The 53,649-nt window shown below is 40.0% G+C and overlaps 1 protein-coding gene across 3 annotated transcripts; it reads right to left on the minus strand.

Annotated features, from left to right (window-relative positions):
- Positions 1 to 723: 723 nt before the first annotated feature.
- On the minus strand, positions 724 to 51,525 carry NPNT (nephronectin). Of its 3 annotated transcripts, XM_035537918.2 has the most exons (13): positions 51,264 to 51,397; positions 50,163 to 50,263; positions 42,187 to 42,237; positions 34,756 to 34,848; positions 27,312 to 27,431; positions 26,425 to 26,544; positions 21,409 to 21,543; positions 20,269 to 20,391; positions 17,997 to 18,347; positions 10,162 to 10,257; positions 9,681 to 9,779; positions 6,101 to 6,357; positions 724 to 2,934 (listed from the first exon to the last, which is right to left on the minus strand). In XM_035537918.2, exons 1-13 carry the CDS (start codon positions 51,332 to 51,334, stop codon positions 2,839 to 2,841), a joined length of 1,713 nt encoding a protein of 570 aa, XP_035393811.1. In that variant the 5' UTR covers positions 51,335 to 51,397; the 3' UTR covers positions 724 to 2,838. The 3 variants fall into 3 exon arrangements, with proteins under 3 accessions (XP_035393811.1, XP_035393817.1, XP_035393826.1); XM_035537924.2 differs by lacking the exon at positions 42,187 to 42,237 and having other exon boundaries at positions 51,264 to 51,525; XM_035537933.2 differs by lacking the exons at positions 27,312 to 27,431; positions 42,187 to 42,237 and having other exon boundaries at positions 51,264 to 51,445.
- Between the last annotated feature and the right edge of the window lie 2,124 nt (positions 51,526 to 53,649).

Consider the following 53,649-nt stretch of genomic DNA (forward strand, 5'->3'; position numbering starts at 1 on the left):
CATGACCAGCTCCAGAGGTGAGTGACCGACAGCCGTGGCAGCTAGTGCAGAGCCAGACTCCCAAAGGCCATCCCAGTGCCCACTGTCAGTGGTTACAGGGCTTTACGGTGTTTGTCACCTGTCTGTGCAGATGAAGTGCAGTCCACCAAATCCTCCTGTTGTCATCTGAGTACTTATTTCTGCTCACCATCTGTATTCAGTGAGATTCTGGGTTCTAAGGCCTGTTTGTAAAGGGGCAAAAACCGCTTTGTCTCACTTAGAAGGTTTTTGTTTTAACCAGGGAGTCTCACTCTAAGAGAGCTGTGGTAATACAAGACCTTTCTTCTTCCACTGCATATGAAGCAGATCAAAATGCGTTAATTATGGTAGATGTCACAGAATACAATTTGAGCAGGCTCAGTAGTGTGCTGTGATTGCTGGTTTTTCTTCTAGAAAGGACATTTTATATCTCAAACTCTTGATTTACCCATGAAAAAATGTTCTAAAAGCTATTTTGAAAATTGTCACGCTTCGTTTCAAATAATATATATATACTTCCTTTTGAATAATATATATATACAGCTCTTACCATATTATAGTGAAATGCACTTTTAATTTTAAATTTGATAATAGTTAAATAATTAGCTACCTCATTGTTGTTGAATTGACATCTTTTGGTTCATTTCATTGCACTAAAAACGAGACTTTTGATCCAGAAATGAAAACAAGATATTCCAATTAGTAGTAACAGCCTTCTTTACTGATTACTTTAAAATAAAGACAAGGCATTTCAACTATTCACAAATATTTCTGACATATTGCAAAGTAACATAAGAGAAAAAAGATCATGATCATATCTGAAGCAAAATAGTTTAAAGACTTTTTACAAATGCATTGTTTTTCCATTTCAAGATTTTTGCTGACACACTTTTGCAGTATCTGTTTGGTGAAATAAACTTCTCTTATACATACAGTGCTAGGGGACAAATTGAAAAAGTATCCTCAGAAAGGTATTTTGTCAGAACCAGGCACTCAGAACATGGCCTCTCATCTCTGTGGACTGTCTGCAAGGTTTAATTTATTTCTTTTTAATGGTATTTTTTATAGAATGATATAGAATCATAGAATCATAGAATATCCCGAGTTGGAAGGGACCCATAAGGATCATCAGGTCCAACTCCTGGCACCGCACAGGTCTGCCCAAAAGTTCAGACCATGTGACTAAGTGCACAGTCCAATCTCTTCTTAAATTCAGACAGGCTTGGTGCAGTGACTACTTCACTGGGGAGCCTGTTCCAGTGTGCAACCACCCCTCTCGGTGAAGAACCTCTTCTTGATGTGATATCCTGATGATATGAAGCTGACATTTGTTTTACATTTTATGCAAGTATTTAAAAGATCCAATACCTATTTCTTCTATGTATACATTTTTGAAGCTTTAAGACTGTGCCACTAACAACACTTTCTCTGTCTTTTGTCATTTTCTGAAATGTTACTATTACTTTGTCAAATTTAGACTTGTTAACAGCAATGATGATGATGTTCCTTATCCAAAAATCACAAACGAAATCGAACAATTCCCTGGGAAACTGCAGACCACATGCATGATATGTAAGTAAAAAATTAGTCCAAAGTTCTGATAAACATTTAGTGCCAGCTAGAGCTATTATTTGGTCTAGTTCTAAACAGTAAAATGCTTATTATATACAGAACAGTTGGATGGAATATGGACATTTGACAAGGGTGGCTCAAGGCATTTCACGGTCTGAATTGTTTGCACGGCCATAAGGCAGCTGCCCTTTTTTTGTTTAGGCATGGGCTTGTGCCAGGTTTGGGAAGGGAAGGGCCCTCAGCACTGCAGAGGGCTCAGTCACACAAGGTGCAAGTTACCTTCTCCCGGCTGCGCAATCTTCAGCTCAACCAGGAGTTTCTTGCAGGACTGAGAGCCCGTTAGGGCTTGCTCCTGAGCTAAAAGCAAACCTGGACAGCATGATCAGATGCCAGTTTACGTCAGGTAAGGATTTGGTCTTTTGCCTTCACCGTATTACAACACAAAGAACTGTACCAGCATTTCTCAATGAGCACCATTAACTGACTTTGGTAACATATCTGTTGGCAGGCCCAGTAGGATCACACCATGTGCTGAACTCCTGTCTCGTGTAATAGGAAAGCACAGCTGCCAATTACCTTGCAACTAGAGTCTGTAAGTATTCAAAACATAAATATGTTCATAACCATACACATATACACAAAACACAGCAGTAGCAATATTACAGGATGCAGTGCCTACTCTATGTAACTGCTTTTTAATACAGATGCAACACCCACGTAAATGCTATTTAATATGAAACAACCCCTCCTCGAAGGTCAATGGCAGCACGCCAAAGGTCAGGTCCAGGCTTCAGCCAGGCTGAGCTGGCTCTGCAGCTAGCTCAATCCCACTGTCTGTCAACTCTAATTAATAGAAGAGTAGCACTATGGGAAAATAATGAGTATCTGTTAACTTTCTGAGCCGGAGATTTCTTTTCACGCCATTTGTAATTATTTCTCCCGTTTTCACAAGTGCTCTTTGTGTGAGCGCTCATTAGGCTTAAGAGAGGATAAAGTTATTACATACAAAATATGATTTAGGGGTAAGGCTTAATAGAAGCAACCAGCAATTGGGTTTGGAGCTCCTGAATCCCGGGAGGTGCTCTTCGTGTTTTTAAGGGAAGTTTCAGTGAGATTGCACTTAGCAGACCACTAAGAAGTTGTCACTCTCCAGCTGGTTCTTCTTTTTCTTGCAGCTCTGTTTCAAAACTCAATAGGAATAGTACAAGAAGGGCTAGAGGAGATGACTGTGCTAGTCCCCCGTCTTTGCTAATGTTCTTGAGAGCAGCGTCCTCGCCTCAAGATCACATCATCGAGTCCAATGTCCCCAGTTCTTCCTTTCCCCTTCTCCCCTCTGAAAATAACCTAGGAAAAGAAAAAGAACAATTGGAGTGCAAGAATGAAATGAAAGAATCTTTGCTTGTGTGAGTAACTGGGTAATGGTACAAAAGCAAAAGCATAAGAAAGCGCAGCCAGTCTTAACTGACTCAAAAATGCCTATATAATTCTGCTCAGAATTATGGATTTTTTTTCTTTTTCTGATCCTCTCCTTCTTTCTTCACTTCAGCAGGATCTTTGTGAAGAGCCAGCAGTTCAGGATGGAGTTATGATACAAATCAAGGTGGTGATTAAAGCCCTGCTCCAGTTGCCAGATCTGAGGTAAGAACTTCCACATAGGAGAATCTGTTGTGCTTTCTATAGCTCATTGCTGCACTGTTCTCATTGTCCCTCACAGCAAACACACAACATCCTGCCTAGTCTAACAAAATCCTGTCTAATGGAGGAGCTTTCCATCCCTAAAACACCTCACAGCTGACTTGGTCCAAATGCCAAACATAGTTGGAACTGGAAACCCCCAACTTTTATTTAACAAATTCTGGCTCCTGCAGAGCTGTGGTAATCTAGAGAAGCACTGACTGCTTGCAAAATGGCAGTGGAAGTTTGGGCATGGATTTACGGAGACCATTAGCAGTCCAGATTTAGCCTGCATAGAAGAAACTCATCAAACATAAAGCTCGAGTAGAAGACCAGTAGCATAAATCAGGGCAGGGATGATTTACAGAACGGCCAGCTGACTTGCCATAAATCAGTATCGCTCACCAGTATTACTGCCTTACAAGCAGAAGCCTGAATGGCTTTAATATGGTATTTTTGACCAGGTTTTAAAAACTATTCAAAGCCTACAGCAAAACTTTGTAACTGTCTGTTGTTATCACTGAGCTGGAAAGAGTTAATACAGACTTACAGATCAGAAATTCACCTGTGTAGTTAAAAAATAGTTTGGATGCTTGCTGAAAGCAGACTTTTATTTTAAATAAAGCATAGTAACAGGGGAAGTCAGAGAAGCTATGTTGAATATGCTGAAATTCTTGTTTAGAAATAAGTGATTTTGGATGTGCTGTAGAAATAGTTTACACAAAGCAAAGTCATTAGAAAGTCTGATAAAGGATTCCAGTCTCTACTCATATTCTCAGGTTTTCAGAAGCCCCCCCCAAAACCACTAGTATTTAATTGCTTTTGCTTTTTAATTAGCTAGAAAATTAAGTGTCCATTTTTCCTACAGACTTTTCTGTGGCTAGGGCCTTCCCTGCTTATCTAGCGTTTTTTCTCATTCCCTGATCCTTGGAATAAATGTCACAAATGCTTTAGGTCAGCAACCCAGGCTACCCAGCCTGGCTGGAAAAGTTCCCAAACTTGACGATTCTGCCAGGTCCTGTGAGGCAGCGATCAGTTACGGTTTGCGAACCACGCTGACAGCTACTGCTGAGGCAGAGGACAGTGCAAAGGGGAGCTGTTATTCTTGTTTAAAAGCTTTGGGGGGGGTCCCTAAAACTCATTTACTTGTCTGCCAGTAAATACATTAGTAATACATACTTACTTTAAAAGTGTTCTTATAGAGACCATGTTTAACATAGCACCCTACCTCTGAGGATCAGTGTTAAACTTAGCAAAAAATTGTAAGAATGGGATAAATATATTGTTCACCTGCTATAAATGTCCACATTCTCAGTCTGACATTCATTTACAGCTAACAGAACACCAGGCATCTTTTTTATTATTGCTCTGCTGAAAGCAGAGACTGGAGAAAAATGCCGAGCATTTGATGCATCATTTTAATCACCCAATGCTTCTAAGATTTTCAGGTATTAAAAGATTCTCCATGGTACTTCATACAGCTGCTTCTGATTATGTTAAACAATTTTGTGTTACTGGCATACCTAGATCATCAGTTACCTCCTCATCCAGATCAGCTGCAAGTGTGCTGAAGAACGTAAAAACATGTGCAATAACACAGGTAAACTCCCTGCAGTGTCAGAAATGACTGTTCTCAATATCCCATATATTAATATATATGGGATATTATATATATAATAATATATAATATATACTATTATAGTATATATAGCATATACTATATACTGTATACTATATAGTACATATGTATACTATATATTACGTGCTGTAGTATATAATATAAACAGATACTATATATACTAAATATATACACTATATACTATATATACTATTATATAATATATATACACTATATATTATATAGATATAATTTATATTATATTAGTATAGTGTAGTATATAGTGTATATATACACTAGTATGCTATAATAGTGTACTATTATAGTATATATATACTGTATAGTATATAGTGTGTGTATATAGCATTGTATATATACACTAGTATACTATAATAGTGTACTATTATAGTATATACTATATAGTACATATACTATTATAGTACATATACTATTATAGTATATATACTATATAGTGTGTATATATATAGTATATAGTATCTGTTCATATTATATACTGTAGTATATAATATATACTATATATACACTATTATATATAATAGTATATATACTATATAGTATAAATATACTATACTATAGTATATATATACTGTATTATATTATAAATATAGTATATATAGTGTATAATTCATACACTAAATTATAAATTATATATAAATATACTATATAGTATATATACTATTATAGTATATAGTGTGTATATATAGTATATATTATATACTATAGTATATAATATAAACAGATATAATCAATATCTGTTTAACCACTTCTTAATCCACAGGGGACGATCCTTCCTATTGCATGACACTGTGTTTTTTTTAAAGCATATTTCACGACCAATCTTGATACAGGCTATTTGGAAAATTTGTACTTGCTTTTTTTTTCAAAACAAGTACAGTATGCTCTTGTCCTTTAGGTTGCTCTTTCCTACATGATAAGTGAGTCCCTGATAAAAAGGCTGTACGAGGTAGCTCAGTACAAGCTATTTGGTAGTTTTCCATCTGTCTATTACTATGGGTGTTGTGGTTTGTTCTACACAGAACTAATTAGAAATGTGATTCCATTGGCAAGGATAAATGTAGAAGTGAAAAACAGGCAGAAATTGGACCCGGAAGGCAAATGATCGAGTGCTACACCACCTAAGTGTCTTCAGAGTCTCATGCAAAGAAAAAAAAAGGCAGTAAATGCAATTGTACTCACACTCTTGGTGCCCAGTCCTCGCAAAGTTATGTGTGTCTGCCTCCAGCCATGGCCACCGTTTCTTCCCCAGACAGCTGGGCCGTGAGCACCGTTTCTCCTCACAAAGACTTGGAGGGCACCAGAATGCAGGCCGGGCACCTTGTGCCGAAACGACAGGCATAAGTCCCCAGCCTGAGCCACGTGGCCCAGCAGCAGGATAAGATGCGCTGCTTTTCCCTCTTTGCCTTCGGCTTCAGAGATGGTGAGGTACTGTCCCCCTGCAAAAGAGAAAGCAGTTACTTTGGTAAAATTCTGCTGTTTAAAATTTCAGGACCAAATGCATAAGCATTATCAAAGAAATAAAAAAAGACCATAAGGTCCAGTGAGTCGTAAATAAAGCATATTGGTGCTGGACTGAGAACCAGAACTGACACATCTCCCCCTGTAAGGTAAGATTTACAGTGCTGGGCTTCTATTTACAGTGTGCCAGGTTAGGGCTTTCTTATCTAATCTCTTTTTTACACAGCAAATACTACAGCTGTTGAAAATGAAGTTCATCTGTTTCTTCATTTCAGACATCCCCTTGGTGACTGATTTTAAACCCCAGTGACATCAAAGCTACCGTGTAAATTTATGTATCTTGTAAGCTGTATATGTTTGCTAGTAGAAGGCCAGCATAAATGTTACGCTGTAATCGAGTTACAGCTCTGTACATTGCTTTTTTCTTGGAAACTGCGTTAACAGGTTAAGTCTCTAAGTGTATCCATTTGCAAATAAGACCAGCCTTTTCATTTAACCATAATTTAAACTCTTAATCTATCTGAGATACAGAAAGTTAGAAACAGTTAGTTATGATTTCCAAACAGCTAAAGTCTTCTCTAACAGTAGTAAGCTGCTACTGAACACAAGCACTTAATTCAAAACTCCATTATTATCTCTGATCATGTTTGAAGTAAAAGTACCTTCATAAAAACACCTAGTACATGAAGAAGTAGAGGATCTCATGGATATAGCAATGGCCATTAAATGTTTTTTTAGAAAAAAAGAAAAAAAAATTTATACATCCATAAATCCCATACACCTTTTCATGTAGGTACTTAGAACTACAATAAATGGAACTTCAAATCCTGCAGAAAACTCACACCTGTCTTTTATCTTTGAACTTTTCATTAAAACATTTTCAAGGTGGATGATAACTTTCCAAATTTAAACTGACCAAAGAAGGGGGGAGGTACTCTTAAAAGAGAAAAAGGAAAGAAAGAAAGAAATCTTATTTTACTCTTAACCTAAGAATCTATTTTTAATATATGAGAGCAGAGTATCAAAGGATCTAAGTTAAGGTAAAGGGTCCAGGCAGCCCTCGTAATTGAAACCAATGCTGTAGGTTTTGATATTTTTTTTCTAAATACTGCATATTAATAAGAATATAATCTTAACAGTTAAATTGTTGCCATGCTACTACCAGGACTTGTCAATCACTTTAAAGCAAACGATGTCTCCAATTCACTACTTCTACACAGGTTTTAAAGTTCCTTTGGCCTCAGTGAGATTTAACTAAGCCAAGTATTTTTCTGCTAAGGCCTCACGTCTGCATTTGGGCGTGAAGTGGGATCCATTTGTCCAAGTATCTGTTAAAGCTTTCTTTTTTTATTAATGAATTGTTTTTGCATCAAAGTCACTAACTGCTAAAATAAGAGAATTCAAATAGCTGCACCTGTTGTAGATACAATTATTTCACTCTGAAAGTACTGACCTGACTCATTACCTGCATGTGTTTCAGATAGTTACAGTGACTGAACCCAATCAATAGGAAACAGATTTAGTAAGCACAAAGCCAACATAGCTGTAGGCATGCCCCTACAGGAAAAGGTCCCCTCAAAGCAGCATTTTCTGCATGCGAGATAAGCTTATAAGGCTTCAGCGTGGCACCTTTCAAAATACAGATTCTGATAAACCAATAAATGCCAAACTTTGAAAGGTGAAAGCAAACACTCCTGCGCAAGCTGTGAAAATAAATCTCTGAAACAAGGTATTCCAGACAGGAGGGAGTGGGGTGGGTGACTTCAAGGGACTAGTTTTAACAGGTTGTGTCAACAGCAATAGAACAGGCACAGGAAACAAAAAGCTGAGTGTCCCTGACTGGAAAGCAACACCAGGGGAAAAAAGGTCTAAGAAAAAGCCGGTTAAAAATCATGGCTCTGGAACTTAGTACATATTAACAACAATTTTTGAATACAGATAATTGATATGCTTTAGTAACGTACTTTCTCAGAAATACAGTGGTTTTGACTCCATTGTTTAAAACAGTGTGGGAGTTATGCGCGGTCTTTTTAAACATGCCAGCCTGCATGCAGGACATGGCTCCATTTTCTGTTCTGCAGGAGGAGGAAGCTCTGCCCTTTGAGTCATCCATGAGACTCTTGAAGTGTCATAACAAGCTACAGAAAACAAGAGCATGCCTGTGGGCAGGAGGCACTTCTACTTAGCCATCCAAACAGCCTGAAAAAAGCTGCTGGGCACACCTGCCCTGGTGGCAAACGACTGTCCCATCATGGCAATGTAAGCACAGACTTCTATGACAAGGTGGGATGTAGGGAAAATGGACCTCGGTGCCCTCATCCTCCCTCAGCTTAACCTACAGCATCTGAGAGCATTTCCTTCTGAAGCCAGCCATCCGCTCACATAATGCGAGCATTGTGCACTTCAAAGGCTGCTCTTCAGGGGATGAAGTAATCCCTTCCTTACCTTACAAGAAGCCAGAGACGTGTGGTGTGTCTGATCCCCGGGGCTGCAATGCGGGCACTGCAAGGGGCAGGGTGCGTGGACACGCACCCCCTCAGTGCCACAGGGTAACACCTACAGGGGCCTCACCCAGCTCACCGATAACTTGGTGGAGCGGCCCTTCTGCCTGGACCACACCCGGAGGTGTGCGACTGAAAGGCTCTCACCTAACGGTGCCACTCCCCTGTCCTGCAGGTGGCTAGCGCACGCTCCCCTCTAACAGTCATTTCGAGGTCACTTTTGTCCACCCCAAGCATACACTTAGACATACTCAGAAATTGCTGCCCATTACCAGCCTAGTCTTCCTTCCTTCCAGCTACTTAACAATTTTCCTATACACTGGTTTCTCTAATTTAGCGTTGAATTTAATAAAATGAAGCTGAGAGACTGAACTAAACCAAGAACATTATATTTGGCAGCAGAACAAAGACTAGTCCCAGCACTTTCTTTAATTTTACTACTAATACGGAAGTAATTATGTCTGTGTGGTGATTTGAAAAATAAGCTTTGTTTCTCCATAAATAAAAGTTGTTCTCTACTCCACATTTTTGTTCTTTCTGATTCTTTTGAGACATCTTTTACTAAATACACTTATTACTCTTTTAGATACATTTGTAAAGATAGCAGCTAAAATTCCAACACAAATCATCTTTCAATGTTTTTTTTTTTCATTTTGATTTTGTACACAGAAGAGGTGTGCTTGTGAAACATATCCTATAACTAAAGGGATACAGAATCTGTGCAAATGAGAGAACTGTCACCAACCTCAAGCCTGGGTAGCTCTTCAGCTACAGGATATGCTCGTACACGTGTGTCTTACCTGATGCATCTCTAATGGGTTCCCAGTGCAAATCATCATCTTTGTCCTTGATCCATCCACACAGGCCGCTATCAAAATTACAGCTGTGTACCAGCACACCTAGGCAGAACAGAGCAGGAAGGCAAAAGAAAGTGGTTTTAATTCCATTGGCTGAGGAACTATAGCAATTGCCCTTGTGGCTGACACTGGCACATAAACATGGAAATAAAATGCAGCAGAAAGAGCACTAGAAAAAGAATACGTAAAATTACTAAAACAATAAAAGGGCTGCTCCTATTATTACTAACAATTCATGCTATTTTTGTGCTTAGTCTGTTAGGAAAAGAAACTATAAAGGTTCACTTAGGTGTTTTTTGTTTTCTTTGTACGAAGCATAGCCTAAACAAGGAGCATAAGGTGCAGGAGTCCTGTAAAATGTATTAATGCACAAAAAAAAAAATAAATCCTAAACCCCAGACCCCAAACAGGAGATGTCATTTACCTGGGTCATCGTTGGCTTCGAATTCATCAGCGGTAATCCCTCTTTCAATTTCAAGTATTTCAAACAGATTATTGCTCACTCCAGGCTGGCGTGGAACTGTGAGAAAAGTAGTTTTTCAGAAATGAATGAGATAAAGCTAGTTAGTGACCTACTTCCTTATCTTTAATAAAAAACAGCAGAGCAGCTCTGGGCATTGTGCTTTTCTTGGAAAATTCAATATACTTAATTATAGTTAACATGAAGATTCATAAACTTTATGCCTAGGTGATTTACGTTGTAACATTTATCTGAACTCCATAAAAGGTGACTGCAAATCTGTTAAAGGCTCTTCTAACAAAAGCTGCTTTTTCAACCAAGAAAAAAAAAATCTTTAACCTTGAAGCACACGTTTGGAGGAAAACTCCAAATGCACTTTTTAAGCTAGTGGTTTCTCAATAAAATGAAGCCACATTAAAGCCCTTTCTCAAATTTTCGAAGGCACTCACCTTCCACAGCTGTTTTATAGGAGAATTTCAACACAAAGCACTGGTACTTGGAAGAAGCCCCACATGAGATACCCTATGCAGCCAAACTCAGAAACACAGCTGAGGGTATTACCATGTCCCTGCAAAGGATTAGAGTTCCCTGAACAATTATCAGGATTTGACTCAAGTTGAAAAGGAGGAGTATTCTATTCAAGTGTAATTCAATTTTTTACTTTCCGATAAAAGTCTGTCCTTCAGTTGTTCTCAGCTGCAAGGGGAAGGAATGCTCTCGGTCGTTTACAGGTTATTAGACACTGAGCTGCAGCCACAACAGCCTGAAATTTAAGAAGTCTTCGTGAGAGCCATGGCTGCAGAATTCAGGGGGCTACAAAGACTTCCACTTACTTCTGAAGAGTGCCAGGCTGTGTATGTCTCCAGAAATAACACTCAGGTGTCAAACCTGAGAGACAGCTCAAACTAGAGATAAAGAGATTGCGCTGGCTAGAGCTGTCTGGGAAAGTTCCTTTCTGAGAGGCAGGTCTCCTGCGTAATTAATAACAGTAGCAGTGGGTTTCAGGCGCGTCCTGAGATGTTGCAGACACCTCTGACACCTACAGTATTTGTGAGAGCCTTATCTCTTAAAAACTTGACACATTTTCCATACTCAGCGCTCAAAGAAGTATCTAAATGTCTGCATATGCTTTTTAGGCAAGTGAGAACAAGAATTGAGATGATTTATAATAAAATAAACAACCATGTTGTTTTCAGGAAATCAGAGATAAGAAGGAACTTCTTTTGCACTAGGACAATACATAAATAGGATCTTGCAACAACCCCTCTAAATCCAGAAGACAGAGCAAAATGAAAAATAAGAATGAGGTAGCTTCCTGCTTTTCACAGCTGGGAAAAAATAAGCAGCCTGATAACAGGTTTACCAAATGCAAATGTATTTTTAAAGTAGTATTACATGCTACAAATTTTGTATAGCAAAATGAAAAAGCTTGAAGTCTGTATGAAGCTTATTAATTCCTCAATATTGCAGTTATTTTTGGAATTATTCCTACTTTTTTTTTTGAAACATTTGTAGATTTTGGAATACGTCTATTGGCAGTCTAGGATATTAACACACAAACAGCCTCAAGGGCTTCAGGTTGGTTTGGGGAGTACAGGCCTGTTAATTTTTACATAGCTTGTACTAATGTTTTGGCTATTTCAATAAGCCCCCACAGTGAGGATCCACTTCACGTTACAGTCATGCTGCACCCCGCTCATCCCTAGGCACACGGCAGTCACCACGCAAGAGGCCCATCCTCAGCCCCAGGTCCCATGCAGCTGCCAGCAACCCCAGCCCACCTCTCCTCTAGTTCAGTAAAATACCATTTCTAACGCACTGTTACTCTATACACATCCAAGTTACACCTGTGCGCACATACAGGCATTCTCCAAATTAAAGTTGGTATCACTGACCAATAATTAAAGCTCTACGAAGGATATTTTTTCAAAACTTTTCTCTAATGTCCTCTCCAAACACTGTTGTCATGGGTTTCTAGAAAAACAGGTTGCAGGGCTTTAAAATAGTCCTTTCAGTGCTCAGCCCCCATGAGAGGAACGTGCACTCGGTATGAAACGAGTTACCACAGGAGATGCAGGACTCCAAATACGATCCATGTGTACACTTCTTTTTGCTACGACAACTTGTATGCTGAGTGGTGATCCTGGGAGAAAGTATTTGGCACAGTTATTTTCTGCAAGCTTTCCAAGCCCTTTCTGTGTACTTTATATAGCATATCAGTGTGCTTTTCACTTTACTCCAATGGTTTGATAAAGCTTGTTAAATATAAACTTGGCTTCTTTTTCTTGGAGAATGCTGTTTGCTGTGAGCGAGCCAATACATCAACACCACCATATTCTCAAAGTTAATTAGCGTGAGTTCTTCATGGATGCACGTATGTGGGGGGGAACATTTAATAACTGCTTAAGACTGACTTCTTTTCAGCTTTTTAATCCCTGGGGAAACAGTAGGACTTTTTTTTTTTCATTACTTGTTAATTGCTGAGTTTGGGAGTGTAAGAGATGGTGTGTGCATGCCAGGCTGTTTATAATTATAGAATAATCACTGTTTTGGTGTTACAAAACCAAAACAAACCATGGAGTGCAGCTCCACATTACTAATAATTTTTATGACTGTCAGTAGTACAGTGCTCTGCCTTACAACAAACGTTGTGCTCTTACACAATCCCATTCCACACAATGAGCATGACCGAGCTTCCCACTTCTGGTCAAAGCAAACGAGCAAAAAGATTTTTTTTTTTTTTGACTGAGTAGTTGCTACAATTAAGAGTTGTTAAATTCCACTTCTAAAAATCCCCACAAGTGAGGAGCTCTCATGCAGAACTAGCAGAGAGCAGCTAAGAGAAAGGGTAGCCCAAAGGTCAGCCAGGCTCCTCAGTCATTTAGTACAGAGTACAGCCTCTTTTCCCCCAGGGAAGACTTAGATTCATGCTGGGCTAAAAAGAAGGGGCAGCAGAGAGATGCACTTCACCCTTTTTATTCAGATACCCCCAGTGTCCTGGCTGTGTTGCCTAAAGCTCTGCAGATTCCAGCTTTGCAGTGAGAATTACCTGAGGAATGGCTTTGGTGGGCTGTCCCACCTCTAAATATCATTTGCATAATGGTGAGAGACAGTGCTCAAGTGTGACTGCTCTGAAGTCCAGTCCTGCATTGCTCAGGCAGTGAGAAGGCTCATTAACTCTGGCCTAAGTCAAACATCTTTTTATATATGTTTCCATAAGATCCTGTGAAAAGTAACCTGCTTTTCTATGAGGAGAGGTGCAGTGACAACTCAGTTTGCGGGAAACACAGCTAAAATAACTAGCTTACAGCAGCTCGCACATCAGATCTGGGGATGTAGCTAGGTGGAAGATGGATGGAGGGTATGATTTGTGAGACTCCTAAATCTTAGCATTTTGCTCCAGAGTACAAACAGGAACAAAGGGCCTGTCTTAAATGCTTAAATATGAAAATGAATACATTTTAACAGGTGCCAGAACAGTGAGGACAAATTAGCTGCTATTGCAAAATGATGCTGCTCCAGTGATAGCAGGGAATAACAAAACCCACATTCTTGCTTTTAGCACTTCCCTTATTTCAACGGTTTCGAGGATCATGTAACTGCATTTACTGCACTAAGGACTTCTCAGCCATTGAAAGGGGCAGCAAAAAGAATCGTTTTACTCCTATCTTTAGATCTTTTTAATAGCTGTTATGAGAAAAGACTCCCAATTCCAATCTCTACAGCTCCACTAAGGAGCTAAGAAGGAAAATTACTGAACTATCTTTTAATGCAGATAAGGGGTTTTGTTCTTGCTCTGCTGATACCCAGTGTTATGCTTTGTCTTTAAGCTTATGCTTTTAACACTTGTCACCCAGATCCCAATGGTAGCAGAAATTCCTGGCCTTACTGAGAACTATGTTCTCTTTCTTAGACTTTAGCCATCTTAGTAAACAGAAGAGATTCCTCTGTATTTCCCTACAGTTTGTATGAGCCCTGAAATAGTTAAATATTAAGCCATCGCTGCATTCCTCCCTCATTGCCATTCCCCCCATATCCATATCAGCAGATTATCCTTGGTGCCAGATTCCACTGTCTGCATCTCACAGAGTGGTTCAAAGGCCAAGTGTAGGAATTCCATTTTAAAAAATACTCATTTTTTGTTCTCTGAAAAAGCAGCTCAGCACACTCATTACAGGCACTTTTAGAAAAGGGGAAAGCATCTAAGGAAATGTGACAACCCAGTACCTGTCAAAAACTGCAAAGGTATTTAAATAACATTATCAGCAGAGTGCTTTGTGCTCTTTGTTACCACTGAACAGACCAATCTCCCTGGTCCCCAGCTGATTTCAAGCTGAGCAGCACATTCAAGAGTGTTCAGAAGTGAAAACTTAGGAGAGGTTTGCCCGGCATGAGATGACAGGTCAAATAACAACAAAGGGAGAAAACTGAGAGCGAGTCACCAAGAGCAAGCTCTGGAAAATGTTAAGTAATGAAAAATTAAGATTTGAAAGATGCTTGCGGAAAGCAAGTACGCTTGCCCAGGCACATTTCCTCTCCTGAACTAGACCCCCAGAGTGTTTGCAGGATTTGGTCCAGTGCACGAGGCCATCTACCAGTGTACAGCACACCAACCACCCCTTTTGTCATGGACTGCCTAAAAGTAGTATTACATAGTCAGATGGCTAACCAAAGTAGTGGTTACTGTCATGCTACTTTGTCAAAGTCTGGCTAAGGCTTCAGAGCCTGACTAAAAAGAAAAATAGAAGTTCATCTATCACAAGGTAACCTCGTTTAAAAACACAACTTTAAAGATGGAGGTCATATGCTAAGGGCTGGAAGCTCTGAATCAACAGTGGTTGTTGGCTACACCGCTCTTCGTGCTGGGTTTTGCCCCTCCTCATGATAAAACACTACCTTTTGCGACAAAGCGGCCATTGAAACCAAGGTTAAGTCCTACCTCATGCTCTGAGTGGATCTAGCATGAATTTCCTCCTCCATTGTCCAAGCCAACAAGTGTTACAAAATGATTGAACAGCTGCCTGCATTCACCCCTGGGAAATAAAGAAGGCAAGAGCGAGGCTCTCTCTTCTCTTTTCAGGCTGGCACATGGACCAGAGCACAAACTCCTTTTCGAGAACTGGTTTCTTTGCTGCCTCAACTGCAGAAGTAGAAGATGTGGGGGAAATGAACCTCAGGAGCCTCAGTACAAGCCAAATTAAATTAGCTCAAATCCACAATCCAAGAACATTGCAAAGATGTCTGATACAGATGAGGTTAGTAAAGTTTAAAGATGGTGAAGGATGTAGTTGTAAAAGCCCCTTTCCCTGAGGAAATACAAAGGCTAGTGAAAAGAAAAAGATATGCACAAACATTTTTGGAGGTGGGGAGCATCTGGCACATTCACATGGCAGATAAGAAGCACATCAGAGGTTAGCTAAACGTTACTAATTAGTTCAGTTTAAAATTCTGTACTGCGGTAACATTCCAGCCATTCATGTTGTGTTTGGCCAAGAAGAATACTTTTTGAGAGGCCCTGGCTTGTGTGATGTGGGAGCATTGCTGTCCTGAGCTTGTGGTGCCTCACGCAGAGCAGTTCAAATCAGGATGATCCCTATGCTGCAGCCTTGCAGCTGAGTGCTGCTCTCCCACAGGGCTGGCCAGCAGCACAGCCACATTAACTTCTCCCCTTCCTCTCAAAATCCTACAGTAACAGGACTTGGGAGGCGACACCTTACCCTGCAAGAAACGCTTTCCTTTATGAGGCAGCACTAGAACTGTCTTGCACTCGGCTATAGGTTTCCAGTCCTAGACAAATGCTTTTGTGCACTCACTGATTAAATCTCTTTGGACAGAGAGAAGGTGGGAGGGGACATCAGTGTCTCCCACCTAGATGACTGCTGCAAAGTAGCATAATTGGGGAAAAGAAAGGTACCAGCTTCGTTAAGGATCATGCTACTAGTGCCACGCAAATTCCTACACCCTACAGCACATCTAGAGTATTTCAGCCACTCAGTTACGTCACGCACCTACGTGCATCAAGGATTTCTTTAGCAAGGGATAGAGCAAGAAATAACATGGGCTTAAAGACACTGACTTGATCTGTCCCTATATTGCCTGCTGAAGCCAGTAACAATTGCTGTGCTTGATGCCTATGGGAATCCTGCTTACTGTGCACTGAAGCCTTTGAAGCTATGTATGGACACCATGGACCTCAAAGGGTAGCAGCTAACCTATATAAAAAACTAATAAATACTTTTCAAAGATTAACTTTTCCTTCTCCTATGTCTGTTATATGGAAAATAACGTAAGCTTATAGTTAGGAAACAAACTTGAACATTTTTACTTGCCTACTTTCCAAACTCCTATATCCCAAACATTCATATGGAAAGCACTAGCTTCTAAATCTAGCCTTTGGAGAGATTAGAGCAAACACTAATTAAAAATACGCTTTATGCAAGTGATTGTTTTTACCTCACGTAAATAGCTGAAAGTTATCCCCCAGCTTGGGAATTCCAGAGAATACTCGCAGCACAAGACAGCCTGGGAAGCGCAGCGCTATAGCCTAGACTAATTTCCACAGAACCCAGTATTTTTAACTATTGCTTCCCATTATATTAATGTTCAGGAGCCTTTACTGTTTTTTAAAAATTTTATATTAAAATATTATTTAACTGAATATATTATTTGAATTGTTTAAAAACAATCTGGAAAAAGCCAGAACAGGATTTATCTTCCCAAACTCTAAGTCGGTTTTTGTCTCTACTTTGAATTTATCAAATTGTCTACAGCAGACAAAATACCAACAGAGAAAACAAAACATTTTTTATAGGGAAGAAATTATTTCACTATGTCATGGTCTAAGGGAACACAGCCCAACAAGTTACTTCATAGATGCCAAAGCAACCAGAAAAAAACTCCCACATTGCTTGTACACCTTCTCTGAGACAGCAAACTTCCTCTTCCTCCTCCATCACTCCTGCAGCTTCATTGTACGTCAAGCTGAAGGAAAAGGGCTGATCCAACACACCCTCCCCATCTGTAAAATTTGCAGCAGAACTAAAGATAAAATTGGGTGTTGAATGTTTCTTGGCAGCTGTATGCAACTCTACATGTGCCAGTAGAGTCATCTGAGGCACGCACTAAAGCTGGCATAGAAACAGTGCTGTGTCTTTCAGAGCATGTCCTCATGCTAGGGGAATCTTTAGTATCCTCACCTTTTACGTATCCACTTTCAGAGATGCAGTCCATAAAATTAGCCTCCATGATATTTTCATGCAATTCTACAGTTGCTTAGTCATAAGCATCCAAGACTATTTGGATTCATATAATACAAGCAACATAACAGAGCCTTTAGGAAATCAGACATGGTCCCGTTTTGCAATTACCATTCTTAAAGCAAAGGAAATATGCTTTCTGAGAGTGACTCTCAAATCCCTGATTTTTGAATCTTCTGAGTATAAGTTATGTTGCATTTCAATTATTTTTCAATAAAATGGCTTTCCTTTCTCCCTCCAAAACTTTCGTCTGAAAATGTAAATAGGTTAAGCACTTACATAGGACAGTATACTCACAAATAATTCAGGAAGGAAAACTGAAATTTTTGGTTGAATTCATCGAGAATTTCTTCCCACATTTTTGTTATGTCATAGAAACAATTATTTGTGCAGCTTTACCATATGACCAGTTTCAATTCCATGTCTTTTTTCTCATTGATAAAATGTTCCAAAAAAAAAAAACCAACAGAATAGTACAGTGAATGCTTTCACTTTCCCACATCTACAGTTCCAATAAATGAAAGGGTACGTAAATTTACTTACTGAACACATCTCCTCGGGGTTTCTGAGGATCTATCTGGATTCTGTTGTCATCTGTAACTCCTTGGGAAGATGTTGTTTCAATGGGAATATGTGAAGGATATTGGGTTGTTATCACAGGAGTTCTTTGTGGTGGTAGCGTGGGTCTTAACATTGTAGGCTGAGGTGGTGTTGGAGGTGGAGGCCTCGTCACTGGTTTTGTTACCGGCCTTGTCGTCACAAGCACGTACCTCGTGGTTGGCTTTGGCGTGGGTCGAGTTGTTGGCCTTGGCGTGGGTCGAGTTGTTGGCCCAGCTGTTGGTTGAGTTGTTGGCCCGGCTGTTGGTCGAGTTGTTGGTCTGGTCACTGGCCTTTCTGTAATGATAGCAGATACAAATGGTGGTCTGAGGGGTTGGCTTTTGCCTCCAACATCAGGAATCCTATTGGCTACACCAGGGCCTCCCTTAGGAAGCATGCTGTTGCCCTTGAATATATGATACGGACCAGGTGGCTCAATCATAATATTAGGAATAACTGCAGAGAGAACCAAAAAGGGACCAAAATGCACATCTGAGTCTCTCGCTCCAGAAACTTCAGAATATAGTTCATTGACATGAAGAGTCTTTGCTGAAATAATTTCTCTTCTTCTGAATGTTTCTACTAATTAGACACATACTTTAGCATCAACACTAACAAATTTTCTGTACTTCTCATTACAGTATTTTAGAGATGATTTAGAATGACTGAAGGCACACAGTGACTTCCATCCCCACCTCCTCCCAAGCATCAACACTTTCAGAATTGGCAAAACATACCCAAAAGAGCTGGAAGTAAAAAAGCATGGACAGGAAGGGTAGATCTTAAGCCACGCTGTAAAACTGGACAAGTTTTTACTCAGGAGCAGGGCAAACTTAGTAACGCTCCAATGTTACCACCATTTTGGTCATGAACAGGCACATACCTTTGGCTTAAGAAAGTATCTTTCAGGCCTCTCCACTTCCTCACAACATTTCTCCTTGTCAACAAGCATTAATCACATTACAGACATTGAACCTAAACCAACTAGCTTTCATTTAAATCCTTCTCTTTGCTGAACACCGGGAAAGTGAGTACATGTTTTTTTTTCAGCCTCCACAAAAAAGAAGAGGTGAACTGAGCACCACCTACAACACAGTGGCATTGCCTGCTATTAATACCACCTCCCTAATATTTCATAAAGAAAGGACAACAGATTTTAATTTTGTTTCACAAAGGGAGTTTCTATAGACACAAAATGCAATAAAATCTGTTTTGTTATTTATAATTTACTCTTTGTTAATAAACCTTTATATCTCACTGGAGTTCTTAAAAGCCCCAGTAAGAATTCAAGTCACATATTATGTGTACAAGTGTTTCAAGTATAACAGAGTTAAAATGAAGAACAACTCTTTGTTAAACAATGAACTGTTTGACGATATCAGGTAAAAAAGTTCTCTCTTTGGCCACCTGCTTACTACTATTGTTTTGAATAGCCTGCAGATTTTACATTATGGTGTATTAAAATATCAAATGCACCTTAGGACTAAGCGTGTCCACATATAATTGTAACCATTCAGGTTGTGAAAGATCACCTTAGCAAGACCACAAAACCATGATGGCTAAAACCGTCGCAGTTTGCAGTGGTACTGCTCTCTAAAGAGATGGGTGAGTCACCAATGACCAGAACCCACATACAAACACAGAGTCCTCAAAAAGGTTCTGCAGATCTATCATAGAGCTGCATAGTCCTGAGGGAGGACTGGGGAGAGCTCCAGCAGCCTGTTCAGTACCAAAGGGGATGACTGCTGCTCCCAACAGGGACATGAGGATGGGAATTCTCTTGCAGGGCACTCTTCTAAAGAAATCCTCTCTCTTGGCTGTGCTCAGATCTGGGGAGCAGCGGGGAGTGGATGTGGTAAGCTGCTGAAACAGGCACGTGCAGAACGAACATAATAGCAGCGTATGAGTAATATGCACTGTTTGACCAGACCTACCCTGCTTACTCACTTGTCCTCATTCTGAAGCAATCTCTAGAATGAAGCTGTGAATAGGGTGAGGTGAATTTCTTTCTAATTATGAAAATGTCTCAGAGAGAGGTATTTTTATCAAAGCATGCAAAGACTCAGAAAACTCAGACTACATTCCCTGGCCTTTCTTAAAGTATTAAAAATAGTTGCAAGAAACTGAGCCTGATAGTGTTATATCTCAAAATTTACAACACAGGATTCATGGACACATGTGCTTTTAGAATTGTTTTTTTTAAAGCAGCGTTACATACGTATGCAGTTTGTTCCGTTGTCTCTGTACCCTTCTTTACATTTGCATTTGTACGATCCTGGTGTATTGTAACACCGTGAAAAACTACCACACTGATGCTGGCCAAGGGAACATTCATCTATATCTGCAACAGAAAGTTACAAAAAAAAAATCATTTGCATTAAAGAAATCTGACTTTCTGCTTAACCCTGCAAAAACATGAACAGTAGTATGATAATTAGGAAAAATACAAATTTCAGAAAATTCAATAAAACTGAATTGACAGTAGAAAAAGAAAACCAGCTGCAAATTAATGTGGTGAGTTTAGGAATACGCACATTCTCAATCACCCAGGTATTAATATGTTTTTTTTTTTTTCATAAAATATTTCTTCTTTATTATAGATCTAGGTAGAAACTGCTTATACGACATTTCCATGTTGCTAGTAGTATAAGCAAAATCTCCAAATTCTAGTGCTCTGCACAGATTTCTCTCAAAAAAGCATACTTAAACATAAACCAATACCTCATTATCTCCACATGATCCTTTTTTCAGTGAAAGGATCACAACCATTGAGGCCATGGGAAACTAAGACAGTGGGATCTGGGAACATCTCTGTTGAAGGGCATACACCAGCTGCCTTCTAGTCTCATGTCCAGACAAATACAGGTTATTTCCCAACCCCTGCCTTTTCAACACCTGTCTTCAGGGAAGGAAGGTTGTGCAGCCTGGATTGGAAAGAGTTGGGGTGTACCCTTGCCACATTTTCTATCTTGGATCTTGGGGCAAGCAGTAGAGCCCACCTGTGTTAGAGCTCAGACATAGCGTAAGCTGACGCAGTGCTCCAAACCTACAACTGCCTGTGCCCTGTGAAGCCTGTGGACACAAAGGTTTTGGAAAGGAATTAGTGGAACACAAGGTCTGCTCTCCCACCAGATTTCACGAGAGAACCAGTTACAAGAATTGGGGCCAAATACATGCTTTCAGTTTCGCATTCAATCTATTTCTATGACCCATTCTTTCCTAAAATACAGATGCAGAGCAACCTGAAACAACCTGCTTCAACACTTCTGCCGTAATAAGCAAACATTCCTCTTTAAACCATTAATTTCAGTTTAGAATATGTGTCTCTGTTACATGCACATAAGAAATACGTTATTACCATGGCATTGGTATTTGCCTCCGATGTACATTAGATCAAAGCCTTTATGACACCTGCAAATGTAGCTTCCAAAAGTATTGACACAGTGCCTAAATCGTGGGCAGATGACTCTTCCAGTAGCACATTCATCAATATCTGTGGAAACAAAGGAACTGCATTATTTTTCATAACAGTTAAAATACAATCTATAGTATCTATATTAAACTGGTTTCACGTAACAAAAAATAAATGAAGAAGAATAGCCAAAGTACTTCTGAAAAGGTCATTCTGGCTGCAGGCTGGTCAGCCAGCAGTAACACCTGAGCACTTCTGGCTGTGTCACCTCAGCTCAGCTCCTGGTCACATGCCCACATTTTTATGCTTCCCATGCCAGAAGCCTTTACAAATGCTGTGAATGACAAGAGAGGCACCATGGGCATCACTACCGAAGTCTCAGCACTTGCTCTGTAGTCTTGCATCCTGGTGACCTTCCCCTTGGAAAGGAGATGTTCTCTAACTCCCCACAGAATGCCTTCTTCAAGGTTTCAAAGCACTCATCCTTAGAACTGTGCTGGCATTTGTCTGAAGAAAAGCTATTTCATGCTACCTGTATAAATTTCTTTTCTCCCACTAAGCCCTGCAAAGTTATAAAGATAAAAATCTGGATTTACAGGTGAGGAATAATAAAAAATACCCCAGTTATTCTTTTTCTGAAACATGTCTGAAACATTGCTCCTGTAGCACAGGTCATGTGTACCCACTCGAAATACATTACCATGCAGTAGAAAGTAATTTGCTTTTATAAAAATCTCAGGCATCCCTAGTCCATGACCTGCACACTGAGCCTACCAGAAATCTTCATCTGTTCAGGACTTGCTCTAAGCAAAGAGGGCAGGCTAATGCCAGGGATGCAGTATTTCTGGGTCACCTACACATAGTCACCACAGGCCGAATGCTTTGCCAGTACCTTTGCAAGTCCTTACCCTGCAGTACCTGCACCATAGCTGACCCCTCTGTCATGGGGATGTTGGCTACATAAAGTGACCTTCAGGTCTCAGAGGTGCTGAGGTACGTGGCTCCATTTGCCCTGCCAGGGAGATGAAGCAACATCCAGGCAAGGACAGAGGACTGGGAAGCCGTGCGACGCTCAGCCAACGTCTGATGCCTCTCAGCTCCCTGAAGCTGCTGTTCTTCATGCCAAGTATGCCAGCCAGGCTGAGGCCCGAGGAGCAGCCAGCACTCACCCAGGTCTACTCTCACTGTCTGCAGAGCTCTCAGCAGGAGATCAGGCTGATACACAAAAGCCACACACAGCCACTCACTCTGTAGCCCTTGGAAACCGAGCTGCAGCCTGCTAAGCACTTGAAGCTTAATTCTTCACTGAGGTAGGGACCTGCCATGCACAGCTGCCTCTGACGCACACCACTTCTGACGTTCGTTGGTTATCTGCGGGGCACAGTTCAAGCATCTGCTCTGCAGCTCTATTGGGCTCTTCATCTATGGGAAAGCAAGATTTTGCTCTCCACGCAATTCTTTTTCCAAAAAGGAGCACTTCAGCAGCAGATGTCAAGAGTGCAAAACAAAATCTGAGTGATTGATGCCTTGCTGCTTGTGAAAGAGGCCTCAGCAAGGCAGAGAGAAGCCTGAATCTCTTACACAGCACAGAAGAAACGTTACCGCTGACATACGGTTGCTCTGACACACTCAAGTATTCGTGATTAATAAAGAATGGTTCAAACAGGGAACTAAAAGAAACAAATCTGCTGGTTAATTAGGGCAGCTACCTGGGACAGGCGAGATGTAGCTTCAGGTTCTCTGAGCTGTTTCCCATAAGCTAAAAGCAACCTCGAGCCATGAATTACTGCCTGGATGGGCTCTCCCAGCAGCAACTGCTGGCACCATCCCACCCTGCGTAAGGAATTAGTGAGGACAGAAGAATCAAGCCCTTCAGCTCCCACCCTCCTGGCCCACCAGACTGCTCTGACACAGCTCTGCGCTACTCTCAGACTGGAGCACTCCTGCAATGCTTCAGGAAAGGGCTGAACGGGAAAGAAAATGAAGTCAACACAGGGCACACGCCTGAACCTTCCTATAGATCTGCCTCTTGGTTTAAATATATTATTAACATTCTAGGCTCTGAGGACATTATTAACATCTTTACAAATGCTACCATGTTCCTTACCACCATTTAATTTACAAGCCACAGTTTTCTACCCTTTATTCAAATATTATTTCAATGCTGCATATTTCAGACTCTTGATTACTCTGATGTTTTTTAATTATTATTTATTTTTAAACCACAGCTTCAAAAAACAATTCAGTAGGAAAAATATTAGTCACTGAGCATATTTCGTGATGGCATGGATCATGTTCTTTAACACCTAATGGAGCTTGTCCTGCCTTTCTTTCTGTACAAACCCATTTTTTTCAAATTCACATAAGGTAAGAAGCGTGCTGAGAGCGCTGTAGTCGTGTTGTTTAATTTTCTAGGCAATGATACAACCTAAAGACATAGGACTGAACCACTCATCGATACACTATTGAAAACTGACACAAAATTAATGGGAAAACGTTGCAAATGTTTACTACTTACATTTAATATAAGAAGTGGGGTGGATGCTCTTTACTGGTGGGAAAAACACTTTTTGATCATTAGCTAGAAGATGGCATTTAAGTGCTTACAGTTAGTCTCCTCCAGCTCTCAAACAGCACAGACTGTCGCTTCCTTCAAACCGACAGACCTGTGCCAATTCACACCTGGGCCAAATGGTGCAAAGGCTGTTTCCCTTTACCTGCTGCAACGCTCTGTGGCTCCTATGCTTCCTATGAAAACCAGGGCACGAGGGGGTGATTTGCATTCTGATCAGCCTGGTCTGCAATGGAGGCGCATGCCCAGACCTAGCATCAGGGAGCTGCTCCAAAGGCAAGTAGTGCAGACAGAACCTCATGAGTGTCGTAGTCAGAGTTCGATACAGAAGCAGAACTACAAGCAGACCTGCTTCCATCCCGCTGTGAATAGCCATATTACCAACCCAAAAAAACTGTGAGGCTGATTTTAAAAGAATTTGATTTTTAAGTTTATAAGGGTATATTTTCAAGATCCTATTCACAAGCGAAGCAACTAGAAAGACTTTATTTTGCAGTGAAAGTTATCATTTTCAGTCCTCAAATAACTACAGACCTTCTAAAGCTGAAATGTATATATTGTTAATTTCATAAAATGAAAAACCCAGTCAAAAGAGCTGACAACATAGTTTGATGGCTGATTTATTGATTCAAGAATCCTTAATTAGTCAATTAATTCCTAACTTCACTGAACATTCTGCTGAATTCTTTTTCAATTTGTTGTTAGTTTAAGTGATTTACCTTCACAGGCAAATTGTTCGGTTGCTCTTTACTGTCTGGAAGGAACATTTTAACGAGAGAATGATCAGCATGGGTTAAACTAAGAATAGAATAATGCCTAGAGGAATTTCCACCTGTGCTAAAAATAAGCATTAAATTCCCAGCTGTCTTTCAAATTCCATTCAAACTAGGATTTCACAAGCTGCAGCCAATAGACACTTCAATTTTCTTACTGTCATCTACATTGTTATTTCCTTACTGCTTCTACACTGTGGTAGTATCTGTACACTCCTTGGAACTGATGTGTTCCCCAGCAGTGATGGGGTTGTACACATATGAGGAAAAAATGAAGTTCTAGCCCCAAATAACTTTGATTCTTGGTGGTATTTACTGGTTTAGTGCAACTCGAACTTGACAGAGAAATTACACTTGAATGCATGTCACAGTCATTTGTTACCAAAAAAGAGCTCCACATCATACGTATGACCCACGAAGGACATAGGTAGTCTCTTGCTATGACTACCTTCTCTGCATTGTGTAAGCCTGCTCTGAAATTACTGTAGATTTTAAAAACAGGATACAAGATCAATCTGAATGATACATACAAATTGAAATGTGGGTACACAGTTCTTCACCTTAATAGAAAAAAAGTCGTTTTTTTGTTGTTGTTTTTTTTTTTTAAATCTACACTAAACAACTAGTGTCATATTGCTGGTCAGAGTATTAGACTTCTGGATTACAAGTGTATTTTGTTTGTTTCAAAGTATGAAGTTTGTTTGAACTTCTCACAGAAATGCACCCACTAGGAGAATCTCAAGTATTTTTCTAGCAAATTTCTACATTTGGTACAATTTGCTTGAATTCCTACTTACAATCACTCAGCTTACTACGACATGGTACAAGTCTTTTGCAAAGATCTCTATCTGCCATGTCTACAGCAAGACTAATCACAGTACAATCTCTTTAGCATGTGACAATGGTCTTTTTTTTTTTTTCTGATTGCTATAACCATTCTTTTGCATGCATAGATGTGCCAATTACACTCTTACAGCTGAGCCTGCTCCTCACATCAGAAGATCTAGATTCTGTCCCTTGCTCTGCCACCAAGTTCTCGGTCAGCATGGGTAAGTCACTTTGAGAAACACCTCCCCTGTGGACAGCCATGACACCCAAGTGGATGATTAGGGCATCCATACTCTCTTACATTCTTTCAGTACAATTCTGCATGGTTGTTAGAGGTTATGGAACAGTAGCACTGCGTAGGATATAAATAGCAAAATCACTGGAGCATCATGCCTACTCGGGATGTATAGTTAATGACTAATGAAATCACGTCACGCTGTTCTTCAGACCATAGTAACGTGTGGCACAATACAGTCTGATTAACCACGAGCACCTCTTCCATGTTCAAGAATGTGAGAACAGTATATTTCACTTCCATACTGTACGAATTCCTGAGTTTAACATGGAGTTTTCACAGTTAGGCAAGAAAGACAGGAGCCTAAATCCCATTAATACTGAGAGTGTGCAGAGACCTTTACCTTGGTTATCCCAATCCTTATTAGCAATGTCTTTAAACTGCATGGATAATACTTTCAAAATACACCTGATAAACTCTTGAAATGCATTTAGGGTAAGGCTGAAAACTCTCTTGGGAAAAAAAAAAAAAGAAATGTGCATCTGATCACCTACCTATGCAGGTTCTACCATCAGGCCCCAGCTGCAGTCCTGGAGAAGGACAGCGGCAGCGCACTTCTCCTTTCAGCACATCACAGCCATACTGACAGTTTGCCATTGAGCAAGAAAGGGCATCTAGGGAAAAATAATTGAACATGTTAGATAAGGGATCTGACCGGAACCTGAAAGCCACTGAAATCTTTGGAGAAGTAAGACACAGTATAGATATAATAGAAATGGAGAAACACCTGTAGAATTTGACAGGTATTCATTCATGCCTTAAAAGAGCAACTGCAAAAAAGAAAGACAAAAACCAAAACACCACAATTGTAGTAAGTTGTGTCATGGAAAGTAGCGCTCACGAAGAAAAATTCCATTGTGTACAATATCAACATTTCAAAATAGAAGTACCTTTAATTAAAGGTCATCTCTCCCCTTCCCTTTGTCCAGGCACTCAAAATATCTTTTATGTGATGAAGTAGGAACCTCATCTCCAGAGAGATGACAGTACTATTTTATACCAGTCAGACAACCAACATCTGCAGCTTTAATGATTTTACATTTATAAGGACATAATACAACAGAACTGCAGGTGTCTTGCTGCAATGAAAACAGCAAGCACTTGTCTCTGAAGGACAATTATCAGTGATTTACAGCATTGAAGAATGCTTCTGGGAAAACCTGTAATAAAACTAATAAAATCAAACTATTTGCTCTTGTTTTGTTCAGCCTAATTTCATTAGGAAAAAAAAAAAAGCAGCTCATTTTATGCAATTGCCTGATTTCAAGCAAGATTAATCTTTTACTGTAGGACTCATCTTAATTTCATAAAAGTTTCCCAGGGAAGCCCAAGCAGGGATCTTGAGGAGACTGCAAAAAGAAAGCAACAAGCCTTGCCGTACTGGAGCACGTTCCGTCCGGCATCAGCATGTAGCCGTTCAGGCAGTAGCACTTGTAGCTGCCGTAGGTATTCATGCACCGGTGTTTGCATGGCCGGGGCTTCAGTCCACACTCGTTTAGATCTGCAACAAAGAGTACAAGGGAAGGGGACAAGAAACAAAAACATAGTAAGGATGTGTGAAAAGAAATACGAGATCAAATTCCTGGAGAAAGAAGGAAAAATGCGGCAATTAGCTTTTTAGATGCAGTCCAGCTGATAGCAAGTGTTCAGAACAAACTGCACGAAGCGCTGTTCAGTCCTCCTGCCAAGTGGAATATGTTTTTCTGTTTCACAGATCCCCTTTCAGAAAAATGATTAAAAAAATCGCAGTACTAGCATTAAATTAGCACTGACAGAAGTTTCATTAGCAAGTGTACAAGCTCAGGCTGCCCAGACCTTGCCACTATCCATGTTGATCTGATGACCCAGACCAGCCAGAACTCCAGAGGAGGAGAAAGCAAATTTCACTGCTGCAATCGCTATCAGCAAGTCTGATAGTGATTCAGTGATTTGCTATCATGCTTCAAAATCAGTTGCAGAGGAAGGCAGGAAAACCAATTTGAAGCCACTTAAAACAATCTCATGGAGAAAATGTTTTCCTTACCATCTACGAAATACTGAAAAAACTACCTGACACCAGTGATATTTGTCAAGGACTATGCCTAAGGGCTAATATTTCAGATTTACAATTTAATACAGAATTCATGACTTAACTTGCAAATATTCAGCCCATGATTTTCATATCAGTTGACAGGGCTTCTAACAAGATTGAGTCAGGAAACCCTTCAGAATTCTCTTCCAAGAATATGTTAATTTTATTGGGTACAACGGAATAATTCTCCAAAGAACTTAGTTATTTGTATATTGACAAGTAAAGATGAAAATATAGGTGAACATAATAAATGTACTCACAAATCCAGCCAGCAAGTACTTAACTGAATTACTGGCCCTCATCTCCAGTATTGCATAACGCTGCCTGGAGTGTTGTTACAGTAACAGAGAGAGTGGTATTTCCAGGAACTTTTCAAAGAGCCACCTCCACTATTAAACACATTCTCATGAAGTGTCACCAACGTAACCCAAAACCATCCTCAGGGATTTTGCTGGTACCTGTAAATGAGCACTCTATTACATCACGGTTGTTACCGAGAGCTCCAAAAGTGTTAGAAAATCAAAATCTATCATCTTCAGAGTTACTTTGTTTTCATCTTCATGGAGCCAAGGAAGAGCAAGCATCATCATATATGCCTCTCCCCACAAACCGTCTCCTAACTGATTTCATTTTCCAAGGCCTTGGGAAGAGCAGCAGGTTAAGGGATAAGGATACCTTCTGCTCCCTTCTGCTGGGACAGGGTAATGGTAAGGGATACAATTTTTCCCTTCTTCCTGCAAGAGTTCTGGAAAAGATTTACTAGGAAGCCCGAAAGGGAATGTTCACTCCTACAGTTGCAAGGAAGACCAGGTGAATGTAGGCAGGACTTCAGAGAGGAAAAGCTGCCAAAATGAGGGCTGGACCTGTGCCCTGGAAATGAGGAGTGATGACCTTCTCTGCAGTCTTTCTGCAGAGCCCACGTTGCAGAAACAGCATCCCCTTCAAACTCTCTCACTCTTCAGGAGGTTAAAAACATTTCTGGAGATGCTCGGAGAACATACTTCTCCCAGCAGGCACCGATACCAGAATCATAAAATGCACCTGCAGTGTTAGAGAAAAACAGCTGTAGAAGAGACGGACGTTTTCTACTGTGAAATCGGGACCTTCAGCTAAGAGTTCTGAGTATCAGAACAGTACAGTATGTCCACAGGCCAAACTGGAGAGCAGATGATGCTGATGCTGAAGGGGGAGGACAAGTTATTATTGTGAAAATCTTTATAGAAAAAAATTATATAAAATGCTTAATAATAAACTGGTGAAAGGTTGCATTTGGGGAGGCAAACTTCTCTAGGCAACACAAAAGGCTTTTTTTTTTTTTGAATTCTGTAAAAATTACTGTTCCTGATAAATATTACAATTGCACTAACATATTTCCTACATATCCAAAACTTCTGTTAAAAAGTTATTATTAAATGGAATAATATTGCTAGAGTTTGACTTACAATTCATGGAAGTATCTGCACTGAGCCTACACCATTGATTGAGGTTCAAGCTCAAGAATAATTTTGAATTAAGAAAAAGAGAATTTCTTAAGTCTAAAATACATATACTTTTCCTGCTTTGTACAAAACCCATTACTTCACAAAATAAATACATAACAGAGATAAGTATGAAATACTTTACTAGAAGTTGGGACAGGATGAGGAAAGTAATGCTGAAATGAAGCTGCAGGGCAGGATTTTAATAGTACCTGTACTATCTGCAAGTGCTTACATCCCACTGCACTTCAGCTCTAAGTTGAGAAACTCCCAAAGATGCTACCTTTAAGAACTGTCTCTCACTTACAGAGCTATTACCACAGATTCAGAGTTGCAAGACATAAGTATTAATGGCTGTTCTCAGTTTAAAATCTGTCATCTTCCATAAAGTATAGATTACATTATAACCCTTAAATAACTGGAGTCCCACAGTACTCTGAATACTATATAATTTGGTACAAAATATTCTTAGTACAGAAATGAAAGCTCAGGCGTTGACAAATAGATGACTATTAGTAACATACTCTGAGAATTGTATTAGGATATCACATCGCATGCATTTTGTTTGTGAAATTTTGACTAAATTATTTGTTCACTTCATTCTGTTTCTGCCTGTAAATAAATGCTGTCTCATCAGCTTTTTACTCCTTTGATTCAGAACTTAAAATACATGGCTGTGAATAAAATGCCTGTACCTTTAAACAGTCAGATTTTTTAACCTTGGTTGCCATCACAGAAGGCTAAGGTCACAAGGCATCAGAAATAAGCTGTTAGCACAGCTCCACGCTAAATCTAAAACTCACGTGTCATGGGTTTTCACTTCTGCCTTTGACATTAGCTATTGAGAGGATGATGTTTTTAAACTTATGGAGTCAGAAGAAATGCTGCTGTTCAGGAAAACACGTACTGGCAGCGTTCTGGCTGCTGAAAAGCAAAGCCAGCCTCCAAACTGGCTGTATTAAAGCACACCGGTCAGCCCATTTTATTTTCCCCGAAGTGCAACTTGTCTTTTTCTCCTTTTCAGCAGCAAAGACAGGCACATACTCTGAAAGCACACAGTGAGCACCACTCAGTTTCCAGCAGACACGCTTATTATATAATTACTGGTAGGTCTTCCTGGTTCTCTATAAAGACCCGTGTGAACATGCTGACAGCTCCCTCCATCTACCCCCGTGCTACCATAATCCGTGACAGCGTGCTTCCCGCAGAACAGTCCGGATATACTGCATGTGGATGGGGGAGCACTGAAACATTCCTGCTATTAATATACTCTATCTGCTTCAGATGTGTTTCTTGTTCCTTAAGGAAGGTCTTCTTTTTTCAAGAACAGGTTCAGCCTAATGTTAGCAGTCAAAAAGCCAGCTATAGCAACATACCTCTTGAACATATGCTGGTTTTAAAAAGGTCAGGTTACTTACCCAAAGATATCGATTGCATACTTCAAACAACGTATATATAAAGATATCTCAGTATAAATGGCTATGCATCAAAAGAGGAAAAGAGAAAACATTAGAAGTTTCCTCTGAAGAAAAACAATTTGGAAACTAAAATGTATAAACTCAAATGTATAGATCAATTTTCACACTGGAATTTAAAACATAAAGACCAACACTATTAAAGCGTTTAACAAGTTCCTTTAATTCCTTTGCAGGAATACACCACCCTGTTGGCACTATGGAAAGCAGGTCCATAACAGAAGCACAGGTAGCTGAGCACAAGTATTTCATTTTTAAAGAAAAGAAAAAAATGTGAATGCAAGGAAATGACAACATATCTGTGCTGGAAAATCCAGATGGGACTTCTCTGACAACTGCGTCGCACATGATCTTGGATAACGACCAGCTTTGATGCACACCCAACACTGGAGTGCATAAGCATATCTTCCTAGGAAGACACAGCACGCTCTGCTATTATCTTTAGTTTCCGCAGTAGACTCCAATGCTTGAACCTTCTCTCTGCATTTTTCTCCCTGTTAGCTAGCTTGAATCAGTAAACACAGAAGTCAAGTATTCAATACCAGGTTCACTCAGGCTGAGACAGAAGAAAGCCACTGGCCAGAAACAAAGTCAAAAAATAATCTGTCACCCATACTACAAAAAAGTAGGTCAGCTTTCATTCCCAGCAAGTATCAACACACTACCACATTAAATGTCTTTATGACAGATTTGTGTCACTCTGAAGAGTTTTCCTCTCATCTCTTAGTCTGATTAATCGACAGCTGCCAAATGCAGAAGTTAATGATTCCCATTTTCTTCAACTTCTAGCCTTATATAAATCACAGTTTTGTCTTTATCTGACCTGATAAACATTTTCCTTTGTTCTCAGTTTATGAAGGAACTTAGAAATAAATTTAAAAGTGCAGGTCCTGAAAGAAGAGCAGGGGAAAGAAACAAAAGCAGGATACAACAGTGAGTAGAGTGGAGAGTCAAGCCTTTTCAGACTACAGGCATGCAGTATCAAGGAAATACAATCAGTTATTTGCTCTGCATGCTAATGACACGGCAGGTTCAGCTTTCGCATCACAGCCATCAGTCTGTCAGCCTTCAACCCCTTCGCAAGAAATTCTGTTATTGTTTCAAGCCGTGCAGGGAAAAGGAGCACGCCGCCTGAGATACGGGACCGTCTCACCCCTTGAAGGTGTATTTCTTGCATGCTGATCCAGGGGGTGGAATAGACACGCTTCACTGCTCTGAACCACTTGTATATGGTTGCTCATCTTCACAGGGTGGGAGGAAGGCATAATAAAAATGAAGTGACCAAATCTTTGTCATATGCATTACTTTATCAATAAGGGGAAAAAAAAAAAAAGGAAGGGGGGGGGGGAAGGCAATGACAAGAATTGCTTTATAAAAAATACAAAGAAGTAAACTTTTGCACTGTGTTCCTGGAACAAACAGAATAAGAAGAGAGTAAGTTGCAGAAAAGATGCTTTATAGTCTTTATTTAAAGACAACCTTTTCCTACCACAGGAAGTAACCTACACATGCTTCCAAACACTAGTAAAAATTGCAAGTTTTCAACTGTTCATATTTGTCTGTGAATACAGATCTTATTGAAGAATTGGTATTACTTTTCTGGTGAACACATTTTGTAAGAAGTACTAGTCCCCCTGTTACTACTATAAACTAGAGAGCTGGCAGAGGGTATTTTCTTTCAGAATGCTCAGTTTTTTTCTTAATTGGTTAGAGCTGTTAATCTGGGATTAAAAAGCTAGAAGGGAAACACTGAAGTCACTTAGATTTGAAAGCACTGTGGTGAGAGCGTGGTTATCTATTGTACAAAGTCACTGCAATAAATTGCTGACAATAGCAATGTAGTAAGAAAGATGATCCTAGTTCCTGAGTGACCTAAAGCGAGGTCTAGATTGCCACTAGAAAGGGACAAGCCTTCAGGCACCATCACACAGTCCAAGTTCAACAGTCCTGCTGTGAGGCTGCGTAGTTCTTTTGGGTTGATGCATGGAATACGGCTTTATCTTTGAGGCCCATGCCTGTTCATCAGCACTCATACTCAAAGAATGTCTTTCACCAAGAATCTGAGCATACTTTAAAGCCCAATGCCATTTGCATATCCTAGAAAGACTTCCATCTCTGCAGAACTCCAACAGTTCTTCTGCCAACACCATTACTTTCTGTTATTACTAATTATTATTCTAGAACAGAAATGAGAAGGATATCCCCTAGACTGAACAGGAGAGCTGCTATATGAAGGTATAATAACACAGGTCATGCTTACCCTGTATGTAAGTGGGCTTCAGGAGATGCCCACACTTCTAATCCACCCAGCCGTCCAGACTGGGGGGTGGCTGTGCCATGCTCAGCCCCCCTCCCAGGCACACATTCAGATTTCCTCCCAGCAAAAGCAGACTCTGCATCAACTGTTCACATTCAGGTCTCATCTTAATGTGGAATTAGCACGTGGCAAGAATGCATACCCTGGCCCCAGGAACAGCCATATAATGTAGAACAGATGTAGGCTGTAGTCACCTGAACTGATGTACCTTTGGGACAACACCATCAGCAGACATCTCAGATATCTCGTGGACGTATGTCATGGCAACTTTGTCACCAATAGCATGCAAGAATATTTGATCAATACTGGCTAAAAGATTTACTTTAATCATTTATCACATTTTTCTGTCTTTGGCATTTAATGGAAAGTGAATAGTTCAAGCCTACATAGTCCACCAACTTGCACAGCATTCTTCTGATATTGTTAAAGCAATCAATACATATAAAAATGGTTACACATACATGTAACAACAGCACTGTTTTCTGAAAAAGTTCCAGACTGACCAAAACGGGCATAGAATAAAATCATATAATCCTATCCTTTACAATCAGTCCAGAGTAAAGGGAAAAGGAGATAAAATAACTTGATGGATGACAAAATAAATGAATCTTCAAATAATAGTTTTTTGAAGGATTAGTAAATCTGAAAACAAACATATATCTATTTTTAAAGAAAACAATTCAATATAAAATCAACACACCAAAAGAAGGTTAGCAACACCAAGGTACATTTTTAAACAAACAAAACATTTTAGTTCTTCAGGTAAGATTTTTCTACCATACTTCCTAAGCACTGTCAGAAAACATATGAACATTTTCTGTAGGCTGGGACAAACGAAAAAGAAAAGTGTCTTAATGAGATAACTGTGTATGTGAACAAGTCTTAGGCATCAAAATCTAATTCTGTATTACAATTTTGCTTTATGCTATATGATCCTTATACTGCTACGTGTTTTAACAATCAATTTTTGGCAAAAAAAACAAACAATGAAACTAAGGTGATAACTCAATAAGATAACATTTCATCTTTCCAACTTTTATTTACACAATGCAGTTTATTGCTAGCTACCTAGTTCAGGATTAGAAACACAAAAATGAGAATGAATCCCGGAAATTGTTTTTAATTAAAGAAATATTATTTCACTATCCTGAGCATTGTGACCTCATGAAATAACAGTTCTGAGCACAAGATTACCAAATTACCTGATTCAGATTCAGGGCAGCAGGTAGATACATACTTGATGTTAATGACATTAATTTCACCTGAACAAAAGCAATTGTTTTCCTTGGATCATCCCACTGCAGATGCCATTTTCTCCACAAACATAAGCCCCGTATCAGAAAACGACAGCAGTAACAAGGCTGGTGTATGAGTTTGTTACCCTCTGCCTGCAGGCAACATACACAGCATTCATGGGGGTGGGAGTCAACAATACCTCTGTGATTTCACAAAGAAATTCTCTTTCTTGGACTTCACTTTCTTACCTTGATTGCAGGTTTTTCCAGTGTATCCCGGGTGGCACTTGCACTTGTTTGGCCCAACGCATTCACCATGTTTGCACCCTGGCTGGCATATAGCTGCAAACAGAAGAACACTCATTACTCTTCCATTCCAGTCCCAACTGACAGTGCATTACTTTAAAACAAATGGCAACGACCTAACAAAAATTGTACCATTTATGTTCCTCCCTTAAGCATCATTATGTGTCTCAAATACCACTGTTCAAACAACAGATGCACATTCAAAAATAATTGCCACCCCAATACACATGGGAAGAACGAGATCCTCATTAGTATTCTATTTTTGTACAGCAGGAGGTTGTGCTCTTTCCGGGATATTAAACTCTTTTAGTACCTCATCAGCTAGCAGACAGCGTGCCTTCACTTGTGCTGTGTGTTTGTGTGCTGTGATTCACGTCACTACATTTGGTAAAGCTCGAATATGCCCTGGCTATACAGGAATATGTGCATCAATGTCATAGCTGACATGCAAACTGAGCCATAGTTCAGTCACCAGTAGCAGCAGTACAGGTCCTAGTATTCACAGGTTTCTTCTGAGACTTCTAAGCAACATCCTTTGTCCACTTACTAACAAATGTTTTGCCTGAATCTGTCCCTCTCAGGTGTTTGGATTCTGGCATGGCAATTACTTTTATTTTTCTTTTTTTGGAGAAAAAAATGGACTGGGTAAAAGCAAAAGCAACACTATAATATGCTGCTTTATCACTGCATGCATCCAAGTCACTTCCACTCAGAACATTTCATGCATTTATTACCAATCCTGCTGTACAGATACACTCACAGAATGTGAATTTATGTTCTATTTGCTTCCAAAGTCAAGTTTGCCAGGCAATTTCTAATTCCCCAGATGGAGCACAAATACAGAACTCCACGAAGCAATAGTTATGAAACCATCTTTGGTACCTGCCTCAACATAACACAAATAAAATGCTTAAACTTTTAAAATAACATAAGCACTGCTTTTGAAGAAACATAAGAATTCATCCACAAATTTATTTCTACTGAGCTGGGATTATTTCTTAGATGCTAACAGGAATATTTACAGAGTGCTAGGAATCCTGCATAACTCTGGAAACCATTTCATAGCTGAAAATTTTAGACAACATTTCCAAGACTTTTTTACTAAAAACTTATTGTTTCAACCTAGTGGAAAACTGAAATATTTAATAAGCTCTAAAATTATGTTTATCATTCTGTGACAGAATGCAGATGTACAATTCTAGTGAGCTTACTGCTTAAGCAAGACAGACACAAATTAGAAAGAAATCAGAGGGTGGCATAACTCAAATACTCTGTAATTAGGAGTTATTATTTACCCTGGCTTTACATTCATTTTCTAAGCTAACAGTATCATTTGGAATTTGCAAAGTAACTAACTAAACCCAGCTGTAATATTCATTAATCTGACAACAGCCTATATCATAAAATTGAATGTATTAAGGATCTAATTTAATAGAAATCTGTCAGAATGCATTCACAAATGCAGCTTGCATTATAGCCAGGCTGTTCAGCAGGGTTGAATTAAACAAAATTAAAACAGAAACAAAAGATTAGTTATAGTTATGAAAAAACTATGCAAATACATCTCTGATGTTCTAAAACCTTTTCCATAAGATGCAAAGCATCCAGAATCAGCAGTTCCCACAACTGCATCCACAGAAGCAACTGTTAGCATAGAATGAGCTTGCTCCAGTTTCAGGACTGCATTTGTCCTCTACTATTATCAGGGCATTTTTTTTTGTTTAAATATTATACATATATGAACAGTCATATCCCCGAGAACACAAGGCTTTGTTTTCAATCTTTAGCACTGCTCTTTGTGGATCTTCCTAACATTGCTGCAGTTTCTTCTGTAAATCTGTCTTTAGGAACATCTTAAAAGACAACAGAGTGGGATGTTTTTAGTTAATGCAAAAGCTTTTTTCCTATAAACACTGGTCAGAAACAAAGAAATGGAAACATCACCCAATTAGAGAAAGTGGCTGTAGTAGTTTAGTAGACTGCTAAATGTTCTGTTTCAAAAAGTGTGCCCTCGGGTGATGGGCAGACAACTGAAGAACAACTGATATATCATGAAAAACTTCTAGAGCACTGTAGTTGGAAACAATTACTGATTAGTCACAAACAGGAAAAAAAAAATATGTGCAGTGCAGTAAGAACTCATTTAGACCCAGTGACTCTCATCTTCCTGACATCATTGGCCCTGGTCTAACTAGAGGTAATAATGGCAAAATGAAGACTATGAAGACCAAGTCCATGCCTTTGAAGTCACCAGGGAAAAAACGAAAAGATGTGATTAAACTAGCGTAGAAACAAAAATGGCTACCAATATGTTTTCCATGAGATTTCAACCATCCTTTAAAACAAATCCATATTGTGAAGTGGGACACAGGTAGGTGGTAATTAGCCTTTTAAAAACACAGAGCACCATGAGGTCAGTTTGGTATGAAGTGTTACAGTTCCCTAAATGAACCTGTGGCAACTTTAGTTTAGCTGACATTAAAAAGTCTTAGTCCCCCCTTAAATGTATAAAGCATACATTAGTAGCAGCTCAGACTGAGAAAAAAGATCTTACACTTAAAGACAAAAAGCCTTATACAATTTAGAAATGGAAATTTTTCATCTAACTCAGAAGGTCTGGTATCTTTGTACTAGACCAAAAATTATGTAGCAGCATTAGTAAATAATTATAATTATGAATAATTAGCTATTAGCATTAATTAAATGTCTAAAGCAAATGATACAGAACAACTATCTACAGCTAGAAGACACAGGCTATGTTACTAAATCAAACAATGGGATCTGTGGCATCCTCAAGAAATCATTAGTTCGATACACCTCAGTCAACTTAGCCCCATACTAGGGTTCCATTTGCACAAAGTCAATAATGAAATCCAGGTATAAAACCAGACCTGAGCCTGACTTTCAGCATTTCATTTAACAACAGGCAATTATTTCAGTTCTCAGATACATCTCTAGATATACATGACATATGTTGATGTAACTTGTTTTTTGTTTGTTTGTTTTTATTTTTCCAATCTATTTATTTTCTTGCATAATTCCAGGTACTCTGCTCACACATCAATAGACTGAGTGCATCAATTTTTTAATACAATTAGACTCATAAAGAGTGAAAAATAGCATCTCCCAAACTAATATTCTCTGCATCTTGACATGTAAAAGATGCAGAGACCCACACAATCAACCAAAATAAAACAAACGGAACATTATTTCCCTCAGATCAACTCAAACTTATAATGACTGTTTTAAAAAGACTGAAATAAGCCATGTCCATGGACTTCAGACTGCTACTTGACCTAATTTCCTTACTGGCCAAGGAGGAAATGTCGACACTGAAGAGCTACACCAGGCTGACAAAGTTACACTCTTACAGGCTTACAACAATAATGTCCAAAAGACAAGGGTCTGGAGAAGTTACCAAAGAGAAGCAAACTAGTCTTTATAATAGCAAACGTTTTAAACAAAAGCTAAGAGGACATCAGTATGCTTGTTATATAGACAAGCTTGCCACTGAAAACAAGATTGCTAATTTATTACTGATGCTGATTCAACAAAGTTGGAACATTTCTCCAAGAAGTCCTCTCTGAAAGCATTTAAAGGGGCACTCCTATAGGATAGTAACGTGGATTGAGATGGAAAGAAATCCTAAGCACAGCTATCTTCATAGTCAACTGTTGCTTATTTATCTAGGCCAGAAAATAAACTACAACTACACTTTGCATTTCACTTTGTTGCCTGGTTCATTCAGGAGATATCAAAAAATGAACACTGCTCTCATGATCGTTCATTTCAGTCTGAACACTTTAAATCATTTTTTGAGTCAGATATGAAGATTTGCTCTGCCTCAGTTCCCACTGACTTCAATGGGAGTCAAGGATGTATGTATCCTGAAGACTTTTATTTGGCCATAAATCTAACCAAGTACCTATTTTGATGGTTGGCAAGAACTACTTTTTTCCTCCAAAATAAGATAAATACTGCGCATTTTAAGTTTCACGTAAATTTCAGGACAAATTAAATTTCCTGTAAAAATAACGGAGAGAATTGAAACATGAGTGAACGGTTTGGGTTTAGGGTCAGAGTTTTTTTCAAGTGTGGGAGAAAAAGAATTTCTGGTGAAATGCACATGCTGTCAGCATGTGTTACGCTTGTGTAAAAGCTAGAAGCCACCCATCTTCCCAGCCACTACTAACAGCTGGTGGTGTCTAAGCATGACTAAATCACTCTGAATTATTATTTTTTAATTGCTGTGCAAGTACACAAAGCGAAAAATACATTCAATTAATTCGCTATTGAACAGCAATGTTCAGGGTTTGGGTTTTTTTTGTTGTTGTGTGCTTGTTGGGTGGTGGTTTTTTTGTTTGTTTGTTTGTTCCATCTGTATATCCTCCCTGCAGACAGTTCCCTCAGACACTCTCTGGAAGTTTCCCTAAGGTTTTGTCAGCTCTGCACTAAACCAGCCACCTTTTCAGGGCAGTGGTGTCTGCTGTCACCTCTATTCCCTCCCATCTACAACTGTGATGTTAACGATTTACTACTCCATTACCAAGCACTGCTTGGTGGAGTCCTAACCAGACAGTTGTACTGCCTGGTTCCTACCTAACTCCTCTTCAGTTGTGGTCAACAGTAGAAATTCCTGAGCTTCCTTAGTGGAGTTATCTTTACCAATATAACTCCATCTGGTTTTCCAACACTTCTAGCTATGTCTTCCATCAAAAATAGCCTTAAGTATAATTCTCTGAGACATTCCCAAATACTATTTTTTTTCTCTGCTTTGCCTCTAAATTTGTTCCATAATAGTTATTTCTGATTTCACATGCCTTCTTTCTTGAGTGATGCCCACAAGAGGGTTTCATTGACAGAAGTTGCCCTCAGAGTCTTTAGTTGGTCTTTCTGCATCCCTCCACTCAAATCTGCCTCAAAATGCCAGATGTTCAATCTGTCCTGGAACCTATTTTCAGCTCTGAAGTCTAAGACTGCTTAAGAATACCTGCATCTGAAACTGTATTGATCACCTATCTTGCTTCTGTCCTCTCTTCCCAAGTAACATATAGACCCTGATTTATTCTGACCCTAAATCCCAGTTCCTTAAAATTCAGTTTGCCCAAACACAGAGAGCAATTAAAGTATCAGCCCAGAGATTATTACACACTATTGACCTTCACAAGACTCTACTGGATTCTCTTACGCAGACGAATGCAGAACAGGCTTCCAGTCTTAAGATCACTACTTATGTTCCCACAGTGCCAACTTAAAAACTAGACTTGCACGTTGGTGAAACAAACTTTCTTCTGTGTTTCCTCCTTCACGTGAAACTGTCTTCCTTTTTCCTGTGGCGTTAGCAGACCTGAAGTTCTATAATTCTCTGCCTCAAAGCCAACTTCAGCTTGTGTCTGCCTACTTCTATTTAGTCTTTGTAACTCAACCTGCTTCTCCCACAGGTATAGGTAGCAGTGTCATAAACACACAGTAAAATAAACCTACGTCATTCACAATTGTTTTGATCCAGAGATTCCTCCAAGGTATGAGCTAACTCGCACAATAAATCACTGGAGCTCTTTCAAAGTTACATGTTTCTTTTTTTTCTCTACCACACGCAAATGTAGAAGAATGCATAAAGCTTAACGTACCACACAGGTATCAGTAGGGGCTACAGATGTGTGATTACCATAACTCACATTACAGAATTACTTCTGAAAAAACTGCTTCCCAGATAAGTGTGCTAGCAGTCACAACATGCATCTCTGCACAGTTTCATAAGCTTGATTAGGGTAACTGGGGTTTAACTTTCAGATAGTTTCATATGCAAAACATTCCTTAATCTAGTTTTTGAAAGACAAAAAACGTCCTTGACCAACTTCAGTAACCAGAGACTGACGATATCGTCAGATAAATTGGCAGTAAATAATGCCTGAGTATTTTTCAAAAAGTGATTTGCATTTATTTGTAGCATTCATGGCAACGCATTAAATAGCACGCAGGAGCTTCTACCTGAAGCACATAGTGCTGTTAAGTAAGCGGCTCCTAATTTTACATGCAGAACTACTACCTTTGCCTGCATAAATCAGTTACTCAATTTGCACATATGATTGTGGTAATGGCACATTAACATGACAAACTGCAACCAGAGGGGGCTGGCTATTCACGCAGTGAATTCTTTGCTTGCTGCCAAATGTGTTTCTCAACTGCATATGCAAATCCAGACCCAGGTTCACGAGTGCCTTGCTATTAAGAACAGCGCTTAAAAGTACACACAATTTAAACTTGGGTAACGCTGAAATCAAAGGGATTTAATGAAGTCAGTGAGAGTTAATCTAATGCTTATGCACTTAAACACTTTATAAACGTCAGTGAAAAATCTAACACAATGCAAGTTAGAAAAGCAAGAAATATTTCATGTTTTGTCATGCTTTTCATGTTTGCATTTCCACTGGCTCATGACACCTCCTTAAAGAACTGCACTTTATCATCTCAAAAGCATGTTTGTTACCTGAATCTTTCTGTGTGTGTACTGAACTCTAGCTGGTAGAAACAGGCTACTACGGGTGTCACTATGTGCAGTGGCAGAATAGAAATGGTGCCCTAGTGCTATTTTGGTTATAGCAATATAACACCCAGTGGCTTCAGTGGAGTAACCTCTGTATCACGGTAACACAGTTGACTTTTATGCCCAGATGAACAGCCGACTGCTTTGCTCCCCTTCTGAAGACCGGTGCTCCCACCACAGGGATAAGTAAACAAGACATATCAATTCTTAAGCAGCAAAAGCTACATCCCTGAGGATTAATCTAAACTGATTTCATTTTGCTCTAATGTGCCAGGCCGTACACTGCTGTAGACCAGGGACTGTGACATTTCCCTGTTGTGGGAGTGCCAGCCTGTAGTGGAGGTGCAAGGCAGACAAGAGGGAGGCAGTAAGTGCTTCAGCCATCCCAAACTAACTTCCCACTGCACAATTCAAAGCTGGGAAAGCAAAATCAGGCCTCGGAAATCTGGCAGCTTGTAAAGGTGATGCTGGGAGTATAAACAACTTTCAGGAGACAAAAAACATTGCTTGGAGTTTGAGAATAAAATAAAGAAAAAGGAAAAGAGAAAGAGAAAAAGGGAAGCATGCAATAGGTTAGAAAATAAGATTCTCATTAGATAGGTGACTGTGATAAATAAAAACAAAATAAACCACCCTTTTCGTTTCCTTCCACCCTCATCTTCCCCAAATCAGTGCTTTAAAAGAGAGAGAAAGAAAGAAAGAGGGAAAAAAAAGAAAATCTACATCTTCTTGTCATGTATTATAGTTTTCATAAACTTATGACTTAGAGGCCATAACTCCAAGTCATAATCTTGCCAAAATTATTTCAAGAAATATGTTCAGCTAACCTTTGGGTTGGCACCTTAGGCTGGCTATTCTCTGCCTTAAGACGTAGAAAGCTGCAAAACAAATATCCAAAAAAAAGAAATTCCAGCTTTTTTTTTTTTATTTTTTCCTGTAAGGAGGATGGACTTGGCTGGGGCTTTTATCAACTTGTTACATTCCTGGAGACTTACACACATTCAACATTCAGAGCTTTTCTGAAATAAAAAAAATTCTGGTACACATTTAAAAATGGAAATACCTTACATCAGTCTTTCATTATGAGATTTAGCAAACACATTCTGATATATGAGAGTAATTCAATATAATGACGTGATGCTATTCTTATTCAGTCAACTAAGGAGCTACATTTTGTCATGTTTCATAGGGTACATAGTTGTAAAAATTCTCATGTTTCACAATTTACGTTCCATGTTTCCATCAACAGAGCATAAATGTTTTTTCTTAAAGAGACAGTATCCTTTCATTTAAATACGTGTACATTTTCAATGCTGCATCTCCACAAAACAAACGTAAAGGGTTGCATCTGGATGCTAATTTGAGAATAATTAAAATTACACCCATTTTAAAGTATCTGAGCATCTGCAACCAATAAATACGCTGTCATATAAATTTACTGGTCATTTTTATAATGTTTAAATTTTCAATGTCAGCTAAATTAAAACTAATACTTGAAGACCTTTCCAGCTCTTACTACCATATGAAACTAAATACACTACAAAAGTTAAATAAGATGGAAACAGAGATTTATGTTTTGGGCTCATATTCAATCAACTTACTTGCCAATGAAATGAAAGGTAGCAGCACAGCTTGTTAGGCTACATAACCTTATTATAAAAGACGGGGACTTAAGCAACAGTAGCTCTTTGTATTTTATGTAATGTGTGTCCAACACTTAAAGGTTTGCTGTGACTGTACCTTTTATCAATTTAAAACAGTTTTCAACAGAAAGTCCCTTAGTGTTTATTATAGTGGAGGGAGGTTCCCCAGGTTACTGATGGGCTTTGAGAGAAGCTCCACATACAAATACGATCAAATCATACTACTGGTGATATTTCCCTGGGACAAACTGGACTGTAAAACTACAATTCTATGCAGGAGGGATGCAATGGGGGAGTGGAAAATGATACTGTATCTTTAACATAGCAAAGTCATACCTGTTTAAGACCATAAAGCTTCTAAAGTGAACACAAAAACTGAATAAAAATAGCAAAACCTCATTTTATTTTCTTGCATGACAGTATTAAAGTGGTAGTGCAATTCTGTATAAATGTCTTTTCTTTGAAAAATACCTAAAGATGCACAAAGTTACTGGTCATACTGTAAGATCTGTGCATAGCAATATTCATTAAACATTGCCAACACGATGTGTTAATGTAGACTATGTTCTCACAACCACAAATTTAGTAACAAAATTCTTGCTGGATTTAAGGAGGCTTAAGCCAGTGGGCCAAACCCCTGGAAGCCATTACTGTCAAGGTTCATTATTGACAAAATCATGGTTTTATTTTGCTAAAGATTTGTGCAGCTTGGACCATACAGAATTGCCATTTCCACTTAAAGCATCGTTACGTACAAGAAACACAAGTCCTAAGCAACTCATGGCCTCTTCTCCCATTGATGTATGAGATGATTTATATGAGTAAACTCCCACCAACACTACTGTTGGTTATACAAAATCTCCTTCTAGGCATCAATGAGAGCACAACCACCTCTTCCCCCTGCCCCTCCCCACTGCCTTGCATCTCTGTAAATAGATGGCACAGCATGGATAGACAGTCTTTAAGCTCTTTAAGACAGAAGCAGAAGCAAATACAGCACAGATTTCTCCACAACAGTTGCAAGAAGGCAGCAGCATGCACAATTTCCAGCAAAGCATCTGGTTATGCCTGCATTGGCTATTTCAGCTTGTACAAGCTCCCCCCTCTTTCTCGCAGGTCACCCAAGAACTTCCTGCAGCAACATGCATTTCACTAGGCTGGACTAAATCTAAACGCTAATCTGACATCTTCCAATTGACATTTCTTAACAGCACAATGCTCAGACAAGGTGTAAACTGATGGCTTGACTTCTATTTTTACTAATGGGCTATTGGACTGTATAGCTTCTTGACTGCTCTGTCCCTGGGCTTTTAAAATTCATTGTGGTTTTATTGTAAGGCGGTGAGAAACTGCTTTGCTGACCTATTCTGGCTCTGTTCTAGGGGGAGAAGACTCAAACCTCAGTATAGGCAGATAACCAGACTGAGTTACAACAGATGGACTCTCTAAAAGAGCACACTCATCTTCTTGATCCCTTTTCAGGATAGGCTTTATTGACTTTGTTAATGTTTAAGGAGAATTCAACAATGAAATGTAATCAAATAACTGCACTATTTGTTAAATCCATGTTCAGTGGGATTTTATTCCTGTTAAACATATATTGCTGGTCAAACTTTCTGTCCACTGGACAAACTCTCAGAGTACCCCTGTTGACCTCAACAGTCATGCAGACTCATGCCAACAGAGGATCTGACAGTAAGTCAGCATCAGTTTATAGAAGCTGTAGAAACAAGCTTCTATTTTGTACATGTGTGAATGCAGGAAAAGAAACCACATTCACCATTGCCTCCAGCAAAGGAGTTGTCCAAACCGTAACCTAGAACAAGAATTCGAGTAGTTTTCCATTGTTTTTCTTAAAAATCTTACTCAACTTTTTAAAGCTATGTTAAAGTAGTATTTCTTTCTGCCAGGTCTTATTTAATAAAATGAGTTTAGTTCTTGGCTGTTAAACTGCAGGTGAAATTGTGAAGCAAAAGGCAGCTTACATCTTTAGTTCAGCTTGACTACATATAACTAGCACACAAATGACTTACAAACAGACATGCAGCCAAGTACAAAGCAGGTGTATTTTGTCCATGAAAGGCATACACACGTGGAAATATATTTATTTTTTATAGCTTCTGAAAGAGCTACAGCACTTCTTGTAAGCCAGCTAAAAGCAAGGCAGGTAGGCCACTAGTTCTAGGAAGGACTTTCAAGGAACCCAGACAGATCAGTGGCAAAAACATCCATGAAGAACTGTTTCCAACAGCCCCTAGCATAGCTTCTTGGAAACTAAAGGGAAGAACTTATACTGAAGAACAAAAAGTATCACATTCCTTCTCACATACACCTCTGCATGAAATCAATGTCTATTATCCCGTATTTTAGTTTCCTGATATGCTAACCAGGTTCCAGAGTCCAGTACATAAGTGTGTGTGTGTGTGTGGTGTATGTGTGTGCATTCACAGCTCATTTCTCTACAGTGGACTGGCAGTCAGGGTCAGTCGAGCAGTAGTCCAAGAATTTTTCTGCCGTTTGGCTCACCTCTGACCTGGCAGACGCTTGGACAACAAAGGCCCGGATTATCCTGCTCTTGAGAAACACTCAGGGAGAGAGCCATCCTTACAGAAAACTGTCACAGACATTGATCAGGGGGACGAGATGATGGGCTTCAGCAGACCTCCTAGACTACAGCGGCTAGAATACTGAAATTACCAAGGACTGGTTTTTATTCTGAAGTTGACATTTCTCATCTGTCTCAAAGAACTTGAGCTTCAGCCCTACCACTGCTGGAAATTCTCTTCACCCGGGTGTTTCAAACCATGAAAATTACTGCTGACTAACACATTAAAAAAAAAAAAAGTTGAATTAACTTCCCAAGGCATTTTTTTTCTGCTGCTGTGGGGGAAAAGTGCATTTGTACAAGATACATACAATGATACATGTCCTAGTTTGGTTTTCCCCTACCCATCTGTATACTTTAAATGGGTTCTGGGTTATTTTATATCAGGCATTTTATTGACATATTATTTTTCATAAAAGTAGGCTTTTGTGTGATTACTCCCACTTACGGCTACTACCTCCACTACTATTTATGAAGGTACAAGTAAATCCCACCAGCTGGGCAACAATATGAGATTTTTGGACTAATTTCAATGGGGAAATTTAACACCTGACTTTAAAGCACTGATGACGTAAGTCCGGTGGTGTACAGAATCAGTTCTACCAATAATGATGTTTCTTCACATGAACTAAGAGTTGTTGGTCAAACAAATTGCTGCTGCTTCCAAATTAGCCTTTTTACGCACCAGGTTTAATCAATAAACCCGATCAAAATCTCAGAAAGGCTACTCAATTATGTCATAGAATATATGAACCGTTCTAATTCTAGTTTAGGCCACTAAATAAGTGTAGATGTTTTTTTCAATTTACAAGGACTTAGAAAACCCAGTGAATTTATTTGAGATATATATGTTCAGCACCTTTGAAAATATGGCTATATTTATATCAGTCCAAAAATAGATCTAGCTGCCTAAACACGGATCTCACTTGGTGTTCATAACCCACAAGGAAGAAAAAATCCAACATGTTTCAAAATTTTTGATTATTTCAGTTGGAGGGACACCTTCTAACTGCATTTGCTGAAGCTGCAAAGAGCATTTGGGAAGGCAATTTTATGTCACCATAGAGACAGTATTTCTATGAGCTGTTACAGCTGATACTGACAGGCTTTGGTAGTGAGTTAGAGAGATCAGATCTACATGCACTTCCTTACACGTACAAGTCTTGACTGGTATAATTTATTAACAGGAGAGAGGATGTTTTAAAGGTAGAGTATAAATTGAAGGAGGGGCCTGATTTTGACTTCTTCCTGCATGTTTATAAGAGTGAAAAAGACAGCTGAGTTATGCTGACTTATGTTACTAAGCAGCACTAAGCACAGTTACACTGTATGTACACCCATATGTCAAAGGGACATAAAGGGAATTACTCCAGGCTTCACCAAAGCAAGTTTAGCTAGCATGATTCAGTTTCCATTTGCAACTTTACAGATGGGTTACAGATCACAAGCGTGGCATTACCATGGCTTAATTAATGAGTTACCACTTGTCAGCTGAGCCACACTCCTATCCTGTTAGAGCTGATATACACAGACTTAATCCTCCTTCGCAGTTAAACCATCACCTTAAACCACGCAGCTGCTCTAAGCTAACAATTTTCTCCTTAATAGCTGTGGGCATGAGGCAGGCCCACGTGTGCCTGGTGGAGCAGCTAGCACGGCTCAGCTGGGCAGCAGGAAGTGTGTCCAAGTGTGTTTGCAGCTGCTCGCCTGTGGCTCATCATGGCTCAGAGGCCATGCGGTAACTCTGTAATCTGGGACAACTCCGCCACATATCAGGCCTCTAATCTTGCTGCTCGCTGTCTTCAACACAGCTTTCACCTTACATTTGCTCTTGGTAGGATAAACTCAAAAGCGATTGGGGCATACGCAGCAGATCATGAATGACTAAACAGGTAAGAGTGCAAATGTGCTGCAACACTTGCAGGTATAACAAGGATGATTCAAACCACTTAGTTTGATTATAGCAGTTCAATCCCACTAATAAAAAGCTCAGCATTGTTGCCTGAATATTTACCACTTCATTTTTGGACTCATTTTTAAACTGGGTCTCACTAATCATTTTTAAGTCTGACTCTATACTTATTTTCATTGCATAAATACTATTTATTCTAGAAATGACAAAGGAAACATATACCTAGCAAAGAAAGTCTAAAATTTATGCCATTCATCTTTGGGACAGGACTAAGAGGCTTGCCTTTCCCCATAGAGCAGGAGAAACAACTGTGTACTTGGATTTCTGGAAAACTTTCAGTGATATCCCTTTGTACAGTAAAACACTCAAGGCTGCCTTCGAGGCCAGGAATGCCGCCTTGCGTGTGAGGTTAATCCTTCACACTGAATGCCACATTCCCAAGGTGGAGAGCTGACTACAGATTTTCTCTTTGGCTGCCAGCACTAGGAAGATTCACTTTCATTTAGTGTAATCTCCCACTCCGTAATATGACTGGAATTTTCACCACCCACAACTGGGGCAGACTTCCTTGCTTTATTTTTCTAAGAGCTTGGCTCCCATTTCAGAACTAGAATGAGCAGCTAAGTTTTGAGTAAGGTCTTCACCCATATGTCTAGGACTCCTCTAAAATAGCAAGTTCAGATAAAAAAAATCTCAGCACCCGGGTGAAAAAAAAATGGAAAAAAAAAAAAGATATTTATACACCTAAATGACAACTGTATTCCTGTCAAAGTCTGGTCCTGGCTACTGGAGATGACCACATAAAATCCATCTCTGCACTCCTTGGAAAAGTGCATGGAGGACAAATCTGTAAATAATGAACTTAAGCACCGTAGAAGGAGATGAAAATTCACTTAGCTTTAGCCTTAAAAAAGGAACATTTATGGTACCTGAAAAAGTTGGAAATCACTACAAGTGACCTTACTGAGAAAATTCAAAGACTAAAAAAATAATAAATAAATAAAAAGACTCTCTGGATGTTATGTCTCAGTTTTGATTTTTAGTTACGATTTTTTTGCTAGTATCACTTTATGCTATTCCCATCTCCCAAGACTACAAAAACTGCAACTCCAAATCAGACTTTGTAACAGCGAGAATTTAAAGGACAAGTACACCTGTAGTTGACTTCCAGCTAAATGTGAGTTGAGAATTATGGTCATAACACAGGAGAGGACTTGTCTAAGTAAAAGGCCACAATTAGACCTTTTCTTTTTGTTTGTTTTTGTTTGTTTTTTTTCAGTGCAAATTATTGATACTTGTCAGATAAGTCTTCGTAGCCTCAAACATTTAAATGTTCAACAATTTTCAAATATGTGTTATGATAGACAGACATAAATTCTATTATCTCTGGACCAGCTTCAATCAACCTACTTCACAGCCTCCTTCCTTCTCTATAAACGTTCATCCCAGTGAAAGGACTATTTCTCTTACCAACCCCAGCTCTAAAAATCAAAATGACTCATGAGACAGGCTAAGAGAGAATTTCACATCTGAAAACAGTAGCAGGTATGTTATATTCCAAAAGTACTTTCCCTAGCTTTAATTTTTTTTTTTTTTTACCGGTCATCTTGTATACCTATTAAACACTGTGGGCTTCTAACACACTCGGGAAGGAAGGAGACGGTCTTGCTATTTACAGATTTGAACAAAACCTTTGCTGAGAGTCTACATTTGCATTGCCAATGCTACTTCTGTCTTTTGTCCTTCTATCTGCCGCCTGCCTATAATCACTGTCCTGCAGACTACGCAGCTAATAATTCAATACCTGTTTTACTTTAAAAATGGCTTGGCAGAAAATCATCTAGTTAGCAGACAGTTGAATCTTAATCAAAAAAGCAAGAACCTGTATTTATAGGTTCACTCCTGCAAAGGCTTTGGGGAAATCACTCATGTATGTACTGTCAGACACGAGCCAGTGTTCCCAGAATCAAAGCCTATAATTTTAACAAGCTGAGGTCTCTGTGACAGTCCTAACACTTTTAACTTCTACACAGTGCTAGCTGCCACCATAGAATACTTTTTGAAGATGCTGTTAATGATGAAGGCTTATCTATTTCGCTATCCTGCAATTATACTGAGGATTCTAAATAGATGTGAAAATCTCAGAGATGTTCTCTTCACATGTGACCCAATAAAAGGATGCTGTCGGGCTGATTTATATAGCCTTAGTTGGGGGTTACCGAAAGAACATTTGAACTTAGCATCAATTTGAATATTTCCATTGACTTTTTAAATGAAATGCCAATTATTCAGATTTCTTTCTCAGATATAAATATTCCTGCCTGCATTGCTTGTAACATGACACTGTGGTGTTACGTCATGCTATTAGGCCAGAGGACAAAACGAAACAGAAACAAAATAAAAATTCACAAATTCTCATTGCCTTAAGCAAAGTTTACTTTCCTTGATTGCAATCATTTTTAGAACCGTTAATAATAGACTAAATTTTAGCCTGACAACATCCTTTTAAGTAGATCAGACTCACACATGCAAAAGCCTATGCCCTGCAGTATAAAACTGTGTGTGAACATGTGAAAGATAGGACTAGGTGTGTACAAGCCTTTCCTACGAGTGTCTAGAAGCCCCAGCAGCAACAATACTCACGTTGGCAATGTCCCCAAGCCAAACGGGCCCAGCCCCAGCAGCAGTCAATTCTACTTCCAAACCGGCACAGTCCTGTGGAAGAGACTATTTGTCTGGGCCACCTGAACAAGACATTTCAAAAAAGTCTGGTGAAACGTTTTGAAACCACTCCATATTAAGAAAAACAAATGAGAAAAAAAAAAATCTTTCCTGCACAGAGGTTTTTGTGGTAAACAAGAACTGCTCTGAGTTGAGTCTATGATATTCCCGTCATTAAAACAGCATGTAGGTCGGAAGTTGTAAATAGCTATAGGCAAAAAGGGGAAGAGATAATTAGAGTAACTTTGTAAAGCCTGAAACAATTGCCGTGCTTTGCAACGTGCTCACTGCTGCCGCTCACAGGTCGGCATTAAACAATTCCAGAAGTTTGGAACAGAGGATCTATGATGGGAAATAAAACACCATCACAGAGTGTCAGCATTGATTTTTTTCACAGCGTATCGTCACATTTTCTCACTGAAGGAAAAAAATAAATGAATCAAAACTAAAGCTTCTTGTACTGTTAAAGTGTATAAATACAAAAGTGCAAGAGTGAATAGATGCAAAAGGAAAAAAAGAGAGAGCGTGGTCTTAGGCAGTTCCAAAGTATTGTCGGGAGTTGTTAATGCTTCTTAAGAACAAACTAGAGTAAAGCAAGCAGTTCAGTGGAGCAGACCCGAGGGAGCAATGTTGGCAGAGGGGCCCCAGAGCCCCCGGCACTGCTCTGTGGGCACCCCGAGGCATTCCGAGTGGCACCACCGCTACACCTGACGCAGCTCAGCACCGGGCATCGGGGGCAGCCTCTCCAAGCATTCCCTTTCACCTCGCTTCACGTTAAACCTTGAGCTGCGAGCCTCCTCCGCCTCTTGTTTCAAGTGCCTCGAGGCGTCAATAAACCGATTTTATTTCCCCAGCACGCCAGGCGCTTCGGTTTTAATCCCGACTTCGGGACGGGGAGGACGGAAGGAGCCCCCCGCCGCCATTTCGCACCCTGCGGTCCGGCTCCCCCTCAGGGGTCCGGCTCCGGCTCGGCCGTGCCCGAGGCGACCCCCGCTCGCCGCCCCCTGCCCGCCGGGCTCCTACCTTCTGTCAAACTCCCCAGCAGCCCCCAGGGAGAGGCAGGAGGCCAGCAGCAGCCGCAGGCAGAGCTCCATGGCCGGCGGGGCTCCCCGCCGCGCTGCACCGCGACCGCGCCGCCGAGGGGAGGGAGCGGGAGCGGGACCGTGAGGGGGCTCCAGCTCCCGCCGACCCCGGCTGGGCTGCGGAAAGCTGCGGAGCGGCGGCGGCGAGCCCCTGGGTGCGGAGGAGGCGCTGCTGAGGGGCGGCGGCGCCGCCCGCAGCCGGTAGGGGCGCCCGGTTTCGGGCCGCCCGCCTCCGGGCCGCCCGCCTCCACGGCCCGGCCCCGGGGTCTGCTGTCCCGGAGGGACCCGCATCCCCGGGGGCGAGGGGAGACAGGGAGAAGAGGGGGTTGGCTGGGGAGAAGTTCGTGCTTTTGGGTCCGGAGGTGAGGCAGGCAGCCCTCCCGGGGAGCGGAGTCCGTGTGGGAAAGTAAAAGGGTTACGATGTGGCCTTCTTTTGCCCACCAGAGTTCTCCCAGTACGATGCTTTCCAAGAGAATTACAAGGTTTGCGTTGTTTTGTTCTGGCTTAAATACTTTTAGTATCTCTCTGATGTTGCCATGTGACAGCATCCCAGCCCCTGGCCTGACAAAAAAGCAACAAGTTTCCACACAACCCACACACCACTACCACCAGTGATGACTCCAGCTGTGTGCTACACTAAAACCCTAAAATATGGCAGCCAGTTCCAGTTCATTTCTCTGAACTTCTGGGACTTACTGAGGGACACTTTTAAATAACTTGTCACCAGTTTAGGGTCAAAGCTGCTCTGAGGTCTCTCTGATTACAGACAGATGGGCCAACAGCTTGGACCATGTTGCAGCATTGGTTTTGATTTGTGCCCGAGTCAGGGCTAAGTCTCATCAGCTGTTCTTACAAGGGTCAGGCTACAGCTTAGACCCCGAAAACAGGGATCTTCCGCTTTGCGCTGTAATGAAAAGCCAAACCCTTCACAGAGCACTGAGAAGCCAGCTTCCTGAAATATGATTTCAGGCTTCAGGGTTGAGCTGGGAGTTCTGTTCAGAGCATTTTGCACCTTCGAAATGCTCCACAGATATTCAAGCAATATGGCACAGGTAAAGACCTTTTGCACAAAGTATGAATTGTGCTGGTGAGCTTTGTAAAATTACACCTTCTCTCAGAGCAGTTTTACCGCTTATCGCTGAAGTTTGCAGCGGAACGCCCTCCACTCCTCCTTCACTTAATCTTTGTCATCTTTTCAGGACCATACTTTCCCTGTGCTAAGCTTTCTGTCCACAGTCTCAACCCAACACTGTTCAGACAGAGAAAAAAAATTGTCAAGAGCTGATGATTCTGCAAGATGCTTGTTACCTGTGCTTGGATAGCAAACCCCTGTGGATGACTTAGCTAGAGACAAAAACTACACCAGAGACCAAACCTTGTTCCCTTCATCCACATCAGGAGAAGCTGATAACCAAACACTGAAGGCAATAACGCAGTAGCATTTGGGAAAGACAGGAGAGCATCTGGCTGAGATTAGATTCGTGCTGAAATATAGAGTTGATTTCCAGCTCTTGACTGATTGATTACATTTTTCCCCCACTCACATACGTGATGTGGGATCATCCCACAGCCTTTGCAGAATAAATTTGTTGTCAAGATTTTATGGGCAAAAGGAATAAATCCTACATGTGATAGCCACAGGGATTTCTCTCTGGTACCAGCATCTGGTTGCACCTCTCCAACACACAGAAGGAAAATGCCCACAAATTACACTGCAGCCACATTCAGGACAGGTGCCTAAAGCAACATTTCAACTTCATTGTGAATAAAGGTCTAGGGCAACCTGACACTTTCCCTTGAATGTCCAAAAGGACATGTCAAAGTCAAATCCATTCACACTACTCTGCATTTTGTAGTGGTACTTAAGTACAGAGCAACTTTTAAGCACATGCTGCTCCTTTAAAGCACATATACTCACAAATGGTAATAAGATTGTTTAATCTCTCCAGCCTGCACTCAGTATTTCAGATTTCCTCTGCAGTGTTTGGTATTCTTGTATGTTAATACTAGTGTGTTGGTTGGACATGGTGCCTACTTCAATTAGGCATGTCTGCTGTTGGTTAACTTCTGCTGTCTTTAAAATTTGTTTTGGAATACCAGCCTGAAAAAAAAAAAATTACCAGACACTGGAAGACCACATATTGCACTTCCATACCCATCAATGGGACTAATATCCAGCCATTTCTGAATTCATTTATTTTGGCAATGCTTTATCTATGTCAGGGGAGTTTTCTTAACAAGGTAAGATACACTACATTGAGAGCAGAGGAAGAGTCTGATGCACTTGGTGATAAGAAAGCAGAGTGGAGAAATGCTCTGAAGAGTGG

The sequence above is a fragment of the Cygnus atratus genome, chromosome 4, assembly GCF_013377495.2.
Source record: "Cygnus atratus isolate AKBS03 ecotype Queensland, Australia chromosome 4, CAtr_DNAZoo_HiC_assembly, whole genome shotgun sequence".
Classification (NCBI taxonomy): domain Eukaryota; kingdom Metazoa; phylum Chordata; class Aves; order Anseriformes; family Anatidae; genus Cygnus; species Cygnus atratus.

Coding starts and splice junctions, on each gene's coding strand:
- NPNT (XM_035537918.2), bottom strand. CDS start 51,334: ATGGAGCTCTGCCTGCGGCTGCTGCTGGCCTCCTGCCTCTCCCTGGGG. Junction 26,545..27,311: donor GCCGGACGGAACGTGCTCCA/GTACGGCAAGGC, acceptor ATTTTTCCCTAG/ATGCCCTTTCTTGCTCAATG. Junction 10,258..17,996: donor ACCCCGAGGAGATGTGTTCA/GTAAGTAAATTT, acceptor CTTTTCTCACAG/TTCCACGCCAGCCTGGAGTG.